This window comes from Lytechinus pictus, chromosome 9 (assembly GCF_037042905.1).
Source record: "Lytechinus pictus isolate F3 Inbred chromosome 9, Lp3.0, whole genome shotgun sequence".
Lineage (NCBI taxonomy): Eukaryota > Metazoa > Echinodermata > Echinoidea > Temnopleuroida > Toxopneustidae > Lytechinus > Lytechinus pictus.
Window position 1 is genome coordinate 23,599,138 of NC_087253.1, and position 65,863 is coordinate 23,665,000.

General features: G+C 36.5%; 1 protein-coding gene across 1 annotated transcript; it reads right to left on the bottom strand.

Annotated features, from left to right (window-relative positions):
• Positions 1 to 39,618: 39,618 nt before the first annotated feature.
• On the bottom strand, positions 39,619 to 60,425 carry LOC129268106 (uncharacterized). Its single transcript, XM_064104952.1, has 13 exons — positions 60,192 to 60,425; positions 59,006 to 59,201; positions 57,520 to 57,721; positions 57,053 to 57,178; positions 55,733 to 55,859; positions 55,072 to 55,141; positions 54,238 to 54,352; positions 53,709 to 53,826; positions 51,270 to 51,379; positions 50,303 to 50,392; positions 48,561 to 49,647; positions 48,047 to 48,229; positions 39,619 to 42,173 (listed from the first exon to the last, which is right to left on the bottom strand). Exons 1-13 carry the CDS (start codon positions 60,317 to 60,319, stop codon positions 42,044 to 42,046), a joined length of 2,682 nt encoding a protein of 893 aa, XP_063961022.1. The 5' UTR covers positions 60,320 to 60,425; the 3' UTR covers positions 39,619 to 42,043.
• Positions 60,426 to 65,863: the final 5,438 nt, after the last annotated feature.

A 65,863-nucleotide genomic window follows, 5' to 3' on the forward strand; every position in this document is an offset into this window, starting at 1 on the left:
TTATGCATGAATCGGTGCGGGAAGTCATCTATTCAACTTGAAGAATGGAAGAGTTTTAATGTCTAATGTCTAATTGGAAATAGAAATAACACATCATTAACATTTGGCCCAACTTGCCATGATAATCAAGTTTAATGATGGTAGGCATAAACGGGAAGATAAGATCGTTGTTATTCCTCCATCGGTTCAAATGTGGAGTTGGGGGGGGGGGGGGGGGGTAGGACTTGTCAGGTACATAGTGCAAATGATGTGATAACGAGAAAACAATCATGCAATTCAGTTTTACTTTGCATTATTCATCCCACAATACCGCTCAAAAAACATTTCTAATAAAGGAATTTTGCCTTGTTTTGAATGTGATGCAATTCCATTTCCTTTTATCATGTTTAGTTTTGTAAAATACAACCTCACATATCGTCACTCCAATTCCAATTTCGAAACCAGACAGCCGTCTTCTCCTATAAATGATCAGTTCCCGAAAGAATAAGGGGTCGAAATTAAAGGGTAAGTCGTTCCTCACGCCAATGAGAGTCATACATTTTCCAGACTGTATTTGTGACGTCACGTGTGAGCAGCCCGCCTTGAAGATCTCATACAAATGCAATAAATTGCCATTTAAAAAATTGATAATTGCATAACGGATCTTCATCATAGAAATGTGTATGGGAACATATTTCTGATAATTATATGCAATCGTGTATCATCATCATTTCAAACTTTGGAGAAAAATTTAATTTCGTGAATCATATTATTTGTCATTACCAAATTGTGATGCTGGTCGCGTGTGACATCACACAGACCAAACCTGGAAAAGGTCTCGACAAACCTTCATTTACTTTTGATAATTTGTCTGCGTTTGTCACAACTAATTCGACGTAAGGGCGAACATTTCCCTTTAAGGGTTTACATCTCAGGAGATAGATCGTGTGGGGGGAAGGGGCACCTGTTCACATTGTCTTTTCGCTGAGAAGAATCAGGTCAAAAAGAAGAATGTTGTTTTGAACATCGAGGTAGAAACAACATCCCCCATCTCATTTTCTCGTATCAGTCTACTTGGTATGACGTATGATGATAGTCCTTTGTTTACATCAATTCCCTGCTTACCGTCTTTTTTTTACATTTACCAATTGCAGCAATTGAATTTCGATTTAGAATCGACGATCATTTGAATGTTCAAACTGAAATAGACATAACAATAGTGCTTCGAGATTTAATATATTTATGTGGCAGGAACAAAGAAAACATCAGTATGACTGACGGATATTTTAATATGTTTTGTCGCTGTTCATTCATTGATTTATAAATCTAGTCTATAGTTTTATTCGCTCTAATCATTATATTAATATCGAGAGTGAATGGTTCATATGACTGCCCATCTGAAATTGAAGCTCCCGTCTGAACACTACACACCCATTTAATTTGTACATGAAATACAGGGACTTTCTTAAGAAGTGAAACGAGGAAGAGAAAGGGAAAAGACGAAATAAGATTGTAAAAAGAGATATCTAGGTCATTATCAAAGGATAGATAGTTACATCAACTTGGGGATGTCTAGCCCCCCCCCCTTTCTCTCAAAACAACACAGAGCCCCCTAACGAAATAGAAATATGACTTAGAAGAAAAAATGAATAGGAGCTCATAGAAAGTTCATGAGCAAGGAATATAAAAAAAAACAAAAAAATTAACACGCATACACAAACACTCTCATAAACAACTCCCAGAGGTGAATAAAACTTCCTAAAAGAAGTCCTTCCACTTTGAGAAAAGGTGAATTACCTCTATATTTGGTACAAACATCAATCCAAGATTCCTCTCTATCTTTTACAAAGTCATTTCGTCTGGGAGCATTTTATGAAACAATTAGCCCGTGATTTCCATTATTGTTATAAGCTACTGCAAATCCTGGCATCTGATTGGATGAGAGCAAATTAGTCAGTGATATTCCTTGACAAAACATTTCATGAAACGCTCCTCAGGTCTGCTCAAAACCTGGACTATTGCGCATAATACCATGTCTGAGCGACGTCATCACTGTTGGGTGGTGGGTGGGGGAGCGAGGGGCGGCAAGGGGTGACGTGTCAAGTTCCTATCTTAAATTTCAATTTGTACCCAAAGTCTCAAGTTCATCCCAGGATTCATGGAACAGCAGCCAGACCACACATCCCTCGCCGGGAGTGGTCCGCGGGAGGCATAGCTATATCAGATCCTGCGACTGGAGAGTGTCAGTGCCAAGGGCGACCCGCGGGGCTCCAGGCCGCTAGTTGTCAACGGATATAGGGTACCCCAGACACAGCCACTGGCGGGGGACCATCAAGACCAATTATATCTGACAATTTATAACGGGTCCAAAATATTTTGACGATGACCTGTAATTGGAAACCCCCAAAACAATCTTTCGTTTCCTCTATTTGTGGTGGTAATGGGGGTTATGGTGGGGATTTCAAATTTTATTTGATGAAAGATGATATTGATGATATGTGTTGTGGTGTGCTTTTGAAGCCCAAGCTACAAAGGGAATATTAAGATTTGATATGATGCAGGGGTTCGGGCCCTGGTCACGTCCTTCGGATGGGGATGTTCATTTTCATTCCAAGGCGTAAATTATTATTATCATCTGATTGATTGATGAACGCCTGTTAGAACTCAGTTATACATAAAGATACAATATGATAATTATTTATGAAGAATGATCCTATCATCATCACCACCACCACCACCATCATCATCATCATCATCATCATCATCATCATCATCATCATCATCATCATCATCATCATCATCATCATCATCATCATCATCGTTATCATCATCATATCCATATCTTTATATACTCAGAATCATTAATTTAATTACTTAATCATCTTTCTATTAACGGGGGAGTGGTGTGTTGATATCATATCAGTTTCTTCCTCCATATACCGTAATCATGGTAATCAGATAATAAAAAAGTAAATTTCCTTCGCGGCTCGCAGAACGTGTCGCCATGGCAACACGTATTTCTTCATATTGACACAATGGGTTGACTCTTTAACACTGTAATCTGCAGAACAAATCAGAAGAAAATCAAATTTGCTGGATGCAAATAATGAATTTCGACACCAAGGAGTAATTTACAAGGCAGTGAACAAGTGTTTTAATGGTTTTACAAGTTTCTCTTTATTGCTGTTCGCCATTTATTATTCGTCCTTTCTTTCATCCCAGCTTTTTATCGTATTTCTTCGTATAGCCTATAGGCCTATATACATATATATTTTTATGCATTTCTGTAACTGTACCCGCCACTTTTTCCCACACCCCTTTCCTTGTCCTCAATCATCCTCCCCTCTCTTTTTCTCCCATCTCCCTTTCTTTATCGCAATCTCTCTATTTTTTTCTTTTATCTCGACCCCACCTCATCTCTTACATACAATATGATCTACGTAAATCCACCATCTGAACATTGTCTGCTTATCGGGACTTATTTACCATTAATCATAACAATAATCGATAATTTTGATAGAGTATTTTTCTTCTCTGGACTATCTCTGTTGTGTAGAAAAACATATTTATTTTTCATTTTGAACATGATCAAATCAACGGGCAAAACAATCTTGAATATGGAAACGGCGCGAAATTGTATGCATGTGGGTGAAGGGGTGTGGTGGGTGGGGCTGGGATTGTCTGCCTATATTCCACATGGAATTTCAAATGAATAAATCAAGTAAATGAATTCGTGATTATTAGAAAGACTGACCAATCAACAAATCCATGCTTATTACATCGACCTATACTCGGCAAATCTCTGCTCTGTCACAAAACTTCCGGGTCACTGTGACGGCACTTTTCGCATTTACCACGGAGACACTCTGTACAAGTACAACACACAAATTCCTTTAAAAAAGCAAGTCAAATCATATATGAGAGCTGAGAGGCTTTTGTCGAAAGTTGCTGGACAGGGACAGCATCGGAATCTCTTGACTCTGGACAACGACATATTTCCATTGTTGGTCCGGAGCAAATATTCGGATGATCATCTGTCCCAGTCCAACTTTCGACAAAAGCCTCTCAGCTCTCCATTGTGATTTTAAATGCATTTTCAAAAGAATCGATGCGTTGTAGAGAGTGTCTCTGTAGTAAATGCGAAAACTCTCTATTAACTCCTCGTAACGGTCACATCAATGGCATATCAATGTCACGCCAACCTTACACGCGTGTCATCTCAATGCCATTACACGCTGTTACACGCGTCCCCTATGTAGCCTCAATGTCAAATCAACTCACAACACAGCTGGTGATGGTGGTATGCCCTCTCAAATCTACTCCTAAAGTGAAAATAAATAACATGAAAACAACTTTGGATGTTCCATCAGCTGTCCCATTCGTAGGTAACGACTCAAGTTATTGGCCATTCTGTGGTGTGTGAATGACGATTTAACTAGGTTATAGGGCAAAACATGTTCTTTAGTCTCATCATTGACTTTTTATGGGTACTTGGCCCACATGAAGATACCCCGTAATCATGATCAAGGAACTCTGAACAAGCTATATGATTGAGACCAAGAACAGTTTAGCAGAGTATAAGACATCTATTCGCAGATAAAAATTATAGCGCAAATATTAACAAAATCGTCATCATGGTCATGAACTCATGATAGGAAAAAAAGCATGGCCGGACGAAAATTTTTCAAAACTTGCATTTTTTACTGAAAATCTTAACAAAATTATACGAAGGTATATGCACAAAATCCTATAATTTCACTTTACAAAATATAAAAGCGCCCCAATGACAAGTTCGCTCACTTTTTTTCGCAAAATTTTACACGTCCTGCCCCCACCCCCAGCAAAAAATACAAATAATAAATATCTATCATTGATATCGGAAGGTTCATAGAGACCCGAAATGGACGACATGTATGTATCATTTGAGCCATAAATGCTCTACTTATTTTGGATTAAAAATCAATCTAAGAGGATAAGGATCAATTAAAAAGAATAGATTGAAGGAAATCAAACGAATCGAATCGAATCGAATGTTGTGCAATTGACGATATTACGAGGTCGACATGATAGAGCCTAAACATGACTGTATATTAACTTTGTACGTTGACAGTTCAAGAAAAAGGGGCGCGAGCTCGCGAAGCTAAAACTTTTTGATAAATTCTTACTTCATTAGATAATATGGAACAGAATTATATCGTATGCCACCCTTTTCCTTCCCTTTTCTTTGATACTTTTGCTTTCCCTTTTTTCTCGGTTGTAAACATTTTTAGAGCCCCCAGTCCCCGATCTATACCCAACGGCGAAGAACCATGAGTATTTAATTATACAAAAGCTTCAGACCATGCATGCTCAGACAAAACTCTCCAGCACTTCTTAACCTTGCCACAGCCAGTCAACCGACTCATCTTCCACCCTTACCCCGCCATCCACCCATGGGAACTTTCCTCTCTCTCTGCTGTTTATTCGAGGATTTTTGAGGACTAAAATACTCGGCAAATTTGTCGCCCCCTCTCTGATTTCGCTCAGCGAGCCATATCGGGTTAATAGACCAGTATTACCCGCTTAGAGAGTCCTCTGGGAGGCGACTTAACTTTATTTTCCTTGAGAGGAGTAAATGGAGACTTAAAAGGCCCTCCTCTTTGCATGGTGCTGCAGGATCCCGTCTTACAGAGAGTTGTGATTGATTCAATTACTTTCAACTATATTGAAATCCATCATTGTCATAATTTGCCTACTGGAAATTTGCACAATGTCATTGGCAAACCAATAGGAGCACATTTAATTATAAAGAGAACGATTAATACATGAGTATACATCATACCTAGAAAAAAATTTGAACTGACATGCATTTTAGATGTTGACGTTGCTTGATCGGTCAATCGCAATTCTTTGTAAGACGGGGACCATGTATTGGAGACTTGTCAACATGGAGGAACAAGTGTGGAAGAACCGTTGGTTGGTTCATCCTTGCTTCGAAGATTCCCCGTTATATGAACATAAGCTTGAAAGGGAACAATGTGACTCGACATTCTACACCTCATGTAGATTGCGCACGAGCAAAACACAACATTTTTGCATGATTATATCCCTGAAAAATGTAGTATTCATTCGCAATATCAGTGTATTCTAGTAGTATGTTTTTCGTCGTTCAAGCAACTGAAATACAGAATCTTACAGTAATAAAATGCAGTTATTTACACTTGTGTGGTATCATTGATGTTTTGATCTAATGGGAGCGTGCAGAAGCTAGAAGGAGCACGTGCCAATTTAAGGCTCAATTTGTACATATAGACCTACAGTTATCCGTGTTAACCCTAGGCAATTCTTCACTTTCCCCCCTTTCGGAAGTGAAGGTGAAAATGGGTCTTCTTCTTCTTCTGTCTTGTGTTGGGAACCAGTCAGAAAATGACTTTTTTGCCACTGCTTTGATTTGGAGCCTTCTTTGTGAGGATGGAAGATTCTTTCCCTTCATCTTTTTTTAGACCAATGTATCATATTCTTTTATCCATACCGTCACATTATACATGTTATTCAGTGAGGCAAAATTATTCGATTTTCACCAGAATATTTACCTGTTTGGTTATGACTTTCTTTACTTGTAAATAGACATACTCGTCCAAAATCAAGAAAATAATTACATAAGCATTTTGTAAACAAAAAAACAATTTAAATACTGCAAAGAAAATAATCTTCTATATCTTGGTTTCATAATCAGTACCAATCCCCTACGCGAGCTGGCCTCCTCCTCCAACTACATCAACTATGTGCTTCATGTACTTCATTTTTCTTAACAGATATGTTTATGCACTTCAAAGTCTAACCCAAAACAAGTTGATATTTCTGGCACATCTCAGAGGAGTATACCTTATGCTTTTTCAACAATTCCTCATGGATGAGGCAAGTGTCAGTTTGCAGAATGTCAATCAAATAGACAAATTGTCCGTATATTTTTCTTATTTCTGCCCCAGAGGCATATAGCCTGGCTACAAGGCAGAACCTTTTACTGCTTTATAGTAACATAACTGCAATTCGAGGGAAATTACGAAACTGACAACCTGGTAAACAGTAGGGGGTATACCGACAATCAAAACGCTACAACAAACGCTAAAACATGGCGATCACTAATGTGAACAATAAGGGCGACTCGTCGTTTATTAAAATTTCTGCTCCGACCAAATAAAATGATACAGTGGCCCTAAATAGAAAAAAAAATCATGAACATTTTCGACAAAGTTCATGACAAACAGTGCGCCTCTAGTTACAAATATCGGCATTAATATTCAAAAATTGTCGTTGATCAATTTAGTTCTTCGTCTTAGTGTCAACCTATTAGATTGCTGTCTGATAATTGCAGACAATTCTGCGAAATGATACCGTCCAACATTCAAAGTTATATCGGATCAATATTATTTAGGTTATTCACAATTACGAACTCCATCTCGTGGGTACACACAAACATGACAATTAAGACCTAATAGGAGCATCACAACATGTCTGCTTCTTCCCCTGTTATACGGCTTCATGTTGCTGAATCACCTGATTTCCTATTCACTGCTCTACCACTTATCATGTGCTTATTGTCGACTTCCATTATATGTTTTAAAAAATCGTTGAAAAGAAATATTTAGGGGTTACTTCCGAAAACAGCCCCCCAAAATTCGTCAGTTGAAATTCATTAGTTTAAGATTCACTTCGCTACTGTTTAAAAGTGTGACATACGCCCAAAATAAATAATGGATTTTTGCCTCATATGTGGCAGATGTTTAGTCGATAATATCCTGTCAACAATTGGTTGTAAATTTAGACATAATCAAAGGGATAAAGAATGATTAGATCATACTTGTTTTGAAATCTATACGAAATAATTACTCATTAATATCGTCATAGGATTTACAATATAGATTTCATAGTGCATATTATTTTCAACCTCTATAATAATGATAATGATTTTAATGGTATGGGAATTATAGAGGGCATACACCGTCCAGAGACGCACATGGTGCTAAACCAGCAACAGTTCTAATATAAAGAGGCTAAAGATATAAACAAAAATCTTAAAATTAACCTCAAATGATACGATGCAAAAGGTACAAACTCGCATAAACAATTTCGCATCACTCATCGGAATTTAAATATACATCCTGGTGGGGCCCGGTGGCCTGTTTGTTGTTCCATTCAACAACAATTTTACTAACTATATGAAGAATTATTGGTAATATTTTGTATAATCTTGTTATAGGTCCAAACAAAGACATTTTATGCATTAATAAAAGTCACATTAAACTTGATGGCTTTAAAGGGGGGTAACTTTGCCCCCCTGTGATCCGACACTCTACCCCAAGAGGAGCATCGAACCACATAATGGGTATTGCACCTGTCACAAGCCCCTGCTCCAAACAGATTGAGTGAAACATTGACACTCGCTTGCTTGGAGCTAAAGATATGCTGAATATTATTTATTCACTCCTGCCAAAATGTTGATTCTAAGAGCCGTGGAAAGGGTATCGACTTATAACGTTAGGCCTCCCCTGGGCCATTGTAACAACCCTAAATTATTGTACTTGAATAGGGGCTGAACTTTCCACAAATGCCCGTGAACTGCCAAGTGTAGCAAGAACCGTGACAACTAAACTATAACCCGAGTACTCGGGGTTTTACTCAACCGTTCTTCAATTTCTCTTTTCCGATTCTTTCAACTGCACAAGTCGAACTTTTTTGCCACTTCGCTTCCGTAAACATCAACGACTGCAACGAGATGGTGTAGTACCTTTTTGAGGAGCCTTATTCTTTGAAGAGAGTGAGTGAGAAACTAAAAACAAAAATTCAGTCCCTGGAAAACAACAAAAACATTAAAACGATGTACAGAGACATAGGAAGTAAAAATGAAACATGATTATTACTCAATAATAAAACAGTCATAGTCAACTTAAGATAACTGATAAAGATTTTTTTTAATATAAACTCTATTCTTGAGTAAAACTTATACTTAACTCTTGATTAAAAAACCTTTGGACTTTTTCTTGTTTTAATACTGCTACAGGAAGTCTGTTTCACACAATCGGGGTTACTTTGCTACGAGCCCGATCCCGAGATTGTAAAATATATTTAATTTTTTGTATCAATATTTATCATAACATTGCATCAGTGTGTATTGAAAGACTTTGGTTCATTCGATTAAGTTGACAGACGATACGAACAAATTCACGAAACGTAAAACAGGAATCTACACTATGGGAGAATATTTGATGGAGTCAAATTTAACTTGGTTTTCCATTGCCAAGATCAAGGTGACTGATTTGAAATTATTTGCCCAGCAAGCATTGAAATTATTTGCTTTGTAGTAGTCAGCTACTACTGGTAATGAAAAACCACGACTAAATAAAACGGTTCATGGTGTTGGAGCGGTGTGGATGTGAGAACTGGAGATTGGCGATGAAAGGGGGAGGGGGGCACAACCATATAACCATGAGAGCCAACAGAGATGGAGCATTGATGGTGGATGGAGAGAGAGAAAGAGAGGGGGATAAAGGGGTGGAGAAAGGATGGAGATGGAAGAAGGGGGAGGGAGGGAGGGAGGAAGGGAGGGGGGGGGGGAGGGGGAGGGATGAAGGATGAAGGAAAAAACTGAGAACTTTGGGTGAAAACTCAGCGAATAGCTGGGAAGGAAGTATGGGGCGGAGAGAGGAGGGAAGAGAGGAGATAACGGACAGGAAAATAAAGAGTTAGATGAGGAGGAGGAGGAGGAAGGAAGGAAGAAATCATGGATAAAGAGCGAATGATAAGATGAGGAAGAGGAGGAGTAGGGGAGGGTGGGGGTTAAGGTATAGACGGGGAGGAACTTGATGGGCAAATGATTAAACTGAATGAGAAGAATATAGGAACTGGTATACAATTCAAGATGACATATTTGATTGCATGTATTAACACTGGCAAGAAATAGGGTGCATTATGGGAAATATTCCGGGAGGATAAATTTAATAACATATTGAAAATAATTTTTATATTGAGTATTGAGTCAAACATCCAAACTTTCAACACCCTGTTGGTAAAATGTCACATTACGACATTACACATCACTTTCACTAATCTAATCAAGTAATTTTGTTTCGTTCACGCAGATGTAATTTACCTAACAAGAAACAGGTGACGAAAATCCAGTAGAGTGCGTTTCATGAAATCTAAATGAATTCCCGATGTGTCTCCAAAGATACTCGAACTGCGAAATGATCTGATTAATGCACATGTATTTTCACTTTGCTACATTTTGCAATGCATCAGATACATGTACGTACTTAACACACGTTCATGCATTTTGATAGACTGACCCCCTGTTGGCATATTGCTGTTTTCAAACTAAAGTTATCAATCATACAAACCGAAATGCTTAGGTGTTTACAAAACACACTAAAGATATAATTTTGACAACGTGTGAATATTTTCCGCCATGTACATGTATCTATAAATATCGTTATCCTAAAACTTGTACCTCACAGAGCGACTCCAGTGTATTGCCAAATGAAGAGGGAGTCGTCCAGAAGTGCGCATTGTATAAATATACAACAGTCCTTCTTTTTTGTACACTTTCTACATGTTCTATCTTTCTTTCTTTCTTTCTTTCATTTTACTTCTCTGCTATATTTCCACTTCTTCATCTCTTGAAAACTTTTAGAGGTATTCTCCACCCCATGCTATCACTGCAGCTCCTCGAAACGCGCCTCTGATTGTACTCTCCATCGAGCTATCGAATTCAGAGGTGTACAGACTTCTCAGTTCAAGAAACAGCCGTTCTCACAAATTAATTGTGACAGCTATCTGTTTATTGGGTCGCTTTGACTTCCAGATTTCCTTTTAACCACCCAATTTTCTAAATGATATGGGCGGTTATTCCGAATTGAGAGCTTTGTTGTTGTCAGCGATGGTGATGAATTTGACAATTGTCAGCAGTAGACGTGTTGCTTATACAGTGTAATGTATATATATCTGGTTCTCAAAGCTGATCGTTCTGTTATCATTGATATGGGGCGGTTCCAGGATTCAAAACTAAATTTTGTGGATCATCTTCTTGCTTTTAAAAGGTGTTCTCACATGGTGTGGGCTGTCTCCTGAATTAATGTTTAGCTGTCTTGTTGGTCACTGACTTTTACAAATTCATGACAGGTTGGTCATGTGGGGGGAGGGGATACTCTGAAGCGCGAAGATCACCAATGAACAGCTAACAATAACAATTAATAATGGTGAAAGAGGATGGGTGGGGGGTGGGCTTCCTGGATCCTGGCGGCGTAACTCTAACTGTCACATCTCTTTCATAATTATGTGTTGGTCACGGAGGTGAGGGGGGGGGGGTCTGAAGTCAAAACCTCTCAATGAACAGGTGAATACTACTGGTGGATGTGGAGGGGGGGGGGGGGCTCCCTGGTTCCAAATGGCGCAACTCTCACTGTCACACCTCTTCAATAATTGTTTGTTGAATTCTTGTGTGAGGGTGATAACCTTTGTTCAAGACGTGCTCCGTCCAATCACTCAAATTCCATGTTATTCCTCACTCATTGTCAGTACAAGGCATACTCTTCATTCATACCATACAAACATGATAAAAGTCATGCGCATGAATAAACATTACCCTTCTCGCTAGGCAGGAGGACCCATTATTGCAGGGCCCTGGGAACGATATTTTGATTGGGTGTGCTGATGTGAAATTTATAAGCCAAAAAAGTAAATAAATAAAATAAAAATAAAAAATCTAGGACCAGAGAAATTTTAAAGCCTCCCCCCCAAAAAAAAAAGTTTCCACTAAAAAATGGAGGTCAATTAGGTTCCGAGGAATTTGAAAGCAAAAAAAAAAAAAGAACAGTTTCAGTACAAAATGAAGGTCATTTTTGTTAAATTTTCCCAATTTTCACCCCTTCCGAAATTCCAGGGGGTGTTGCCAATGGAAGATTATACACGCAGCACCCCCTGGTAAATCTTGAGGGTGCTTCAGCAACCTCAGCACCCCCGCTTCCAAGGGCCATGCATTTTTGATCATCGAACCACAATATCTCCCGTTCATGATGCCGGTGCTCAACCACTGAGCCACCGCGTCTGGTTACTACTGTCTTTAAGTTAAGGCAATGTTAAGTAGGTTGTGAAAATCTATTAGAATAAAAAAAAAAACATCCTTATCATTTTTTAAAGAAAATCAATTCACGTAAGTTCGTTCCGGAGAATGAGATTACACTCATGGCAAGACCTCTTTTTTGTATTTCCAAACCCACTATCGTGTGATGGCAAAGATATCGAGAAAAAGACAAAATTTGCACTTTATTTTCTGGCTAATGTGTAAATCAAGCCAGTTTCAATTTGATCTTAGACTCCTCCTAAATTGATAACATTATACTGCACCATCAAGAATAACTGTTTTGCATTGCTGCCGTAACTTTTCATTACTGCAAATACATCACGTGACTTAATATTAACACGTCATTAACGTGGAAGCAATAATCATGACAGTCCCTGAACAAGATCTATACTTCGATCTACAAAAATCACGGAAACTCCTTTTAAATGAACATGTACTGCGTAATTAAATCCATGAATTACTATTCGACTTTTCACAGCGGAAGATATCATTAATGACGTTTACAAACTTTATTTGGAAGAGATGAACTTAAAACCTGGCGTTTAATTAAGATTGTATCATCACAAAGATTTCGAAAAAAAAATTGAAGGGGGTGGGGGTAAAAGTGGAGTTCATCATGTCCACAGAAATCGTTTCATAAGTCATGAGTTTAGTTTATCCGTCGATCCGATAAAATTACATAGTGAATATGAACAATATTAATAATGATAATAATGACAACGATTACAACACAAGAAGAAGAAAAAGAAGAAGAAAAGAAGAAGAAAGAAGGAGGAGGAGACGATAATTACAAATAATGAAACTAAAGAAGATAAAGAGACACAAGAAGATTCATTAAAGTGCACCCATCTGCACTTTATTTCTCATATTTACCCAACCATTTCAATCACAGTGTCTTTTACCATATCATTTCACATATTTGAGATACTATGGTTGACTGGCATGATTCGTTCATCATATTCATTTTCCCATAATTGCTTTGTTATATTTGACCAGAACAAGCCAACGCTAGGAGATGAAAACAGAGCCCGGTCCCACAAGGTTAGCAATTGGTTACAAAAATGACATGAAGGGCTCTGATTGGTTCATTATTAGTGATATGAACGAAATGTGCATGCAACAATGATCTTGATTGGCCATTGCTATTTAGCGATCGACTACAACCATTTGGCATGTTTGGTGTAACAGTGTCGAGGACCACCTCATGATATCTGTACAAATCACCCCTGCATCGCTTCAGGGATCTTGACAATCAAATTAGTGAGGAAAATATCGAATAAATATGTCTTGGATGACATCATCACGATCCCTATATCATGTCTATATAGGCTTGTTCACTCGGGCGTTTTATATTAGTGTCTCTGTCTAAAATAATTTGATTCGAAAGGGGCGTGAAATAGGGAGAGGGAGGTAGATAGAGAGAGAGAGAGAGAGAGAGAGAGGGGGGGGGGGGTAGAGAGAGAAAGAGATTTTACAAATTTGGACGGTCTCTTTGAGAACAACAAAAATACACACGAACACCTTGTCTGCGCATGAAGGAGCTCCGCCTATTTGGTTTCCATGACATTATTAATTAGAGTTTATCCTTTGAGTAGGACCGAATGAGTGAATACGGAATATTTCAAAGTGTGTGTGAGTGTGGGCGCATGTACGTGCGTGTAGGTGAGCGTGTTTGTGACGTACGGGGGCGGGTGCGTTAAAGGATGTGTAGGTGTGTGTGTAACATACGGGTGGTGGGTGCAGTCTAGGATGTATTTGAGTGTGGGTGTGTTCTAGGTGGGTGTATGTGTGTGGGTGTGTGAGTGTGGCCGCAAGTGGGTGCAGGAGGTGTCTGAGTGTGGGAAGGTCTGAAAAGTATGAATTGAGACACGGGTGGGTGTGGAGTGGCGTAACAGGTGGTGGGTGTTTTCTAGGATACTGGTGTGTGCGGTGTGGGGTAGGTGGGTGTTAGTATCTGTGGGTAAACTTGAAAAGTCGGAAATGCAGGTACTCGAAGAAAAGGGTCATAAACTCCAACAACGAACAATGACGGGAGGAGGTGGAAGAAAGGGAAGTAGCAAAAAAAAAGAAATTGCTTTGTCAATTTTGTTCTATTTCGTAAAAAAACCGAGATCACAATCGGTCGGGCACAAATGGGATCGCGATGAAAGTAGCTAGACCTGAACCCAGAATATTTCTTTATAATAATCTTTACCGTGGCAGGTGGCGGAGTCTTATCAGTAAGACCAAGAGAGTTATTTGGTAAAAGTCTTATTTTTTGACACCAACGAACAGGAACCGTTTAATTTATTTTTCAATTTTAACATGTAGAAAGGCCCAATATATTTGTCATTTTCGCATTCTTACGAGTATTTTTGTATGTTCTACACTGTCATAATGCATTTAAAACTGAGAATTTAACCTCCAATTATTAACCAAGGTAATAACTGTTTTTACACAAAGTGCTTTATTATTTATTATTTTTTAAACTTTTTTTCTTTGGTACTTTATTTCATAATTTCCTTTATCTTTTAATACCTTACACATCTCTCTGATGTTACATTAATCACCATCCTTACCGTTGCTGCCATTAACAATGTTCTTTCTATTCCCATCATCGTCATTTTCCTCATCTACATGGTTGAATATCATGGAATTTATTAATTAAAATGTTCCTTTCATCGTATTCTCAAACAGACATTTGCAAGTCGAAGACATTGTCACTTTATTCATGTTAATACCACTGGATTATGTCGAAGATCGTGTCATTATCATGTTTGATAGATCGCACAAAAACACAATTCAGACCGGGCTTAACAAATCTAGTTTCGATCACAAATTGCATTTAAAGTGCCTATCTCTCCGCCCATCAAGTTCAGTACTCCATGGAGCTGGAAGCTAAACGGTTCCAATACCTCTGGGGACACCGTTACGCTACCACCCAATACCCTTTTAGATGATGATCTCCGATTTATTCCATCCTTATCTGTCGACGCGCTCCAGTTTGCAACCCCGCTCCTCAAATTGGACACGCGAGTTGATTGCCGCTGACTTCAGCCTTCACCCCCGCGCATTAAAGCGCGTAATTGTATGCATTCACTGGCGATGACACGGACTGAAATTAATCACTGTGATTTGTGATGAGCGTGAGGCGCGGAGCTCATCTTTGACGAGTGATTTTTAAATGATAGTTAATTGTACTGTGATGGGAGAGGGCGTCAGGACCGTGCTAGATAAACACCTAGCTCAGATTCAAGTAAGTGCAAAACCCAATGCACTTTATTCAGTTCAGTTATAAGTTCAAACCATATTTATCTGGAAAGGAGATTATTTACCCTGGATATGTTAAGAAAATGAAGGATTGAGATTGAATGTCAACAAATTTCACATGAAGGTATGCACTACCTAACATTATTATGAAGAAAATAAATGACTGAGAAACAAAAGATTAACGGAAATTAAAGTTTAGATTACCTCTAGCTCTGGAACATTTTTTTACTCACCCCCCCCCCCTTTTTTTCTACCCCGCCCCTTCTTTTTGTTCTTACGGTATTCAAGTTGATAAAGCTTTGCTCTATTTTGTGGATTCTCTTTTTCTTTTCTCTTTATCATGAAAAAAACGCTGTTGTATGTTTAGTGCAATATTGAACGGTCAAGTACACATGGGCCGTGATTTGATGATGCAAAAAGAGAAATATGATGTTTAGCGAAAGGGGCAAATCTATTAAAAAGAGTGAATCTGGAGTACAAATATCGTGTATTTTCACTCCATTTTGAGTAACTTAAAGAATAATAGATCATTGACATTACCTAAGAAGGAGTGACAACACTTTTTTTTCTCTTCAGTGCTCCGTGAATTCATTCTTTAAAAAAAGAAATCAACACTACTGGCATATAATGAGTGAACAGAGCGGGGGATACGGTTGCACCCATTTTCAAAAGTCGGAAGACTATATAAAAAATTGTTTTTAATCTACCGCCAATTCATTATCATGATTATAATACTAACATATTACTTATGCACTGTAACAAAAATATTGGCTAAAATATTTACCATCACGAGGGTGTCCAACCAATTTGGGGCAGTATTTTACCCAATGCGGGAAGCATGTTGTCCAGTAAGGTTAAAAAAATAAGCAGCAATTACTTTAAAATGGGCAAAATTTTCCTCACACTGCATTAAATAAAAATGCCCAAAAGAAAAGCCTAATGTTGATTGGACACCCTCATGGAGCACTATTACCCAATATCGTTTAGAGCGTACTCAGAACAGTTTACCAGATAAAGCTGTCAGGAAACTCTGAATACTAAATAAAAAAATGACAATTTTTACGACGTAATGCGTTTACAAATCTATCAGAAACAGTATGATGGGTGTTTAAACTCCCACACAACAACCATGACAACCTGCTACAGTTTGAAATGGCAAGTTCAAACGTAGTTCCAGGATTCCACATATCTCTCATAGAACCCATGTGGGTCAATGGTAGTTTAGGGTATGTGACCCATAACAAAATTGGTTTAACCTGGTGCTACACACCTAGGTGAATATGGACTATTTTGGGCATTTATTTAAAGGGGAATCCAACCCAAATAAAAACTTGTTTTTATAAGGAAAAGAAAAATCAGACAAGTTGATAGGTGAAAGTTTGAACAATATTGGACAAACAACAAGAAAGTTATGAATTTTTAAAAGTTGTTAATATTGGTAATCACTATACCCATGGAGACTTCAAATTCGCCGCATATGGGTTTCATAGTGATGTAAGGCAAGGACTATACTCTTCCATGTACTCCAATACATATTATGGCGAAAATTTCATTTTTCCCAAAAGTTTTATTTCAAATTATATTTTTCTTTCATGAGGACATACAACAATATACTACCTGGGTTATATTTAGATTACTGCCCCAGGGGAATGGGTACTTAGGAGAAAACCACAAATCCCTGATAATAAAGTACATGGCCTATGGGAAAGTTGTCCTTGCCCCTTGTCATAATTTACTTACGCAGTTGCCAATTTGAAATCTACATAGTATTAGTGATCTCAATTTTAAAGCAGCTATAACTTTCTTATTGCTTGTCCGATCTCTTTCAAACGTTCACCATTCTGTTTAATTTATTTTTCTCCTTCCCAACACAACATTTTATGGCCAAGGCTGGATTCCCCTTTAACTGAAACACATTTACGACTACAATGTCATCTGCTTGCATTTGGACGTCAGAAATTAAGTATGAACCTGCTCAGCATCAACATCAATACTTCATTCAACATTTTCACGACTTTTCAGAAAATCATATATATTCACTGATTGATGTAATCAGTTAATAGGGTCTGCTATACATGCATGCTCAACATGACATATTCAGTATGGATTTCATTTATATGCTCAACTTTCTTTGTACAGTTATTTACAATTTACAATTCTAAATGGATGATTCGCCATCTAACGAGTTCACTGAAAGCGAAAACATGGAGAGAAAAAATGACAAACATTATGTACATGGCGTGCTGGACATGCTTCAAATTATAAAATACACATGTAATCTAAATAGTAAATTAAGCATGGGATGTATACAGTATTTCCAACTGCAAAGTTTCAGTTATTATTCTATTATCAAATCCCAAACACCGAGCACAAAAACCCCAAGTCGCTTTTACCCCAGATAAGCAACCCATCCCCCTTAAAAATCCCGCTGCCGTAACTACCTCTCCCCTCTACAGACCTATTAAATAAAAAGTCCTAGTTCCGCCAGTGCATTTGGGGAAGGCTTATCATCATGATCTTTTGAAGAGTACATTATTCTTGACCTACGCACTTGAAGGGATAATGCTATAATCGAAATATGATAAATTGTTGTGAAGTGAGATTTACGACGGATTGAAGAGAGTGTATACGAATGAGGTCTTATTTCACATTTTGACAAGCGAAGGGGGCAATATTGAAAAAAGGCTACTTGTGAATGTTGCCAAAACGACAAGCTTGCCATTACGGATAAATGATTTGTGAAAAAAAATAAAACCTTAAAAAAACTATAGCCTAAAACAAACAACCATATTGTACCTCTTTGTGCTATATTCATCAAAGACAACTTAGTCTATGAATACTTCGTTCATTTTCGTGAATGGATGTTATTTCCAATCATCGTTATTAACAAACACACATGACAAAATTACGAAGTCATTATTAAATGTTTTAAAAAGGTAAAGTGATAAGAGATTACATTATAGTAATGCACATTTTATGTGTAAAAACTCCCTGAAATGAGAGAACGTGTAGATAATTGAGAATACATACGATCAGAGTGTAGACAAACAACTATAAAGAACATAGCCAAAATTTTTATTTTATTGTCAGGGGCGAATATCACCTATATAAAGATAATTGCGATCATAATATATTCATCCTTTTCGTGCTGTCATCCTTCCTTATAAACGTTTGACATTGATCGTTCTCTCTCTCTCTCTCTAATAAAGACAAATGTAATTTCTGTAAAGTCGGTTAAGAGCATGAAGAGAGGCATATGCAATGAACACCAAAATCACGTTTCGTGTATTAATTGCTAAAATGACATGATCGAAATACGAGTTTACTTTAGAATAAAAATAAGGTAACTGAATTCCAATCCCTGATCTTAACAATGTTACTGTCAATCAAAAAATTTTGAAGCCAAGCTGACAAATCAACACCTTGTCATCAACATTGTGTCAATAGAATAAGGGGAAAACAACGATCGATCACATATTTCGCACGCGCGAGCGAGGAATCTCGGGTCTTCAAAAAACACATTCGCAACATCGTGCCTTGAATAAATTACATGAATTTACAAATATCTAATAAAGATCCGTGCGTATGAAGAATATGCAGATGATCATGAAAAGATTACAGTGTTCATTGTGCGCTACATGACTCGGAAAAGTCGGTAATTGCCCATTTTCCTTCCTATTTACTGCCATCTTTTCATAATGAGTCCGTTTTTGGCTTCCTTTATCCATGGATCAGTCTGATAAATATGCCTAGATTTAAACTACCAGCCGTAATACACCGTGTCCCTTGAAAAAAACTTTCAGAAACTTAAAAAAAAAATATCCAAGAACACAGCAGGAGATAGTTACTTGACAACACTATGCTTGTTTTCTCAAGGTCAAATAATTCGGCGAATTATAGAAAATAGGTGTCGACTTACCTTCATGCACAACTCCCGGCATGGGGGCAATGTCTGGGAACTCTTACGGGGACAGGCCGGGACGAAAGCGGCACATAGGAGGGGTCGGATGTAAGCCGAGCAGCCAGTCTCCATGATCTGTTCCCACTTTTTCAGGCTAGATTTGGCCGATTTCTGGCTGTCTTGACCAAACAGATTCGGGAAACTTGTCCGTTCGTATGGCAGTCCAACGTCCTTACACTGTGGGGTTTTGATTCTCTGGCATCGCTGCTGGGCCTGTTGTCGATCACGCCGTGCCGCCAGAGATTCGGGGACGTTACCAAGCAGAACTCCGATGACGACCAGCAAGGCAACAAACTGAGAAAATCCCATGTTTACAACAAAATCATCCAGATAGTAAAATAATTTTCAAATTATGTATGCGTTAAAGAAACATGGAATACGAGTGACACTCTCTACAATCATTAGTCAAGTCCAGTGTCGAAAATTTGATTACCAAACACAAAACCAGTTAAATGTTTACTCAATTCTTGTCAGCACTTTTTCACACAAGTGAGGAGATTGCAATCTCACGTTCTAGGGGCTTCTGCAAAATCTCGAACAACTTATATATTTCCAGAGTCCAGTCAGAAGAGATGCTGGCAGAAGACAGTCCAAGTTTACGAATAAATCACCTGTCGCAAGCGAAAGTAGCTCCGTAATTGGTCCAAACTTTGACGAGCGCCAAGTCGCAAATTCCCTCAAATTGTTTTATCGTCTGCAATTTATGACAAAGTGCGCACGCAGGCGGGCGGGCGGGAGACAGATTCCGGAACGGGCGAGCGACGATTCTGAAAGTAAGACGAAAGATCCGTCGCGCGCACGAATGCCCCAAAACTTATGAAATCATAAACCTATATTGTACGGATTGATAGATGGTCCATTGAGGTAAAAAGGACGTTTCACATCAAGCAATAATTTCATATCGTGAAGTGATCGACAGTGTGGTTCGCCGGGCAGAGAATTCATACGAAGTCGCCTATATGCAGAGGGGATCATGAAAACGGACGACGCAATAGAATAGCCTCCTCATCCAAAAAAAAATCACCCTAATGTCCAGATACGACAAAGGAGCAGCAAAATAAATTAAATTCTCTAGCACAGTTGATTGAAATCTATTCTTTCCTATTATATCGTCATTCTAATTGCTCGCAATTCACACTTGGATTCGAGATCAGTTTAGTTTGCTAACCTACTTGAGGCAAATTAAAGTCGGAGAAAAGAAAATAAAAGAACACCTTCTCTGAAGAAGGTCTAGGAGTTTGGCCAAAGCAAACAAAATCCGAATTTCCCTTCAAGAAGCAATCATTGAACGAAAGGCGGCTTTAATAATAGCTGCAATACAGCATCGCTTATCATAATGCATTCTGCATGCTCTCAGTCACAAAACAGATTGTTGTGTCCATTGATGTTGGATAATCGAATTTGTATGTTGTTACAAGATTTCTACAGCTCCTTTCTTCGTCACCAAATAAGACTGTGTCAACATGGCAGATTTGAACAAAAACAGTCAGGTTTTATCTCCTAAGTGAGATGTCGAAAATTAGGCTAAATAACGAAAATTGGTCCGCAAAAGGGAGGCTGAAGATATTACTATTAGCATGATGAGAGAATAAAAAACTGGAGGAAAAATGAAAATGTGTAATAACTTGAAGGACAATTTGAAGGAGGTTCATCTTCACTCTTTAATCTTAATATTTTAAGTGCCCGTCTCCGCAAAACATAAATGTTAAGTAAGGTTACGTTATAACAAGAAAGTTGATAATTTTGTTAGGAGTTTATTGAAAATATATATTTTTTCTCAGTGTGTGGGCCTAATTATCAGGATTGCCACTGTCATGAGGCATGCCAGCAAGGCAACTAATAGGGAAAGAAAACATAAAATAGATGTCATTTTCGTCGAATTGCTAAAAATCATCATGGTCGTTATATAACCAACATGATCATATGGATAATAGAAGACAATAAAAAAAGGCGAGAGACTGGGCGAAATGAGTAAGAATGCGTTTGTGGATGTGTGTGTGGGTGTGTGTGAGGTTTGGTGTGTGTGTGTGCGCATGGCGAATGTGGGGTGGGAGAAAGGGAGTGGGTGAATTGATGATATTGTTACTAACGCAAACCAGCATGAACATTTGACATGTTTGAGTATGATTTACAGAAATCAATAAAATAAAAATCACAATCTGACTTGAAATAACATCATTATCTAGCCTTAGTATACACGAATGATTATTGATTACGTCAAAATACTATTCTGCAGACTCCGAATCAGCGTGATTGATATACCTTTTAAGGGGGGTGAAGGAAAAAAACGGGGGTATGGGGAGAACAGAAAGTGGCTCGAGAAAAAAAAATATGAACAGGAAAATTGAAAATGTGGTCTCAAAGGAAGGTCTCTTATTACTTTTCTTCACAGATCACAACATCGAACGATTCAAGTGGCCCAAATGACATGAATGATCTGATGAATGCAAAAGCTAACGTATTTCACTTCTGGTGGCTAATTTATCTTCATAAAGAACATCATTTTAATAGTCGGCAAAACCTGAACAAGGTCGAGCAAATCTATAGCGTCCTTAAAGACCACTTTGGGCATTCCCCATACCGGTGCAAGAACATTTTGTTGATGATCCTTGGTAGGAGAATTAGTGTTACTCATTATCTAATCTTTAATCCGAAAATTGATGTCTGATATCTCCCTAAATGTAGGCAAGGGGATGATAAAATGTTCATTAGAGTGTGTTCAGTTAAAAGTGTATTGGGAAATTAAGTTTCATCTTTAAAATCGGCTTATGTTTGGTGTTACATACAAAATGGACATCGAAAAGGGCTTTAGTGGCCTTCTTAAACATATTAATATGAATTATGTTCTAGAGTGTCCGAATCTGCCCCCTATTGGCCCTGGCGGGCAATGACACCTAGGTTAAGTGGTAGAGCGACTTGTGCGTCATGGTTCAAACCAAAACCAAGGTTACCCTCTTTCATTAAACGTTTAAAGGTATTATTTATGTTACTTGCATTTATGGTTATTAGCGGCGTGTCTGAGCCTGGTATCAATACAGGGCATCGATATAAGATTATTATTTTTTTCAATATTGAATTGATCAAATTAAAAAAAAAATCCGTGTTAACGCGTGACATTACGCAACACCCTATTTTCATATCTTGTAGAAATAAGAAATAAAATTCAACTCTAGTCGTAAAATCTTTTGAATAAAATGAATCTGCTGACAAACCAAATCATGCAAATAATCGGAATTATCTTTTAATTTGTGACGCACAAAGATCAAAACCGTCAGTCATAGGATTAGATAAGATGAAGGAAAAAATCAAGAAATAGGGCATAAGTACAAGAAAAGAATATAAAAGGGAGAAATAAATCCAACTCTGTAAGACTTCGATAAAAACCATTATTAGGCAATGTAAAATATAGTCATCGTGGTACCCGTGACATATGCCAAGATCAACAGGTTTTCCTCCAAACCCAAGTTCATGACTCAACAAACAACGCCTTGAATATGACTGCCTTTCCAAAATCTGATTTCACGCTCTGCATCTTCTATTATCACTATTTATTGTCGTCGACGACTGAATCTAAATATTTGTAGGATAATAACGCGGCAAGATTCACACCTTTTGTGCTCAATTAGAACGAAAGGAACGAATTATTGAAGAAAAAAAAAGTAAAGGAACGGATTATTCTCTTTACAATACACGCGCCGATTCTCAGCCTCCCAGTAAGTATAAATGGTTCCAAACGTTTTGTTCTAGTGTGCCACAAGTCCCGGTCCTCTTTTAATATGTTTAGCAGGACAGGAGGAGGTCCATCAGTAAAGTTTAGACACATTTTCTTTAGGAATTATATACATTCAAACTGTTTCTTTCCTTTGATCACGAAAGGTACAACAAAATAACGACAACGATTGGCTAGACCCGAGGGGAAGCGAATTTTCTTTCAACTATATCACTTGAAAATCGAAAACTTATGTTGATCAGGTTTTCTTGCTGACTACTCGATGAAGGAAACAGAATGAGGGATTTTAAATAGGAAAGGATCTCCACCCCCATTTTTAAACCAAAAAAAGAAAGAAGCATAATGCAATAATTTTCTTAACATATTTGGGTATTATAGCAAGTTTTTTTTTAATTCTTTTTTTATTAAAAAAAATCAAAGTCAATTACAAAAAATTACAAATGATTATATAAAGTGATTACTAATAGCAAGCTGAATTGCATGCATATTTTATGTCCTCCCTTTACCTGTGTATTATATACTTACAAAACGTATGACCGCCTACTCCCCATTGCACCACTTTCCCCAGATTGCGCCAAGTTATTTTTTATACCGGATTGTGTGAGGGAGGGGGGGGGGTGAGGATAACCTAACTGTGACGTCAGTGTCCCTCTAAATTATGAAGGGATAAGGTTGGTAGAAGCTTAAAATTATTTATGAAGCGATATTTCATTGTTTCCAAACCCAATCCTCCTCCAAAATATCCTTTTCTTCGCGTTCCTTCTTCATGTTCTTACTCTTCTTTCGCTCATTTATAATGTTGATAACAGGGGCGGACACCCCTCCCCCCAGGCCATGTCCCTGTATGTGGGGGGGGGGGGGGGGGTGGATGATACACGAAATTTTGGGAGGAACAAACATCGGATAAGGTTTTGTGCCTATCCTCGGTAATTTTCACGCGTCAAGTGTGGTATTGTCGCCTGAATGCAGGGGGCGGTCCGGGCTAAAAGACGGGTAATAATGCCCCACCTGACGTATCCCGCTGCGCCATTTATAAATGATCAACCGGGGTATTAGTACATACAAAAATGGGGAAAAAGAGGAATATATAATCAAGGTCGTGAAGACCTAACCAAAAGAATGACATCTTTTTTGTAACTGTGGGATTCGTCTTTCTCTATGCATGAAGTAGGTTCTCGAAGAAAAAAATATTGTCGGTATTATATCTAAAGGTGTCTCCTATCCTTCTGTGATGTCATTACATATTGTTTCAAATATATTTTACCATGGTGTGCCTTTATAACCAAGGCAATCCATACATGTAATTGCACGAATTTGCGAATAATTTATTTTCTTAAAATTAAGCAAAACGAAAGTGGAAATGAAAGAAAAGAATGGGTCAGGAGAAAGATATATGAAATGCAAAGGGTCACCCATAAAGGTGTATTAGAAAGGAGAGAGATTTATAAATATATAAAGAGTGTGTGAAATGTATGTGTGGGGTGAGTGGGTGTATGTGTATGATGTGTGAGAGAGAGAGATGAGGGAAATAGAAGGAGTGAGAGAAAGAGGGGGGGGGGGGGCAACAACACCAATGACAAATATCGGTTAAAGAAGGGCGACATTTCGCTACATGGTTACAAAGTGTAAGACCCTTGCCGCTTTAAAAACATCCGGACCTCTTTGAGCCCAGCTTAAGAGGGTAACAGAGAACAAAAGTGGCATGAACCGCCAACTCTCCGGTAACTGTTACTCCTAAAACCGTATTGATACTTGACTGACAGCATAGGTAAATAGACGAATAAGATATAGGAATATAATTGTGGGATTTGTGGATAGAGATTGTGCAACTTCAATCTTATTCTTCATATACTTCGGTTTATTTACAGACGCGGCGAGGAGTTATTATTTAGGAAATATTAAAAAAGTGAAAATGTCAGTTAAAGTTAGCAAAATAGAACCGAGAAGAATAGAAGAAATGAGTCTAAGACGGCTGGGAAATGGAATTAAATCGGAAATCATGTTAAGCAGAAGTGCAGTTGACTCATTTGGCCAAGTTTATAAGACACTGACATTGAATGAAAAAAGTGGGTTATGTGGGCGGCGGGAAGGGGAAGCCGCGAACAATAAAACTTCTAATAAGTATTTAATAAGAGTTCGGGTGACGAAAGTTCCAAAGAAACCGAAAGTATCGATAGAAGCTGATGATGTCTGACTCAAACGAATTAATCCTATCAAGTTTTTATACATTTCAACTGAGAACGCGTTAATGTTTGATTTCTTTCTGTATTTTTATTTGGATAGTTTCAACTTTCAAATTTGCTTTATTTGTCCAGTGATTACACCTTTTAAATAACTTCCCCCCTTTTGACTGATTCTTTTCTAAAGCTCCGATTGTCCGTCCCTAACTTTTCATATTTCACTCTATTCGGCGCCCCATTACACAATTAGAAGGAGCGGGAGTTTCAGATTCCGGTGACCCGGGTTCGATTCCTATTTGGTGCGCTAGTGCCCTTGGTAAGGCATTTATCCTCATTACCAGGTCACTCGTAGAGGACCTTAAGCCGTCGGTCCTCTGGTTGCTTGCTAACAAGCATTCTTGCTCTCTTAGCAATCAGATAAAAAATCACCACCTAACATACAGTAACCTCGCCATCCAATGGTAACAACTTTAACAGGACTCGGCAGCCAATCAAAATCGAGGATTTTATAGAAGTTACCAATGGATAGAAGAGTTAATCTTTTTTTGTGAACAGTGGTGAATGGGGCTCTCATAAAAGTTTAGTAGCACTTCTCTGGAGACGAAAATACAAACCATGTTCGCACCATCACGAATGGAATAAACACTTTTCATTCTTCATATGAAGAATTTGTAAATAGGCATTTCAAATTCAGCTGTATTATCAGAACTTCTTCGAATAACCGGCAAGTGACGTTGACGCCATTTACCAGGAAGATAATGTAATGAGCAATGCATGATAATTTACCTCGATTTACTATTACGTGTGCTCCACTGACGTATATGCCTAGATGGAGAGGGGGGGGGGGTGTTTGGGAAAATTCATCTCCATTCTCCTAAAGACGACAAGAGCACACTTGTCGAAACGTCGAGTTTGGGTGGTCCTTTTCAGGACCAACATTTGCCCAAGTAAGATACATGGTGTACCGTGAAACCAACTTCACTATTCAACCTATCGTTCCACTACCAGTAAAAACAAAGGAGGTGGAAAAGGACAGGAAAGTTATGAAAAGGGTGAAATATGTAAATTTCATGTCAAAATCTATCACAGACTTGGATTTTGATTTTGAAAAGGTCACAAATTTTGCTCGCTCGCTTTGCTCGTGTCATTTTAAATATACATTTTGCTAAATTACCATATTGTGCCCTCATAACATTTCGGCTCATTATACGCCCCTCATAATAAAACATTTTGGGGCGAAAGTTACAGGTTCCCGCCTATCCCTCTCCCTCCAGTTCTCTTCAATACATCAGTGATGTTAATTATCTAGGTGCTTCCTGAATTAAGTCGTCCATTCGAAGCAGTCAATATGTTTTCTTTCGTAATACCATCGATATGCGTAAAGACGAATACCCTCATTTCCGTATTTCTGATGAAGGTTTAAAGTGTCATGCACTTGACGAGATGGCAAGATTATTAGATCTTTACATGTAGACTTAATATCATAATTATGTCGACATGGCGTGATAATTTAAACTTGCCACTTCCACTTAATATCATAGTTATGTCGACATGGCGTGATATTTTAACTTGCCACTTCCACTTACAGTAATATCATAATTATGTCGACATGAGATATATTAATACCTCGCCACTTCGACTTAATGTCATAATTATATCGACATGATTGAGATTATTTACCTTGCCATTTCACTATGTCGACACAATGCGATGCATTATGGCGCCATATCGACTTCTAAAATTTATACATCGTCATGGCGAGTTATACGTTATCAGCCCAGTATCTCAACATGACGACTTACACCTTTCTGTCGACTAGGCAAGATGTATCTCGGCAGTCAACATAATAGGCTGGGAGTTTAGGCACCGCGACGAAGAACGAATCGTAGAACAAAGTAAATCCATTTAAATGCAAATCAAATCACAATGAAAATGTAGGAGGTCTTTGTCGAAAATTGAAGAACCGGAACGGCTGTTTCGTTCTGCTTTTCGGAGCTGACGAAAAATTGCAAATGATTTATTTCGTTTGTCCCGAGTCCAGGACGAAACTGCCGTTTCGATTCACCAACCCTCGACAAAGACTCCATTGTCATGAAGGGAGGGCATTTCACAATAGATTCTCTATGCTCCCGAGAGCGTTCTGCGTCATGGTTGCGAAAGCTCTCTAATAGGGATCTATAAGTCGACTTGGCAAGATAACGCATCTCGTCATGTCGACACAACGCTATCAAGCTGAAAATGGCAAGGTAAATTTTATCACCGTGTCATCATTTATACGGCGCTTTAAAAGCTTCCAGACCCTTTAAAAACTTCGGAGAAGGGGAAACCAGTTTCTCCTGCCTCGGATTTTGTCCAGTTTTCGTGCGTGGGATTTTGGGCATCCAGTGTTTGGAAACAAAACAATGGAGATGTTTGGATTTCAAACGAAGCTGAGGAAAACTTCAAAGATTTACGAGCTTGTGGAGAGAGAGAGCCGAGGAAAGTAGGATAAAAGAGGGTCACGGTCGAGGGTATACCTTCAAATCTATTTTTTGAGCATTCCTCAGGAAATGAAATAGAAGCAGTCACATCGTGAGGATGGAATAGAGACAAATATGGCACGAGAATACCAACATACCAAACGTTAGACCAAGTGGATATTAGACGAAATGGATGTAGCCTAATTGGAAATTAAACATAATGGCCATTGGGCTAAGTGGCAATCAGACCAGGTACATGTAGATGTTCATAAAGTATGATTAGACGAAACAGAAATTAGACGAAGTGGGTGTGTAGACCAATCGGCTAGGTACCGAGGCATTTCCTCCAAATCTTATTTTTGAGGATGCAATTAAGACAAATTTTGAAAGAATACCAACATACCAAACATTAGACCAAGGGGGTATTAGACGAATTGTTGCAGCCTAACTGGAAATTAGACAAATTGGCCAATGTAGCGAGAGACGAAGTAGGATTAGAACATGTGGGATGAGACCAGAGGGGAAGTAGACAAAGCGGGTTTAGACCAATCAACAATTTTACTCCAAATATATTTCAAGCAATTAATCCTGGATAAATAAATAGTGTCAGAATGGGAGGGTGTAATAAAGAAAACACTCAAAGTCTTGGGTGTTAAAATGAAGACCAGTTGGTGTCGCTCGAGGATCACACCCGAGGTGCTAAAATTACACGCTACACCAACGAGTAAAAGTTTTGGTCAAGTTTTGTAATTACTGTGTAGAAATGGTGGATTTTTTGTGTTCCTTTTATTATAATATAGCATTCCAACATTAAAACTTCTTTAAAATTTTCATGTCGGAGAGGTATGCTGATATTAATGATTACAAAATATATAGTAGATTGAGGTGAAGGGTGGAGTCATGACTTGAAATAAAATGAACAATAAGAACAAGCATCGTGAGTTTCTGATTGTTGAATTGTATTTCATTCAGCGAAACAAGCAACAGAAATAAGCAAAGTGTACATGAAAATTTTCAATTGCATTTCATTTTGTGTCATGTTACAATGTATGTGTAGTAATACAAAAAAAAAGGTACGCGCACATATAACATACATATTTAACTCGTTATTCATGAATGTTATAAACTACTATAAACTACAAAACCTTGGAGCATAAAATGAAAAATTAAAGAAATAATCCTGCTGCGGTTATTATCAAGTTTGTTTCTTTAAGCATGGCCAATTGGTTACCCTTTTATACTTTTTTTAGAAAGATAATTATATATTAATCATGTATGTTGATTTCATAATTAACATTGAATCGTCTGATTTCCTGCTGTAACTTTACATGGCAAAACAATCGTGGTTCTCATGCAAATTATCATGAAATCATTTTATAATATATTTGGAAAATGTATGAGCATGATCACAATGATACAACACCTATCATGCCTATATGAGATGTCAGGGTATTATCAATTGTATTGTATAAAATATGGGAATGCCAGTACTCTCAACATTACATTGATAATACTTTTTTTTTAACAGATAGGTCAATAATTTGATGTTACATATTTCTTTTCATGTTTGAGACCCAACGTGTACAGGTTACAATATGGACAAAATCATGATAATTTGATAATTCTATACAATGACAAATTTTCCTGAAAATTCAAAGTTAAATTCAATTAATTTAGAATAAGAAACAAAATCATCTATGTTAGTACATGTATATGTTATATTAAAGGTACTACTAGAATAAAAAGATAATTTTTGCATCAATAAAGAAATTTTGGATAGCACATAAACTGTAGTTACACTCAATGAAAACCCTTAGCTACATCTATTATCTTGTAACAATTCAAACTTTTTTTAAATTCAATATGTGACATTTCAATATTTTATTGTTTTATATTCTAAGATTTTTTCTTTTGTATTGATTTTTTTGCCCTTTGTTTTCTCCTTCATAGGGTAGTGTCCTGGCCGTATTGTATAATTTCCTTATTTAAATACAATATGTAATATTTCAATATTTTTTTTTTATATTGTAAGATTTTTTTTCTTTTGTATTGAATTTTATTGCCCCGCGGTATCTCCTACATAAGGGTCCTGGGCGTATTGTATCATTTCATTTAATGTACAATTTTCCCAACAAAGTGATGAATAAAAGAAATCGATTTATATAATTTTATGTTGATTGGTTTCAATAACATTTCTCACAGAATAATGGCATTGGACATGAGATTCTCTTCCACATTAGGTTTATTCTGTGTATGTATGAAATTCGTTCATATGAAGTGCATATATACTGATAATGGTGGTTATGAAAATTACATAAACATACATATTATTCTTTGTAGATATTTCTTCCCTCTCAAGTTAGAAAGTGCACATTACTATACAAACAAGTAAAGCTACAGCCCAATATACACATATTCGTAATAAAATAATCCTTAATTTGCACATTGGTGATACTTAAAAAAAATGTCATTGCACTGAAATAAGCATATTCTAAAATAGTCAAATAAGAAGATTTTCTATCTAAAAAGAAGATATATTTTTAAAAGTATACAAATTTGTTTAGAAAATACATGTGACAACTTGGTTAAATACATAAAAATGTTAATATTTTTCTTTAGAAATATTAAGCATGTAATGAAGATATTTTTTTTAATGGTCAAAATTATATTTCAAATTATGAAAGGTACAAAAAACGAAAGATATAATCTATTCATTAAAAATGTATAATACAGCTACATGTAAATCATTTTTTTTAAACAATAAAATTCTAGAACCTTTTCTTAAATCGGACACATTTTTCTATTCTTTTTTCTCATGTAAAAGGTAAAGCAGGAATGTTTGAAATACTGATGTTATACTTAAAAAAATTAAAAGCATTTTGAGGTATTATTCAACAGATTAATACATGTATGTAGCAACTATATTACAGGCATAAACTTAGTAGTTAGGTAAAAACTATCAGCTATGAGTGAAGTTTTGGAGTGTGGATAATCTAGAGTCCTTTTTCTACCTGGAACCCTGCTTTGTAAATAACCTAGCTTTGTTCATCTTCACTTGGTCTAAAAGCAGCTGGTCTATTTCTTCAATACACTGTCTAATACTGCATGGGCTAAACCTATTTGGTCAATGATAAGTGAGTCAAATGCTACAATTGGTCTAATACCCACTCAGTCTAATTGTTATTTAGTCTAATGCTAGATGGTCTAATTTCTACACTGTGTACTAATTTATCTGCACTTTGTCAAATTATAATAAACAGTTTAGGCATGTAAAGTGATGGTAGACTAAATGAACCATTCTATGACAATGTAGTTTTCTGTGTATAGCATCTCTACGTAAATGCATTTTTTTATTATTATCATTATTGAATATAATACAGATTCACCTATATTGCATGCACGGAGTCCTTTGACAGATAACCTTGTTAATCGTCTAAGTTCATTCCGCTGAGATTAAGGGTTGCAGAAGGTGAAGCAAAGCTCAGGGTGGTCAACTCTACCTCTGGACTAGATAGGTTGGGACTCTGATGAAGGTCCAGGACCTAGAGAGAGGGAGAGAGAGATTACAAATCCGATTTAATTGTCTATTTTCCATTCCGCTGAGATTGAGGGTAGCAGACATGAAGCAAAGCTCAGTGTGGTCAACTCTACCTCTGGACTAGATAGGTTGGGACTCTGTTGAAGGTCCAGGACCTAAAGAGAGAGAGAGAGAGATTAGAAATCCTTTCAAATCGTAGATTCATTCCGCTGAGATTGAGGGTAGCAGACGGTGAAGCAAAGCTCAGCGTGGTCAACTCTACCTCTGGACTAGATAGGTTGGGACTCTGTTGAAGGTCCAGGACCTAGTAGAGAGAGATAGAGAGAGAAAGACAGAGAGAGGGGGAGGGGGGATGGGGGCAATATAGGGAAAAAATGATTAAAGAAGATGGAAATAGACTGATGGAAAAGACACTACATTGAAAAGTTCAGACATACAAGAGTTCAGGGCCCCAAACTGATTGATGCGATCAATCGTAACTATGGACGGCCAGCAATGTCAACATCCATTATGCATGTTTGTTCAAAATATTTTCTAGCTATGGGCAGTTCCATAGGTTGGTGGACATGAGCTTAAAAAATCAAATTCAATATTTTCTTGAATTTTTAAATACTTTAAGTCCTTCATACATGATAGTTTCAGGAAGAAAAAATAAAAAGTTTATTTTCATATGTATACTTTGGAAAAAAATGGTCAAAAGTTGTGTCTTCCATTCTGTACCAAAATACAAGAAAAATAGTGAAAAATGAAATATGCCTTATTACCATTTTGTTATTGAAACATCATCCCGCTTTATATATTTTTGAAGTTTAGAAGAGTCAAATTACTTAAAATACACAACAGCTTTTCAAGTGAATTTGTAGTACTCATTAAAAAAAAATATTGCAACCTGCTCAGGTGATGTAACGTGAGTAACCAAAAAAACTTTGTTTTCTGAGCGAAAAATTCTGCGCAGTTAATTGGTGGGATTTCAAATTCTCTTCCTTCAAACAATCTTTAACACGGTGATGACTATCAAAATCATTAAAAAATACAATTTTTTATAAAAATGATGAAGAAAAACTGTAACGTGAGTAACTGTGTAACGTGTGTAACCATCATGTAATGTGAGTAACCAGTAAAAATTATGCAGTAAGGTAATATTTTCTGTGGGATGTCAAGTTTTAAGTCTCATGGTGAGTTGTGAAATTATTTTTGATTAATTAAAAGCAAAATGAGGGTACACCTCTTTGATGTGACTCTTTTGTCATCAAAATATCAGTGGTCATACATGTACAATCACACAAAAAATTGAATACTAGTAGAAGTATTCACAATGTGAGAGTGCATTAGTAAGACTTAAAAGTTTCGATTAAACAAACTTTAAAGAGTGTTCGAACAATACATTGAAGGCCCCTACCTGTAAGGCCGGGGTATTTTGGGAGTTGATATGGCCGGGGGGGGGGGGGGGGGGGTGGGGGGGGGTGGGGGGCTCCCAGGCCCCCCTTGAGATCTCGGCCATTGGCCACGCGATCATATCGAAAATTTGCACACAGGTTGTCTTGGACATTATCTACAAAACTGTACAGTAATTTATTTCATGCAAATTGGTATTACATGATTATGCTAATTTATGCAAAATTAGTAAGCGAAATCATACTTTTCCCTCTTACTCCCTAAATAAAGCTCCAATTGTTCCAATTTTTGGTATAAAAACTCTTTTTGGTGTTCCTAGCAATGAATTTTACACACATTATTGAATTTTTAGTGACATTTTTGTTGTTAACCATACATGGACAAAATGTAACGTGAGTAACCGTAACGTGAGTAACCACTTTATCTGCACCCCTAGTAAAAACCTTGTGTTCTTTATTTTTTTAATTATATACAAAGTTTGTCTCCCTAATATACTTCTTTGAAATTGATATAATCAACTTTCATAAAAGCCTTGTATGAGGACACTTTTCACTTAAGTCGACTTTTCATTTTATGCATGTCCAAATCATGTAACGTGAGTAACCGACACATTTCAAAGATTTGCCAGGAGCATAATAAAATTTCCCAAGTTTTTTTTATACAAAGGATAGTCAGACTGTGTACTTTGTTGTGATAAGGAGATGTTTAGTTCCTATCAATAATAATGGAGCTACAGCTCCAAGTATGAGTCAAGGTGTCTCCAAATGTAACGTAAGTAACCGTGGAATAGCCCCTATGATGTATATTCATGCATTCATTGTTTTCTTGAAAATAAGTGCGCTTCTTTTGCATACAAAGGACATTGTGAACAATTTTCGTAGAAAAAAAATATGTGATGGATTTCCATAGAGCTACGATTGATCGGATCAATGGTATCTCTTTGTAATACGGGGCCCTGAAGTCAAATATTGATCAATAAATATCCCTTTTTTTGTCCACATTGCATAATAGTTCAAATTAAAACTTCATTAAATGTGGATGGACATCTGGTCTATGTACTCTTCAAGCAAATAACAACGATTAAAAAATTATTTAAATACTATGCACACAAAGGAATCATGGACTACTGCTTTTATCGCCCCGAAGTCTGTTTCTCACCAAACACCATGCTTCCCCAAACAAATGAACTTCCTACATAAAAAGGAAATAAGATTGTGTTGATTCAGTAGAGAGAACCATCAAAACTTCAAATCAATCACAAACCAATCCACAATTTAAACCATGCAGACGTTACCCTTTCGCCACACAAACAAATAAGAATAGGCCTATTATACAATTTTCATTTTTGCTCATATCACATTTCGGATTATCCCCTAGATCTGGAACGCCAAGAAACACCACTTTTGTGAAGTTTTTACCACAAATAACAAACTCTAATTCACAGCGTCGGTTGCGGTCAAGGGTTTCTTATTATGTGGAGTTTTATTATTTGTTTTCTTTCATAAATGCAGAGTGTAGCACCAGATTTTTGGAAAATAAACTTGAATTTGAGTAACCTTTATGGATTGCAAGAGTACATTCATCTAAGATGCTTAGCTTAATAATCTCAGCTGGTAGGAGATAAAAATACCTCCCAAAATAAAAAAAAAGGAAAAGGGGGCAAAGAGATTATTGAACTTGAAGATGGAAAACCTACCGGTGAATACAGCAGGAATGAATGCCAGTTTCAATGTACTAGCTGCAATGTAACAATTCTGTGCTCAGAAGCCTTAACATTGCATAATTATTCAGGTCAATGACTTATCAAAAATACCAGCAGACATGCAGAGACAAAAATGCCAATGCCAGTTTCCCATCTAATTCTCATCATCTGGGCTGAGTATCAAAATAAAACAGACAGATACACAACCTAAGTCAGTGGGGCTTGAACCCAATAAGAAATGATCTATTCTGGTAATAATATATCACCTCTTTCAAAAACCTAGGTACATAATAGACATTTGATTGCTTTGTTCTCAATGAAATACTCCCTACCTTAAATAATTAAGAAGAAAGAATCGAGGGCATAATTGAAGAAGGAAAGCAATTAAAGTCTACTATTGCAAATAGAACAAGCATTTGACACCTTAGAAAAAAATAAAGGTCTACATCTGTCAGATCATGGGTCAAAAGCTCACAAATAACAATTCTCTTTCAGTGAAACACCAAAAGTACACACAACCACAAGACCTGTCTTTATTTATTCATTTCACATAGAGGTCATAATTGGACCAAAAACTCACACGTCCCCAAAACTACCGCCAGCCAGGCAGTCTGCCAAATAGAGCAGTCACTTGATGAAAACTCTAATATCAATCAGAGTTCCAGATAAGATTGACTTAACTTGCGCCTTGGTGCCCTGTGACAAAAGAGGCATTTTGGTAGGGTATGGCAAATGCTAGAGCCGTTGGGTGTTTTATATAGTTGGTTGTAATGTAGAATTTAGCTTGAATTTATGAATAACTAGCCCAATGCATAGCGTGCACAATTTGAGCCAAAGTATTTTTTTGAAAGTTAAAGAGATTTTGACTGTACTAGAAATCAATACATTCAAATCGCTGCTAGGGACAGTTTTTACATTTCTGTTTTAACCAAAACATTTGTATTTTGCAACTTTCAGCTGATATTGCAAATGTATGACCTTGTACATGGTCAATTCCAGCGTAACGGACATGACGTTCAGACAAATTTTTGTGATTCAAAGGTTTATACAGTAGAATTAGCAGTCTTTTGATAATTGTTACTGAGCTTATCAGACACATTTAAGTATCAGTTACATACACATGAAATTACAAATCGTTTCGTTGAACAGTTGCAGAGAAATTGTACTCTTTGTGAGCGTAACGGACATGACACAAAATGGACGAAGCATTTTACCTCCTATTGCTTATCAAAATTCCTGTGAATTCTTAGATTGCATGCACCCGATGTTGGTGTTAATTTAACCTTAAGATCATTCTCTATCCATAAAATGGTGTTTAACAACAGTTTTGCAGTGCATTCTGTATTCATAGCTCAAAATGTAGCGTAACGGACATGACACACGAAGCGTAACGGACATGACAGTTTCGTCCACTTTTTGTAAGCGAATATAATTATTTAATATAAAGATATGGTACAAGTCTAATTGTTTGCATGTTAAGGCTAAAGGTTTGAGACACACATCATAACTGGTAATCTGTAATATCTCCAATTATTTTGCAATTTGAGAGAGGGGCTTTTTCGTATAATATTTATAAAACAAAAAAATATTTAAAAAAATTTCTTTTACACCAGTTAACAACAGTTAATGAGTATTTTCCAGTTACTACCATCCGCCACACCTAATAAAAAGAGAAAAAGTTGATAGTAAAGATTATTTTTTATTCATGGCTTACAATTTGGCAATATACACTAGCGTAACGGACATGACACCCTTACGAAGTGAACTTCATCAACACTTCTTAGTTTCAAAATGAAAGAAATATGAATAATGAATGTAATTATGTAACAGCAAAGTACCTTTACTAACATTCTTAAGAAAAACATGTAGATATTATTGTCAGGTATTATTAATTTAATAGCCTACATGATAATTTTATATAGAATACAATGCTTATAGTACCATTACGACACTAAGAAGACCAAATCTCATTTTTTGTGAGAAGAAAACAAAATGTACCAGACCTGTATAAATCCAAGATGAACATATTATGAAATGTATTTTATGATAAAGAATATGTACTAGTAGTAATGTCAGTTTTAAGAAAAAAAAATGATATTAAAAAGTATTTTAAAATTTAATAGCAGTACCTGGAAACTAGTCTTTCATTATCGATTATGTATTAGTTGAAAGGTAATTGGAATGTTTGTATATAAATCGCTTCTGAGATTTTTTCATTCAAAATAAATATCATCCTAAGTATAATCATCCTTTCATCAAATCTTGGATGTTCTAAATCTTACGATCTTGCTTGCTGACAAATGTGGCTGTATCTAATTTCGTTGCATTGTCTGCGCTGCTTGTGTACAAATGAAGATACATCATTCAAATCGTGATTATGGCTGACCAAAATACTATGACATAATTTATTGATCGCGCCACATTCCTTCCACAGCCCCTTTGCATTGTGATATTGCAAATAAGTGCCACTGTAGATTCATGGATTCATAGAGCTACATCATGTAACACAGATATCTGAATACAAACTTGTTTTTAAATCTGAGCCCGTGCCATCACTGAAGAAGTTGAGGTTGGTGAAAGTCAGATACTTTGAAGCAATATCATCAATGATCTCATGAATTCACAAGTTGGAATTTTATCATGCTCCAAACTGTCAGTGCAAACACCTAGGATAATCAATTGTATTGTTCAAACACAAATGATACAGATTGTGATCCGAGTATGTTGCCAGATCTAGCTGCATCTTATCCAATATTATGTGGCATACCGTTAATTCTCAGAAAATACACCAGAACAAGAGCTGAACTTTCATCATTAACCAACTTCTAAAAATAGCTTGAATGACATGCAGATTCTAGAAGTTATTACATCCAGCTATCCTCAAGCAATTGAGACTTCCCTCAGTCTGTGACACTGAGCCTAATATTTTGTTTTCGTGAGTGCTGCCTTTTGTCATATATAAGGCGTCATGTCTGTTACGCGAAGTGTCATGTCCGTTACGCCATTTTTATGAAAATGAAAAGTGGTAAGGGAAAATGATTGCTACACATGGTAGGGGGTTTAATTCTAACATAGAATCTGAATCTGCAGTACCTTCAGACAAATTTCCTGTAAGCTGTGAAAACTTTAAGTGAAAAACGTAACGGACATGACACTGATAATGATAAAGAAATTACACAAATCTGAAGATCGATTTCTCTAAAATTGATGAATGGCATAAAATTAAACGATGATTTTCTGTTGATGTAAACATTAATCAACTATTCAAAAGTTAAAAGAGACCTCTGGGACCTTATTTGCTTTTATTATAGAGACAGGAAAGATGAATTGTTTAAAAATAGCCACATTTTTTAGATTTTGCAATTTACTATTCTATTTTTTTGATGGTGGAAAAAACTAAAAAATGTTATCAATATTGCGATTTTTCTATTGGAAATTGAAACTTTATAGATTACTTTTTAAGAAAATTTGACTGCTTAAGTTAAATCTTAAACTTCATTTTTTCTCTAAAGTGAACATTTTCCATGGAATTGCCCACATGTATCCACTAAGTCAGTTGTGCCTTTCAGCATTTTGCTCTATAGCCTCTGTGCAACATTGAAGAAAAATATCAATAAACAAATGCCAGAACCAATTAATAACTAATAGCAAAATTGGAGTACATAGACAATTTACATATTCTCTACCCTGACCTGGGCCAACATAAAATCTGACAGCATATTTGAATTTTGAAACAAGTGATCACATCTTGTGTAGTTTTCAAAGAATCGTTTGATGAAACATTTTGTCCCTATTGGGCTAGGAAGGAGGTAGTTTCAAAGTTACCTTCTCTACAAAACAGAGCACTGTATTACTTTTTGGTCATATTGCTTATCTGCACTTGTTGATTTGCATTTAGCTCAAACCATTCAGAAAAAGGACAAACTATGGAATGACCAAAATGAAGGAAATACTTCGACTAGAAATGGGAATACATGTAATCAACTGATTTTCAAAAGAGAGATACAAGTCGTATGCATAAATTCTAGGTCAATACTGAATTTCGAGCAATTCCATACCAGGCAAACAGATTACCTCAAAATAATATCTACAAATCTTTGTCCAACTTCTACAATAAATACACAAACTTGGTAATTCCTGTTTTGGAGATAATTCCCTCCCATTCAATTAGGACGTTAATTGATTGATGTTCCCCTTTGTGGCTTCGACATCATTTGCCAGTTATAAATAATCCCCTTCTTAGTGCGCATTCAATCCAGAGTTAAATGCCTTTTTGTGAATAAGGAGGGACAAAGCCAAGAAGTTGGGACACCCGTTATTAGCTCAAGGGGTCTCTACCTTGCAGACAAACACCCCTCCATTCCTGCGGAGGAAACTATTTTTCAACGATTCAATAAAAGAGAATTTGGATATCACCCTCAAGGGGTGAGCACTGACCAACAATATCCCAATCAAACTGAAAAATCTTGCTGCTGGTCCCGAGAAACGGTCAGCCTTTGTTTGCTTTTTGTACTTATCTTGGTATTCACGATACCTTAGAACATCCATTTAGGTGACAAAATGCTTTTAGGTGTTCAATGCCACTTCACATCTGAAGTTTGTTCTATGTATAGAGTGAAGATGTCTAGTCCGATGTATTTACTTATTAGGTTAGCGGATTTAACAAGCTAATTTCACTGCTCTTTTTTTATGCCATCTCTGTCTGTCATAATTATCAACAGTTATTAAACCATTTATACCACTTTTACCGTATGCATGCATTTCTTAGCCCCCTTCGCTCTCTCCTTCTCATTTTGCTTTCCACTACAACTGATGGTTCCTACTTTTATACTGCATTTGCTCTCCCTTTTTATTTTTGAAAAAACCCTACTACATTGAAGTATCATTAATAGTTTTATGTGCATGTCTTCACATTTCTCTCCCACTCTCTCCTTTAATTCTCTTTCTATCCTCTCTTGCATGTTCATTTTTGTATCACACCCCCTCACTTGTCTTAATTCATCAAACTGGGGCCTGTCGCAGAAAGAGTTGCAATCAAACGCAACTCTAAAAATCATGCGCAACTTGATTTTCAACCAATCAACAGCGCGCATTTTGGACTTGTGATTGATTTTTTTACTTGCGAAAGTTGCGTTTAAACGCAACTCTTTCTGCAACGGACCCCAGGTGTATGTACTTTTATTTTAATATCCCTCTCTCTCTATTTTAATCTAATCTTTGAGACCCCTCTTCTTAAATTCCTATCCATATTCATTCTCCCATTCCTTTTCAACTGACTGCCAGTACCTTGTTTTTCATCTTCTTTCTGAAACTATTTCTTTGAAAAGAGAGAGAGAGAGAGAGAGAGATAGGGGAAACCGTAACCAGGATAAACGATTATTATGAAAGTTTTGCAAAGGCATTGAGGGGGGGGGTAATGCCATTAGCTTTAAAAAAAAGTGTCTGCAACTACAACAGGACAATGAAGTTTTCAGAAGTATGATAAAAAACAATAAATTCACAAACAAAGAAAGCAAAATAAACCTGATACTACAAAAAGAAGAATTTCATGCAGTTTACTGTTGAATAGAACATCTACATGAAATTCAGTTCTGTTTTCTACCCTTCAAAATAATATTTTTCTTCAACGTTAGACTAGCTCCTCATCAGATATGGCTGAGCCTTCAAGAAAGAGGCCCCCAGGTTCATGTTTTCATAATGATGTTTTAAAGACGCTAATATAATAAAACGCTCGTGTTTTCATCAAATTTATGAGATGATTTTCTACCCTTTACAAGCATTTGGACACCTGCATGCCCAATGTTGTTGCCTGTAATTTTTTTGGAACGTTCAAATATTATCATTCAATTATGGAACTCCCTTTAAGGCAGCACCAATTAGGGCAAGTTACATATAATGCTACAAAGTAACAATGATAGTGAGAATTCCGAGAGTAGAGTTCTGGAGGATACAATTTTGGAAACTTTCCTGTTAAGAGTTTAGGGGAATTTTAACATCACAGAGTTCCGAAGGATACAATTTTGGAAGCTTTCCTGAAAGAGTTTGGGAGTTTGTTTAATTCAGAGTGGAGCTATGAAGAATACACGTTTGGAAACTTTCTTGTAAGAGTTTAGGAGCATATTTACTTTAGAATGGAGTTCTAAAGAATACACTTTTGTAAAAATTTCTTGTAAGAGTTTACGAGAATGTTTACTTTGAAAATGGAGTTCTGGAGAATACAATAATTTAGAAGCTTTTCCAGGTGTTACCTCTCCGTGTATGTTGAAAATTAATTAGTATCATAGATGCTTTGAACTATTGTGCCTTTTTAAAAAGAAAAGAACAAAAAAAAAAATGGTTTAGTAAATTCACTTGGCCATTCAGAGTAGTGTTTAGGCTAAAGAAAGATATAAAGAATATAAATGTGACAGGGGAATAGGACAAGGAAGGTCATTGGAGAGAAATGGGGGCACAAGAAGAGGACTGGTTCTGAAGAAAGAATGTAAGTTAATTAAAAGAGAGAGAGAGACCAAATTGACTTAATTCAACTTAGAGTTAATGCTTAGGAAATAAACTAAAATGTCTTCATTTTACTGGATAGTTCTTCTGGTGCTAAATATTTGACAATGACCAGAGTATACGGAATGAACAAAAGCAAGAAGGAACAAAGTTGCACAGAGAAAAGAAGAAACAGGTTATTTCAGTAAAAAAAAAAATCAATAAAATTTTGTGTGAATCAGACCATAAAGCACATAAAAGCAAAAAGTTCATTCGGGATCACATGCGTGTGTACAAAACCTATTCATTCCCTTTCAATGTGAAAAGAGAAAAGCCCAGACCATACAAAAACAAGACTGAAAAGCCGCTTACACATTTACTTCCCAACAAAGCCAAGATTTCCAGTAAACTATGAGAGAGACATTCACCACTTGGTATACAAATATGAACTCCAAACGAGACCAGATTCACCATAAATGTATCAATTTTGGGAGCATTTTCGGCAGTATTTGTCCAATTCTGCGTCTGTTGACTTGACTTAAAGAGTGTTTGTTGGGAAGCGATAAAGCCATGTTTGCTCCCCTTTTCAGAATGTCGGAAAAGATGGTCTGGTAGTGACTGAGATAGGGTGACAAGTGGATTCACGCCTACTGATATAAAAAGTGCATTTGAACTACATGTATATGATTTGGTTCACCTGCAAAATAGGTTTTGAGACTAAGATTCATTTTATTTTTACTAAGATACATGCAAAAATACTCTTGATTAGATGATAAAACTTGTACATGTCCGTTTTATTATTCATGTTCATTCACGAATAAGACATGTCAAACTCGTAAAAATGGGCATCTCCAAGTCCCTTTATTGTTAGAGATGACTGGACATATTTTAGACATACTGTGTAAGCGTGTTTTAAATATTGTACCTGATGATAAAAGGAATACGCAAGTACAATCATTTTTCTGACAAAATAGAAATTTATGGAATTTGTATCCCATTTTTCAGACCAAGACGTTAGAACCTAGTCGTTTAACAGTGTTGTGATATGCACTTTCTTTGTGTTTCATTTTCTGAAAGCTTTTTGTCTTATGAAATTTCTTATCTTGTAGGCCTACCATGATATTTGCAGCTACTTTGTCTTAAATGGGTGTGGGTCCCATCATATTTCAATGCAGGATTTGTTTCCTGAAACCATCACAGGCCCCAAAAAGGGTAAAGTATTAACACCCGTTTCAATTGGATATCTAACATCTTATTAAACATGTGAAGCCTTGACTACTAGCTGTTGGATACATTCAAGACACAAGTTCATTATGCCTACCTTTGATTGTCGAAGTGGGGTCGGTGTGTGAAACATCTTGAAGGAATGCTGAGCTTTAGCAGATCTACAGAAAGAAAGGTAGAGATGGAGAAGAACAGGGAGAAATTAATTTGTTAAAAAAAACACTGTTAAAATGTACACTTTCTTACACCATTTTGTACATGTTGCACAAAACAGCAAGGGTATCTCGCTATCCTCAAATAAGAAGTGAAAAAAAGTTGAGGGAGAGAGTCAGACAGAGTAACACTGTGGGGCAATTCCATAAAATAATCAACCTTTTTGTACGTCCGACCCCCATTTTTCTCAAGTTATACTTCACTTCATAAACTGATCAAGTCATGATCACTTGAGAGCTTTACAGATTGTTCAAAGAACAAGAAATCAGAGACAGAAAATTTCATGAAGGTCCCACATATGGAATTGCCTTGTGGTATTCTGATACGTTTATAAAGGAGGGTTTGAAAAGATAGCAGTATTGGCATTTAAACATACATTTATGAAAAGGGCAAGTGAAAAAAAAAAAAAGAGAGAAAAGGAGTTTGGGAGAGTGAGGGAGAGAGATAAAGAAAGGGAACAGAGTGAGAGACAAAAGAAAGGATAAGGAAAAGATGAAAAATTAATAATTAGGGAGAGAAGAGAGAACAAGTGGAATGCCTCTGGCCGTCTCACCTGCATCACGCGATTCAATATAGCAGCAGTGCTGATTTTGAAAACTACTATAACTCGCACAAGATGTTCAGTGATACTTGGTTACTCTTATTTCCACGTTTTATGAACTAGACCAATACACTTATAGAGATATGATGGCAATTCAACAAATACCCCCAACGTGGCCAAAGTTCTTTGACCTTACATGACCTTTGACCTTGATCATGTGACCTGAAACTCGCACAGGATGTTCAGTGATACTTGATTACTATTATGTCCAAGTTTTATGAACTAGACCAACACACTTTCAAATTTATGGCTGTAATTCAACAAATACCCCAATTTGGCCAAAGTTCATTGACCCTAAATGACCTTTGACCTTGATCATGTGACCTGAAACTTGCACAGGATGTTCAGTAATACTTGATTACTATTATGTCCAAGTTTCATGAATCAGATCCATAAACTTTCAAAGTTATGATGGTAATTCAACAGATACCCCCAATTCGGCCAAAGTTCATTGACCCTAAATGACCTTTGACCTTGGTCATGTGATGTGAAACTCATGCAGGATGTTCAGTGATACTTGATTCACCTTATGTATAAGTTTCATGAACTAGGTCCATATATTTTCTAAGTTATGATGACATTTCAAAAACTTAACCTTAGGTTAAGATTTTGATGTTGATTCCCCCAACATGGTCTAAGTTCATTGACCCTAAATGACCTTTGACCTTGGTCATGTGACATGAAACTCAGGCAGGATGTTCAGTAATACTTGATTAACCTTATGGCCAAGTTTCATGAACTAGGTCCATATACTTTCTAAGTTATGCTGTCATTTCAAAAACTTAACCTCAGGTTAAGATTTGGTGTTGACGCCGCCGCCGCCGTCGGAAAAGCGGCGCCTATAGTCTCACTCTGCTATGCAGGTGAGACAAAAAGGAGAAATAGAAGAAATAGATAAGCAAAGAAAGGGAAAGAGAGTAGAATAAGGAAAGATGGAAGGATCAGGTAGTCTGCTGACCCTGATTAAAACTTTTATCAACAAGTGGGTCTTCACATAAGGCTAGCACAAATAAATATTGCTATTTCAATTCCTTGCTATTTCAATTCCTGAACAAGAGGGACCTTCTGTACACAAGTGTTTGGTAGGGACCTTAGGCTGCATATATTCAGACGAGTCTCCTATAATGAAGGGTTTGCACAGCAAACTACGATGATGATGGTGATGATGATGATGGTGATGATGGTATTGATGGTGAAGATGATGATGATGACGATAATAATAATAATAACAACAATATTAACAATATCAATAATAACAATAATGATAACAATTTATTTAACTAAAACAAAAATAATAATAAAGATGGAACATGTATATAAAGCGCAAAATACATACAGTAGGCAAAATTGCATGTCTCTAGGATTGGGGTGTGGGGGGGGGGGCATAGAGAGGAAATGAGAGGGGGAGTGGGGGCTAGAAAACAGAGTCTCTATTTCTGCACACAGCCTGAGGTCCTAACAGGGCCCTCAATGCTGACACCTGATTAATCAGTATGTTGCCTCACAAAGAATCGGGAAGAAAAGAGGTAGATTTTAAGATAACATCAGGCAGAGAAAAGAACAACATGCGTTCTAATCCATCCAAAGAACGGAACTACTTTGTAACATGGAGAACTTTGAAAATATCACGGAAGAAGGAAAAAAATCAGTTGGCAATGCATGTATGTGTACATGAACATGAAGATAGACCAACTGTGTACTGAGCTCTGTGTAAAAACATAATTTTGAGGAATCCAAAAACAAACATATCTACATCATAAAGAAACGCAAGGAAAAAGAAGGGGAAGGGGAGATATCCTAGCATGTACAAGTAGGTTAAGGGCAAAGGCAACAGATTGGATCATTGACCAAGGTTTTTCTTTTTTTAGCACAAAGTATGTTTCTGCAAAAGTTAATACATTGCAGAGTTTGCCTGACATAGCAAGAAGAATCTAAGTTCCAGCATTTGTAGTAAGAACAGTAATGACAAACCTATAATACATGTAATTCATGATCTTGAGCTGGAAGTGTTCAAAGTAGAGCTGCTATTAAACCTTTGCAAGTATAAAATTTCTGTATATCCAAAAAAAGTATTTCCCATCATAATTTGTATTACCTCTAATTTTTTTTACCATCCTTTTGCAGTGGGAATACCGAATTTTGCTACAAGCTACAAGGTACTTTATATCTATTATTATACATAAACAGGTACTACACTGTATATCATTAGATCTACAAATTATAATTTACTCAATCATTTTATAAAATAACTTTCATGTGTTCAAGGTGTGCATTTCTTCATACTTTTTGGATTCCCCTTTGTATTTTGTCATACATGTATTTCTGTAACAAATACAAATTGCCATCTTTCTCCCTCTCTCCCCTTCCCTCCCTAAGCACCCCCTCTATAGTCTGTACCCCCTTCTTTCTCTCTCTCAACCCACTTGCCAATATTCAATATATCTCTACCAAAGCCCCGACTAGCCCAAGGGGCAATCCGACCCTTTGCGTCAACCAGCGGTGCCCCGAACAATAACAAATTCTTTCAAAAGCGCCTTATATTGAGGGAAATCAACGACCCCGCTAAGTGCTGGATTAATACACACAATAAGGCAACACTCTCTTTGCTAGTTCTGAGAGCGAGGTTCTTTTGAAGCTCAAAGCCCTCAGCTCTGTTAACTTTTAATATGAGAATTTAATTTGATGCATTATCTACCTGGGCCCAGTCTTACAGAGAGTTACGATTGATCCAATCAATCTCAACTGTACGGAAAGCCATCCATACCATCATTTTTCTGCAGGAAATTTGCACATTCTCCATACTTAACAAAGATAATCACACTGACTTTTCAAGAGAATGATGAATATATGTATATACATCATATCTAGAAAATATTTTGAACAGATTGGCATCTTGGATGTTGATGTTGCTGGCCGTCCATAGTTGTGGTTGATTGGATCAATCGCAACTCTTTGTATGACGGGACCTATAGTCCACTGGGAGGGGAGAAGGGGGAAATTGTAAAAATGGAAGGGTTAGAGAGTAAGAAGGGGAAGGGGGAGAGAGAGAAGTTAGGAAAGGGGGGGGGGGAAGGAAACATGACCTACTGTTCTTTAATAATAGTTACATTCATGATTTCATGTAGTGCTTAATATTTTATTTTCAAGCAATTTACATTCTTATTATTATTAATTGGATCCTGGCATGCCCGCACACAATGTATGCACTTTCTCCACTCCCTGGGGAGCATTCCAACAAGAGTTCCCAGACTCAATTGCTAGGCATACTACATGTAGGCTTTCGCATCCTACTGGATACCCATTTAACACCTGGGAGGAGAGTGGCAAAGTGTAGATTAACACCTTGCCTATGGACGCTAGGCCGCTGTGGGATTCGAACACACGACGCTTCCAGTCGTTAAGACACAGGGGCGGCACAAGGATGGGGTAGGGGCAGGGGAGCTGTTTCCCTATTTAAATATGTACATCAAAATAAATTATTTGATCTTAAGGTATCATCTGCATTTAAACGACATCCTTGATTCAGTTCGATAATTAATTTTCTACCGTGACTCAAATTTTCAAGCTTGTTTGTTTTGCACATTAGAATTTTCTTACAAAAGATGTGACTCTGGATACAAGATGAACAAGGCTTTATTTTTCAACTTATCTATTCTAATAGCAATATTAGGCTCAAATGGATTGTGTTAAAAAAAAAGAGATTGCAGATTTGAGTTTGATACTTTACAAAAGAAATATCAATTTTGAGAACGAACTCTAATAAAATATTGACTATTTTTATCACAAAAATAATAGAAAATTTGGTCATTATTCTTACCATTTGGCGAAAGAAAAGTTATTCGCCAGGAAAGATTTTCCGGTAAAATCAAAGTATTGTTTGAAAATGAGCAGTATAATACAGCTCTAGGTTTCAATTAAGAAACACAGAGCTTAATGTTGACTTCATACAAAGTCTAATACATTTCACTGTGATACCAGTGGATTTTTTCACCGTTTCGTTGAAGATTTCAGGGTTTTGTTTAAAAAGTACACTTTGCTGGGCCTTGACTGGTAATAATGTACACAGAAGGATGAATAACATTTAATTTTCAAAATTGAAGCCTTGGTTATACAATGCGAGTTACTGCACAATATCATTTTTGTTCATGAAAAACAAAATGCAACTGTAATTATTTTTTTTCAGAGATAGGGAGAGGTTCTTTAAAGTTTATTATAGATCAAGATCAGTAACGACCTGTCCCTTTAAACCTTTATTCCCTTAAAAACCCTGAAATCTCATTCCCCATCAGCTTATCATGAGGACAAAATGGAAGCTGTGTTGACATCTTAAAAAAGATGTCAAACCGAAAGGACTTGCACATGAATCATTCCCAAACCCCATCGCGCCCTCCAATACAGTTAGTCAAATAGAATGACAATAATAACCATAGGGGTAAAGGGCTCCCTCTTTGTGCCGATGTTCCCTCAGGGGCAAAAGAACAAATACAATGTAGATTTTAATCCCTGCCATTGTGCTGGGGGAAGGGAAATCATTCTTGTTTATTCTAGAAATAAGAAAAGAATGACTGGTAAATGAGGTGCAGTTATGCTTGTACATGAAAGGGGCATATATATCAAAGCAGGATAGATTAGGTTGAGATATACATCTGTTATCAAATGTTTGAGTATTTGAGGAGGGTTATTGGGGGAAAAGGCAGACTAAAACAACATGCAAGATTTTCTCAGTCACATAATTTGTAGCATATGGGAATAAAATAAACCCAAGCTAAAACTTTTACTGATAAAGTGAAGACTGCATATCTAAAAAAAATGTGGGCCACAGAGGGACTTGAAAAAAAGAGAGGAAGAAACAGAGAGATACATGTAAGGAGGAAGAGAAGAAGGGGGATTGGAAAACAGGAAGAAAGTTAGATTGATAAAAGAAATAAAGACAGAAAAAACAGAGGGTGGGTGGCCGCCAAGATATAGGACGCCTTTCACTTAGGGTACAAGATTTTTCAAGAAAGTTCCCTCACCTTCATAAAACAAGGCAAGAACATAACATTCACAAAAGACTACAAACACAAATAACAAATACTGAAAAAGTCCTTTACAACTTAATAGAAGAGATGACAGAAAATAAATTTTCATGAAATATCTAAATAAACCCAAGAAAAGTATCATCACCATGAGGAAATCATATTTCAGTACATCCAATTCCTATCCAAGAGAACTTCTTACCTACAAACCAGCCGCCTGGCTGATGGCATATTCATTGGGTTCTCCCAGGCCAGTAGGTGGCGCTCTTCACTCTTAGGTGTTTTGGCACTGTACATCCCTGGTGTGAAATGCTTGGGTCTGAGATGCATCGGGTGTGAAGGGGTCTTGAACAATGAGTTGTTGTTTTCATTCAGAGTGGAGTATCTTTCGGACAGAGGGGATTTATCAATGCAAAATAAATACAGATTACATGCAACTAGTCAAGCAAATTACAATTTTACTCTTTGCATTGTCACTTTTAAAACAGTCATACTATGAATAAATAACGTAAAAGACAATCTATATATCATGTACCTAACAGTCTTTTCATTGGAGTAACAATGTCGATATTCAATATCATTATCATATCATGGGTTCCTAAACTTCCTATAGATAGATTTTTTTTTATTAAAAAAAATTAATTTTTCTCACTTTCCAATGCACGTTCAAATTTATGACATTAAAAAAAATTGAAATGAAAGTAACAAATCCCTACCTTATTTCTCTCCAAGCTTGTGAGCTGGTATCACCAAGAACAGAGAGGACACCATCCGGAGTGGATTCCAGGCTGTCTATCGAGGGCGCCGCTTTTATTTGGCCATCTAATTGGAAGGCTTTGCTTGGACTATTCTCTTTGTTGCCAACCGAGCTTCGAATGGGACTTTCCAGGTGGAAGAAGTCGAAGTCCGGCGTTGCACTTCTTGGTGGGCTAAGATGGCTGGCCTTTGAGGATTGCTGGGAGGCCTTTGAGGATTTCTGGGATGCCTTTGGTGGTGATTGGGTTTTGGGCGGAAGAGATGGATTCACCATGTACTGCTTGCAGTAGGGGGACAGCCAGCCACTGCGCGGTGGCTGTCTTTGAGATCTAGAGGACACCACCCTTGGGGATGTCCTCTGTCGTTGATTTGGCGACTTCCCAAGACCACGTCTAGCTTTGGTAGGGGTTCTCCTGCGTTCAGGCGATGCCTTGGCCAAATCCTCAAGCGGATGGGAAAGCGTTGATCTTTGAGGCTCTTCGCTACCGAACACCTTTGCGTGGAGACGACCAAACATCTTGCTTCGTCCAGCTGACCTTGGTGTGAGTGGAACTTGTCTGTGTCCTTTGAAGACTACCTCGTTCTCTTCAATGGTAACTTTCTTAGGTGTACGTCTTCGACCCAACGGTTGGGCATCTGCACAGGAACCTTCCTTTCCTGTATGACTGCACCCTAGTGTAGTAAATCCTGATCTGGTATTTCTTCTAGATGCTCCACTTGCTTCACCCATTGGACCAAGCTCCATGCCAAACCTTGGAGACACCAGATCCTCTGAAGCTAAAGTATTCAATTCCCTACATTCTTTGAGCCCTTTTCCTGGAGTTGACCTTAACTCTGCCAGCTCTCTGACCCTGGAACTTGTCCGATGCCTTGCGAGTCGTGCTGCCCCTGGTCCTTTCTGGGTCAGACGTTGGCTCTGTCTCGTGTCGCGGCGATTTTGATCTTGGGACGTTGTAACTGAAGTCCCTTGACCCTGAAGCTCGTTATCTCTCTGGTTGCGAGGGGTGAAGATATTGATGACTCGCTGGAAGAAGCTGTTGGTTGGCGCTGTGAAATGACCAAAATTAAACTTTTGATGATTTTTTTGCTTTTCGTTTACAAATTTGTTCTATGTACTTATTATTAGTAGTGACACTGGAAATATAAAATTGGGCTTTTCTTGATTGATTTATCTTTGTGAACTATTTAGAAGTAAAAGCTGCTTCTAAAGGATTGGTCACAGTAACAAGCATACACTCAGTCAAGGAATATGAGAATACATGCATCTCTCATTTTTCTTGCAGGTTTACAACCGAATCAAAATCATTTGAAGGAAATTTGGATAATAATAATAAACATTAATTTGTACAGCGCAGCTTTTATATGGATATATTCAGCTGCGCTTGTTAAGAGTTCTCTTTACTTATGTCTACACAGCAAATTTTCTTAACTAAAGAGATATGCTTTTAATCTTGATTTGGAGAGAATCAAGGATGGAGAGCTAATATCAATACTTTATGGCCATTTCAAGGATGAAAAAGGTCTATGTGAAATGCCAATTTTCAACAACTTTTGGGAGGGCTTTTATTTTCTTTAAATCTCACAGTCAAACGGTCATTTTCTTCACAGTATACAAACAATGGTTACACTGACACATCTTGACTTAGATGAACTCTTATGCAAATGATATCTTGAGAAGGAAAACTGTATTTTTATAGCTTACCTGGTTTAGGTTTTTCTTCTAATTTCATTCGCTTGCTATCCTGTGACACATCTCCACACAATTTTTCTGTCTGATGTCTTCTTTTCAATCCTGCAAAAAATAAAATAAATAATCAATGTTGCGTTCTTTCCGTTCTAATCCTAGTTGGCAAAAGCTGGAAATAATAATCATACTTTTAATTAATTAACTTGCTCATTTATGTTTTGCCCTCTTTTTATTTATTCATTTTATTCATCAGTGTATTGGCAATAATGGCAAATCTACACATTGAAGAAAATGAATCAATATGCCCAGAACACTTCCCTGTTGAGGAGAAAATGAAGGGCAATGAAATTCAATACAAATAAAAACAAAATCTATATGATACATTAATAATCCAAAATATCACATATGGACACTGATTGTGGGAGAAAAAGTGGCAAAAACAGCAGTGTTAATAAATAGAAACACCAGCTGTAACCATGAGATGACCGCAATAGGCACGGCATAATTTTCTTGTAATGTGATTTATGATGAAAGCAAAAAGGGAGTAGCCATGATACATGTAGGTCAAATGCATTTTTGCTATTTCCTAACATCCACCTCTTCAGTTTAGATGTATTTATTTTGCGATTTTGTTATTTCACAATCATGTGGTCTAGTGGTTAGAGAATTTGATTCAAAATTGTGAGGTTGTGAGTTTGAATCCCTGCTCTACCATTGTCTCCACTTTGATAAAAAGACCCGAGAGTAATTTCTGTCATCCCCAAGGTCAGCCACTATGTCTGATAAACTTAGACGTAACATTTTTCCTATGAAATTGGTTATATACCAGCTTTGCATCATACCAGGAAAAAGCTGTATTGCTGAGTTCTACTTCCTAAGGAAGCTACATGTATTTAATAGAAACAATGCTAGATTAAATCTTTTTATTCCTCAATAATATACTGTCTTTTATTTTGAAAGAGAATTGAATTTAAATAGTTACCTGAGTGTACTGGGTCTTCCTCTTCAGCTACTATGGCCTGGAGTGTCTCGATCTCCCATTTCTCCACATTCGTCTTCCACACAGCTGGTATGAGGATTTCATGATACACCCTGTAGTAATATTATAGTAATGGTCTGACATTTTCATATTCACGTTCCACACAGTCTGTACGAGGATTTCATGATACACCCTGTAGTAATATAATAGCAGACCTGCCAACCTCTGGGAATGATAAAGTGTATTCTGTGATTTTAAAAAGTGTATTTTTCCCTCAAAAAATGTATTTCATAATGAAATGCGTGGCGCACTCGCTCATCGCAGCGCTCAAGCTGCATGCAAGCTAAAATGCGCACAGCTCTTGCAGATGAAAAAAAAAAACATTAAAACATGTGTATACATTGTATCTTCATCCCTGGTTTTAACAAAATGATTGAAAAAAAATAAGTTACCTGAAATTACATTGATCTAATAACCATATTTGTGTACGTTTTATGAAATAGAGAGATATAGAGATTATTTTTCTCAATAAATTACGATTTAGTACAAAGAAAAAAAAAAAAAAACGTATTTTTCAAAGAAAAAACGTACTGCCATATATTGGTTGCAAAAACGTACTAAATACGGCTAAAATGTACTGGTTGGCAGGTCTGCTGTAGTAAAAGTAATAAGAACCTCCGATTTCCCACATTTATCTCCCTCACAGTGGTTATGAGGATTTCATGATACACCCTGTAGTAATATAATGATATTTAATAATCTTCCATTATTTCCACTATCACCTTCAGACCTTCTACACAGTTGGTATAGGGTAGTAATTTAATAACCAATTGGCTAACATTTTCATCTTTGTCTTCCACACAGTTGGTATGAGGATTATAGGACACTCCCTGTAGTAATATAACTAGTAATTATGTTAAACCTGCTTTAGCTCTTTATACACCATAACAAACATTTTACAATAGACAATGTCAACAAGTTTCAAACTGATTCTTTTATCATTGAGAAGGCATACAAGGCATACGAGTCTGGTATCTTTTGTGAAAGAAAGCATTCTTCACAAAAACTCTTGGGCCAGATCTACTCACTCTATTCTTTCTCTCTTTTGGTAAGGAATTTTCAAACAGACTATCTTGATTGTGGAATCATTATGGCCCGTATTCTGAAGTCAGGTTTAACTTAGACCATGGTCTGACTCTGTGCTAAAATTATGGGAAGCCAAAAGTGTCAAAATTTTTATTAAGTTGTATGTTTCTTATTTTTACTGTGCTCTTTCCTGATTCATCGATGGTGAAGACAAACATCTATTTATACTTCCTAGACAATTATGAACGATCTGAGAGCCGAATGAGCTTAAATATGATATCTCTACTGTTAGTGATTTATGTAACAATTGGCTGTCCATACTTAAACCACAACTTTAAACCTAAGTTTAAGTTAAACCCGACTTCAGAATACGGGCCTTTATGTACAAAAGCCTTTCATGTAAATGTTACCTTTTCCTTTATGTCTTCAGTAGTTACAGTATTATAGTGTACATGTACCATCACCTTTACAGATTAAAACCAAGGAGAAAATCAATCAATACATCCCTGTGAAACAATGGGGGCAAGGTAACCATGATGTCAATTAAAAAGAAAAAAAATCAATATACCCCCTGGGAGAACATCTCTCACCAGGATGTCCTGTTTATTGTTGCTAGTGAGGAGTCTGGTACCTTCTGTAAAAGAAAGCATTCTTCACAAAATCTCTTAGGCTAGATCTATTCACTCTATTCTTTCTCTCTTTTTTTGGTATGGAATTTTCAAACAGACTATCTTGATTGTGGAATCATGATGGGTTTATTCAATAGACTTATCAATCACTTGTTTAATATATGTGCCCACATGTACTTATCAGTGTAGGCCATTTTCAGTGTGCTCCGGTTTCAATCTGGATTCCACTGTGAATCAACTTTTAGTTATGTGAGAAACTGTAAGACCTGTGATTATATGGTTGTGATTTATAATGATTTGAAATTCTTTTAATATAGTCATCGCTCATCAAGTTTATGTGAGTTTAACTTTAAGCTGGCCTGAAACTCAACATTAAAAAAAAATTATAATATAGGGTATTTATATAGATATCCACCTCGTTAGGTGCTCAATGCGCTCCTATATTACCCCAGCTAAGCCAGTCTACCGATTCCGATGCTCACAGCTGTTTGAGGAATTACTTCCTGCTGGTAGCCATTCACCTCACCTGGGTTGAGTACAGCACAATGTGGGTAAATTTCTTGCTGAAAAAAAATTACGCCATGGCTGGGGTATGAACCCATAAACCTCTTTTTCAAAATTCAGAGACTAATCCCCTGGGCCACAATGCTCCACAATAAGTAAGAATACTGCCTAACAAATACTGTAAAAAAACAAAAACAAAAAAACAACACTGTTAAAAGCTTACATTTCAGGTCTGGGATGTAGTAGTGGAGGTAATATCTTTGTGAGGTCTGTGTTTGAGAGAATTATATCTTGATGGATGTCAATCATAGAGAGACCAACTCGGAATATGGTGGTTACTCCTAGAGACAGAGAAAGAGAGAGAGAGAGAGACAAGGAGAAAACTAGAAAGGAGAATGAGCTGCCGACCTTGTGCAACCAAAAGAAGTAATCATAATAGTAAATTGTAAATAGTAAAACAAATTAAAGCAAGGAAATATATAGAAATCCTGCTCGGTACAAGTACTAATTATATCCGTAGCTCTATATGGTTGATTAAAGGTTTGAAATATAGCAATTAGTAACATCTGAAGTTTTGATACACAGATCTATTTAACGAAATACAAATCTTAAAGTGGTTGATACTCATAGTCTTTGGTGACACTTAATTTCTTTAATTCACATTTTTTTATTTTAGCGGTCCACCAGTCACCAGTAAAAAATAACCTCTAATAGTTAAAAGCAATACATCGAAAATCATTATGTATATTTACCATCGAGTAAGATGAGATCCCATATCGCTAGTACGGTATCCCAGCACGGTAGTGACGTATACAGGCACATGAACCATGGTGTGACGTACATCAGAGGCTGAACACCAAGCGAATCCTAAAGACATATCATAAACAAAAGTCATATCAATTTTAGTAAAAATCACAAATTATCTAAATGTAATTAAGCACACTTTGAATTTAAACTTGAATGTAAGAGTTTATCAACCCAAAATAAAAAAGACAAGATACATATATGTGTACAATATAACAGAGCTGACATTTTTTGCATTTGTTTGGTTAAAATACACTGGGAAATAGCGAGTTCTGCTTACGAATTTAGAGCATTAAATATTCAACTCATGACTTCAATATTGCTTCCATTTTACATTGTTGGATTTTGCTTTCTGTTCATTCTTGATTTGTGCAAGAAAAAAAAATATTTGGTGGTACTAAACACCTTTAATGGTTTCTGGTGAAAGTATTACAGAGATTAACATATCCTGTATCCCAATCTCATTAGCAACTTTGATTTGGCAACTAAATTGATATAATAACTTCCTGGATCATTCAATTACATGAAAGTATAATCATATGTAAAAGTCACTTTTGAACTGGTAGCGAAATGCACATTTGACCCCACACCCCACCTATCTTTGATAGCACTTGATTCAACAGCAATTGTAATGCTACTTACCAGCTGCAAGCTGTCACCAAAAAAATTGCATTACCTTTAAAGAAAACTAAAATTTAGTCTTAATATTGATAGAGTTACCGTGGGATGTGTATTCAATCAAAATGCAGAGTAACACAAAATTTTCTGATGGTATTACTTACAAAATGTTTGGCTACTTTTGGGAAGCGCTGTCGAAGAAGCTTGTGGAATAAAGAAGCGTGGCTCTGGATTCTAAATATATTGCAAAAGAAAATATGAGAGTAAGAAAACAGATGGGTAAAAATATGGAGAATCATTGTCATTGAATGCGGGCTAGACAGAAACCAATGGTTTACAATTTTTTTTTTGATGTATGTGCTGTTTAAAAGCGGAATATTACTAATATCACACAAAGTTATAAATGCTGAAGGGGAGATTAAAATTTAGGAAATGCAATGTTTACATTTCTTACAAATATGTTGCCAATAATACATCAATCATGTCTTACAAAACATGATTTATTATGAAACTGTGGTATGTTTTTTGCAATAAAATAGTTGCAAGCACTGATAAAATAACCATTGGCATCTCTGAACTCTTTTTAAATGCTTGAACTGATGTTACAATTACAGATGTTTTCTTTCTGCACAATGAGTAATTGCAATATGAGCTGGAAGTAATTCTCTTATTAAAATAATGTTGGTGTGTTTTTAAAACCTTCAACCTCAAAATTTTTACTTTAGAGATGAAAGGTTTACAATAAAATGGCAATAAGAAACCTATAATCTGCTGCTCTCCCAGCACACAAAAACCCCAAGGTACATCTTTTCTAAAACCACTCACCTTTTAAGATTCTTGTCAAAGTAACCAGCAAGAAACTTTGGTTTCTCGAAGAGCGCCACCATCGCCCAGAAGACATCTTCTTCGTCGTCCATCACCATTAGGAGCATGCCTACCAGATAAGACATTCCTAACAAACAAAATAAAATTTATGTGAAAATTCGTTTCTTTCACTTTCAGTTTGTACACAGGCTGTCCACCAGATTCAATAATTTATTTCAAATCCTTTCAAAAATCAAATGAAATATTAAGAAATAATTCCTGAAAAAAAAACTATGCTTAAGTTATCGCAGAAAGGTATGTAAGTTACATAATTTGCTCACTTGACCAAATCTGTCCATGCAAGAATGAACACAACTTCTAAAATTGATCAAAGGCTACCATTTTCTCTTGAAATTGATATACACACAGATTCATTCCAAGAACCAAGACTTGAAACTGCAAAAATGCATACTACGGGGGTTGAATATTTCTGCATGCCTACACATTTTAGCTAAAGTTCTAGTTCTTTAAACAACACAGTTATTAAAACTCATCCAGATTGTCCAACCGAGCAATCATCCCTACTAACCATGACAACCAATAGGAAAAAAATTACTAAGAAATTTACAGAGCATGAACATTCAAAGGTCAAACTGGCAATTTTACTTTCCTATTTAATAGGCCTGAATCATGTTGGAACTTTTTTGTTCCGGAATCCTCCAGTGTTGCGCCGGTCGGAATCCGGTATCCCGATAAATGAATTCACATACAGGGAAGTACAAAGAAGTCACAGATTATGCAATATTGATTTCATTTTTTAACAAACATTCATAAAAAAAAACTGGAAAAAAAATAATATGAGAAGACGGGTAAAAAACTTGCAGATGTTTATGTAGCCTTCTTGTTCTCTTTGTTAGTAGCTATATGTTAGTTACAAGACGCATATAGGGGTCTGCCGCCCTCTTTATGTGTCTCGTAGCTTAGCTACTAACAAAGAGAAAAAGATGGCCACGTAAACATCGGCAAGTTTTTTCCCCGTCTTGTCATCATATTTTTCTCGATGGTCACCTGAAATGCAACAAAGAAACCTGGGTTATGATTGGTAAGACTGAATAAAATGTACTCGATAATTATGTTAAGATATTCAGAAGACAATTTTAAACTAGGCCTATTTGTTATGTAGGCCTATTACATTGTTTTATCGGAATACTGGAACGAAAAAAAAACACCAAAGCCCGCACACATCGGATGGATTCCCGTATTCCGTCTGTTCCAGCCCAGGCCTACTATTTAATAATTGACAGGTACAGTATGTTACATAGAAAACATAGCTACACATACCTTGGCAATATCCCACTGTTGGATTATAAAGAGCGTATACACTGAGAAGCCTGAAGAGAGATGCACGGCCTTCCTTTGCTTCAGGTTTTGATCCCATGAGGAGACGGTGTGTAGGGAAGGTTCGCTCTGTAGGGAGAGAGAGAGAGGAAATCTTTTCATGTAGTTGAATATATTGAAGAGCAGTGAGTAGTGTAGAGGTGTTGTGGTTCAGTGAATAAATACACAAACAAATGCAGAATTTGCATTTTAGAAAACAGAAAACTGGTATCTTTAGGCTAAACAAATACTTGAAGAGCAGAGCTGCCAACCTGATTAAGAATATTTCAGTCATTTTAATAGCTGAAAATCAGACTTCTGGTGAGGAAATCAGTATTTTCAAAGAAAAACCACAGGACAATGTATGATTTTTTTTTTTGAAATCATTATTTTGCATGAAACCATCAGTATTCTTCGCTGACTGAACTTACCCAGATCAACAACAATCTGTCTGAGGATCTGCAGCGGGATAAGATGCTTCATCTCGGCTGGCTGATGCCGATCTGTCTCCTCTCTTCTACCGGGATCATTCTCCTCCTCCTCCTCGTCAAGAGGGGTGCGGTGATGGGGGCGGAAGCAGTACTCGCTGATACCCAAGTCAACCATCTGGGAGCGTAAGGCCCGTATGCACTCCTGTAGGGTGTCAAAGGTTATGCAGTGATAATAATACTAGTTACTAATTAATGGTGTTGTTTTTATAGAGCCTATACATTATCCAGATGCTCATGGCATTAGCCAAGCAATGTATTTACATGAAAAAATTCTACAAATGAACCTTAACTTACACAATGCAATAGGTAAAAGCATTTGTGAGTTTGTAACTTTGTATCAATCACCGGAATTCCTAGCTACATCCTGATTGGGGCCTGTGTTAGTATTAGATTGACAAATTTATCTATGAGCAAGTTTGAAGTACAGGTCAAATGTCCTCTTCTTTGTTTCAATTTTCATGTGTAATTTGCAATGAAGGAATGATATTCCTGACAGTCTGAAGAACAAAAATATTCAGAGGACTTGTCGATTCCATCATGCCATGTGATCACATCCTGAAATGTACATGTAACATACATCTGCCTAGCTACATGTACTTTGTGTGTAAAAAGAGTTGTAAATGTTTGTTATTAATAAAATACTTGTAGGTGTGCTTTGAGTTTGAATAACTTAAGATTAGTGTTAACCTTGGGGTTAGGTTTTATGTATGGCATAATAATTTCCTGATTTCTTACAGGAACATTTAGTGTAATTTGTCATTAAAGTGTCAAGGAATCTTAATTAGGATAGTTTGATGCTTCAACACTTAGGCCAGTATTCTGAAGTCTGGCTTAGACCATGGTCTAAATCTGTGCTAAAATTATGGGAAGCCAAACGTGTCAAAATTTTTATTAAGTTTGTATGTTTCTTTTATTTACTGTGCTCTTTCCTGATTCATAAAATGGTGAGGACAATCATCTATTTATACTTCCTAGACAATTATGAATGATTTGAGGGCGAAAATAAGCTGAAATATTATACTGTTAGTGATTTATGCAACAATTTGCTATCAATACTTGAACCACAACTTTAAACTTGAGTTTAAGTTAAACCAGAGATCAGAATACGGGCCTTAGGGTCTTGAATACAGAAACCTTAACACTTGAAGATAGAAATGCATTCGGTTAAAGTTGTTGGGAATCTAACTTAATTGCAGTACTCAAGAACATGATGAAACCAAAAATAAAGCAGTCATGTAAAAATTAAATGTATGAAACAGCCCAAGGGACAGCATCTCACAAGACAAAAAGTCAGTGATATTTAATGACAACTATTATAAGCTACTGAAATCCTTGCATCTGATTGGCTCAGAATGAATTAGTCAGTGAAAGTCACTGACAAGATGAATTGTGAAACACTCTGTAGGGTGTAGTGTTAAATCATTACCGAGTAACTGAACGACGACGTCTTCTGCTGTTGCTCGCATCCTAGCAGCTTACTCCAAAGGACTGGTCTCAGAGTTCTGGGCAAGCCTTTCCGTAGCAGGTATCGAAGCTTGTTGGGGGAGTTGGTGTAAGAGTTTGGCCATTCTGTGATATATCTCTCCCATGTTAGCACGTGCTCAGCAGAGAGATTCTGCAAACTAAAATGAACAAGATTCATGAAAAATAAAACAAGGATTTCCATGTGTACATGTATGTTTCTGGTTCTTGTTTTAAGGTGACAATGAATTTAAGTGAGACTCATACATATTCTTCCTTCATAGGTCTAGAATATATAAGCTCTATAGTCTTGCTAGGTCTACTCTAACTAAGTCTAAGATAGGTTACTGTGCAGTGCCTTTAAAATTCAACTTTCTTATGTCTTTTAATAGAATAGGGCCACAGAGATCTGTTAAACTTGAGCAAAATTTGCAATGAAAAAAATTATTTGTCTTGACTTTCCGTTAATGTCCACAATCATTATATTGGTTATTATGGCATAGAAACGTAAAACATAGGCCTATAAATAATTATTATTTGTTAAATAATAATTTTTAGGGCCTAAATTGTTCTTCAAAACGTCATTTTGTAACATCGCTTTTCGAAGCTACGTCATAACAAAGCAGTTCAAGACTATTGTATTTGTGGTGTTTACGAATAGATCGAGGGATCTACACAAGATTGGTTTGGTAAGAAACCTCTCATTTTTTATATTTATCATGATTTATACTAACAATTTAATCCCTTCATACGCATTAGGCGTATGAAGGTTATAGATCTAAAATCAAGAGAAACATACGGATTACAGCCTACAGGTCTCGCTTATGCTCTGTGTCTGTGAAGAAAAAGTCGGATACTACTAAAGTACTAGCCTAGATGTAAAAATATTTCCTAGGGTCTAGGGAAATCCATCTTTGTTTTGCCTTTTGGACCTTCTCTTATGAGACTATGGAGAGAGTCTCAAGACGTCAATGATGAAGAATGATGTATCATTATTTTAAAAGTCATCATCATTGCGTCCTCAAGACTAAGTTAAGTGTTATGCCATGCCCATGGCTTTATTTTTCTGTGCGCGGCGGCATATACATGACGTAATGAACCCTTGCATCTGCACCACGCCGACACTTCCCCGTAAACTCGGGAGTCCTTACCTGCTAGTGTAGTGGTGACTGCGCTCAATGTCCGCTTGATCTTCTGCAAACACAGCAAAGCCATATTCATCGAAACTTACAACTCCGTCAGGAGTTTTACTCCTGATGATGAGCTTGTCTGACTCCATTTGCAATTTATGACAACCAAACCCCTGCTTTGTTACATCAAAATTCGAAGAATATCATTCCGGACTTTTAAAAACAACCGCGGCCGTTGCAGCATAATGGTATCCTGCAGTAGGAAATAAAAATTGAAATAATGCGGTCTGGGGGCCCGTTGCAGAAACACCTTTCTGCAACAGGCCCCATGACTCGCAGTTTCTTCTTTTAAATGTTCGTAAGCCAGTCATGCATGCCTCGTTACAGCTATCTGTAATCATTTCGACCTGGGAATTGTAGTGCTCAGTAAATCTAAGCATGAGTTTCCAAATGTTTTGTTTCTACTCGTTCATTCATTTTGTATAATCTAATTATTTTTCTTCGTGCTTGATTTTGAGAATGGATTCCGGGTTACCCCTTCTCTATCCATATCTAGGGGCGGCTCTTCAAGGGCGCAGGGGCAACTAACTTCTCTATGATTGTTTTTCAAGGAATTAAGAAAGAAAAACAGGGAAGATAAGTGAGCATAAACATATATATATATATATATATATATATATATATATATATATATATATATATATATATATATATATATATATAATAGTACCAATTCTATGTTACCCCTGCAATTCAGAAAAATGGGTCGTCTTGCCCAGAGTCTGTTGTCCAAACCATTCTCCGAGGAAACAGAGAAGCCAAATTAGGCTAATTTCGCCGCAAACTATTTGTGTACAGAAGGCATCTCTCGATCAGAAAATGAAACTGCAAGTTATATTAGTTTTTGTGCTATTGTCTTGTAGGCCTACATTATAAAGACCCGTTTGTTGATAAAAAATTCAATCAGGGTCTTTGTCTGCAGACTATCTTGCTCCCTCTATTAGAACCGCCCTTGTCCATATATATCAACGGTTTATCATTATTTTTTTTTGTAAGGTGGAGGGGGGTTGAGATGCCCTCACCACAGCTGTTGTGCTGGCGTAATGGGCCATAACCTGAGGGACTGAGACGTGGCGTATGGGGGTAAAATGACTGAAAAGTTGCAAGGGAGCGAACCGAGCGAGCAAATTCTTGACAGTTTTCATAGCAAAATATATTTTTGTGATGGATTTTGACATGATATTAAAAAAAGTATCATATTCCACTCTTTTTACTTCCAGTGTCTTTTTGCTTCTATTTTTTCTTGGTGTTTTTTTTTTAAATGCCGGGGGGGGGGGGGGGGTCCAAGGCATTAGACCCCTCATTTATATACACCAGAGCGCTGCTGTAAAAAAAAAAAAAAACCTGAAATTAAATGGTGGGACACATACCCCCCCCCCTTTACCCCTTTAGCATTAAGATGTTTCTGTCATTCTATGTTTATCTCCTTAAGCAGTCTATTGTCAGGGAAGCCAACGCCCTTATACGGCTAACGCATAGTACCAATTTATAACAACACCTCAAGTCTTCAATGACTTAAACCTGGCTTGGTTCCATACTCATGCAACATTCGGAGTAGTTTAGTCTTGTATGTCATATGTCTTGAGGCCTTTATCAATTTCAAGCTCGAAGCAGGAGAATGAAACTCTTGGAGCAAGTTAGCTTTTGTGAAAGCAGAAAAATCAAAGAATAAGATCAACAAAAGTTTGAGTAAAATAGGACTAGCAATAGAAGAGTTATGAGCATTTGAATGTCGAGATCACTAATGCTATGGAGATCCTCCCATTGGCAACGCAACCAAGATCTATGATATCACAGATGAACAACTCTCCCCTTTTGGACACTGAAAATATACCACAAAACATCTCTTTTTGCTCATTCTAATCATATGACAAACGATTAATCAATGATATAATGTTGTGAAACCTCTGTACTTGTCCTCTCATAAAGAGAACACCTCACCTTGTGATAGATTCTATATAAGTGAGAATATAAGTAAAATAAGTACTAAAGCAATGAGGGAGTTGTACGTGTGTGACATCACAGATCTTGGTCGCATTGCCAATGGGAGGATCTACATGGCATTAGTGATCTCAATATTCAAATGCTCATAACTTTCTTATTATTCATTCAATCTTCCTCAAACTTTCAACAATATGTTTCTTTGATTTTTCTCTTTGATATGGATAAAGCTGGTTTCAAGGGTTTCATTCTCCTTTAAGATGAAGGTCTCCCACATTTCAAAATGTATTATGTCGATATATGTATATATATAATTTTTCTGCTATTTGTTTTTATAATAAAAAAAAAGAAATTTATCAGGTATAAATATATTTCAATTAGATTGTTAGATTGTATATATGCATATGTTATTAATTATGTCATTTGCTTATTGTTATGTTATGCTAAGAAAAAAAATGATTACTCTTGTATATACTTTTGTTATTAGAATATGAAAATAAATAAATAAAATTAAAAAAAATCAAATCAATATTGGCTCATTCAAATAAAAATATATGAATTCAATACTCAATGTATTCAGAATGCAATAATTATATCATTAAGAAGCAAAACAAATTCTCTTCCTCAAGACATTCCAGTTTATTTCATTCAAATAAAATTATAGACTTCTCTATAGGCCTATTAGTAATAATTATCTGAAAATGTATACTGATATGGGGCGTTGCAAGAAACTTGCGATCAATAGCAAGTCTATTTTCGTTCCCGAAATCAAGCATACGCCGTGCAATTAATTACAAATTTGCGATTGATTGCTAATCTGCTCCATGAAACAAGGAGTGTAATCTGATAAGCTATAATTAAAAGTGATACAATCAATTGTAAAATTGCAACAGAATATGTGCGATCGATTGCAAATATTTTCTTGCAACACCCCCTAAGACTAATTTTATATTACACACTGTCAATGAGAGACTCCACATAACGTTGGTCAGTTCGCTCCCAAATGCTGCAGTCAGATCAACGAAACCAAAACCGAACGATCGAAACTAATACATTACTTCAAATGGTGGCATCGGTAGGTTTGGGGCCAGTTTGGTATGTGTGTGACTGCAAGTCTGCAGCGACCGTTGTTCTGTAATTTTCAATAATTGCCCTCTCCTGAACGTAAGAGGCGTGTTTCTCCGGTGCGAATCTAAGGTCAATGAGTTCTATTAGAGACAGTCATTACATCAATTCACACCATCTGACAATCAAATCAATTTACTCCTTTATTCTTTGCACACAATGAAATCCCATACTGAACATAATGAATTGACCACTTTAGTTCTTGACAGAAACCTCCTCTCATCAACGCTGCCACTTGAGATAAATGAATGGGGACGTCGATGAAGAAACGAGTAAAATCATGTAATAGACAATGAGAGAGGAAAATAATAGAATGTTATAAAATCGAAGAACTATGCGAATTGTTCTATAAAAACAACGACAAAAAATATTAATTTCCCCTCAAAAACTTTTTTTGAAGAAGAATACAATGTATTTTAGGTGCATTGTATTTATAAGTACTAATGTGCGTAATAATCACAGCGGTGAACCTTATTGTTCAGGGGGTGATGTATTGTTTTATCCCCCACTTGAATAGTATGACGTCATAGATTTACGCAAATGATTATGTGTAATTATGATTTATTTTTAAAAATTATTTGTGTCAGTAAATCAGGTTCGAGTGCTTCTCAAGCTCTCCTTCAAATTGGCCTCTAATTTTATTTTCATTTTCATTGTCATTTTAGTTTGTACTATATATATATTTTTACGTCATGTCCACTTATCTTTATTTTTATTGTTTTGTTAACTGAAAACATAAAAGCGAGAATGAAAATAGTTGAACACTATGGTTATCCTTGAACCATAATTATGGTTATTTATACCTTATCATACATTAGACATGACTCACTCGGCACTATAAAACAGAACTTGAATAGCAATGAAACATTATCATCACAGTGATTACAATATCATGACATTGGTATGTGTGGGTGCGTACGTGAGAGTGTGTGTGTGGGTGTGTGTGTTTGAAGCAGTCAGTGTGCTGCATTTCAATGTCAGAGGTTCAGAAGAGGAGACCAATAACCACTAACTTAGACCCGAAATTTTATATAATAATTAATGTATACGTGCCATTTGTTGTCAAAGAATATTAGAATGAAATTAATTTGCTTTGTTTGCTTTTATTTAACCGACTCATTTTCAACAAGAATAACTTTGAACCGTTTGGCTTCTTTACAGCAACCAATAAATATCCTACGACCTACAATGAATATGTTTTTAACGATTGAAACTGGACATTTTTCGAAATAAAAGAGGAGTATATCAACTGATCAAGCTTCTACAGCTAGTTCCGATCGATCGCCTTGAAATAAGAGATAGACATGATATATACAAAGATGCTGTATCACTTTAGTCTTTTCCACATTGTATGGCGTGTGGTAAAGTGAATCTTCTGACATGCTCCTTCACGTTCGCAAGATCACGTTAATAAAAAGAACTAGTTTGAGCACAGTTTATTGTAATTAAAGCTCGATAGACCATAATAAGTTCGAACGATACAGAATTAGACGAATGAAATTAAACATCGTTTCAAGGACAGCTTGTAAAAATGTACATGGCAAAAAAAAAGACCCAACAACAACACTTTGTTTTAATTTGCTGGTTGTCGAAATGATGATGAACAAAATTTATATATTTTATTTTCTTTACTATTATACCAATGGTAATACAGGGTATCAATAAAATTATCATTACGATGGTAAAAATATTCAAAGAAACAGCAATAATTATTTTGATGAATATTCAAAGCATTTTTACGTATTAAATAATCATAACAATTGTTTATGTTTATTTCTGTATCTGTATTGTATTGTATTACGATTACAACAAATGTGAATTAAAGTTAATGATGACAAAAGTGATAATGATGCCAATGATAGTAAATATAACAATACAATATTGACGATGGTAAAATGATTAACAGTTATTTTACATTTTTCTAATAGACCTTTAGCTTAGCCCCCACTTTCCAATTCGTTCCGCAGCCTCTGTGTACACCAATGACACTATAAATTATACTACGGGCTGCTCGATTGAATGAAACGAAAACCAACGAAACGAAAAAGAGCCATCCTGACAATTGATAATCAGGAAACCAATGCTATCCAAATGATAATTACTGAAATTCTCATGTAAAATTTTAAGTCGAAAAAACAACAACCGAGAAACATGCGGAAGGGCCGTACGGTGAGTCAAAAACAGCCGTTTTAACATTTTTATTTTACCAGCTACATTTAGGTGGTTTTAATAAAAATGAATAAAACGGCTATTTCCGACTCGCCGTACGGCCAGCGTGCCGTAGAGCAAATGTGAGTGAGGTATAACTGATGGCAAAGTACACTTTTATGAAAAAAAAACATATTAAGTAACATCTGCAAACTACGTGAAATAATTCTTGAGCTGCATATTAACAAGATAAGTCGAAAGACTTATGTCTATAAGAAAAAAAAACACGATATGTGTAATGAATTTCAGAATGGAATGATAACTAACTAAATCCCGAGGAAATTTACAGATTTTGTGATTTTATTTTTTTTAAAGGCCTGGGAACATGGCAAATGTGGGAAAATCTTTGGATTTTTAGA

What these genes read in the sequence shown, in the direction of transcription:
- LOC129268106 (XM_064104952.1), bottom strand. Translation starts at nt 60,319, where the DNA reads ATGGAGTCAGACAAGCTCATCATCAGGAGTAAAACTCCTGACGGAGTT. An exon ending in TTTGACAAGAATCTTAAAAG is followed by an intron (nt 55,142 to 55,732) that starts GTGAGTGGTTTT and finishes CAATATATTTAG; the next exon opens with AATCCAGAGCCACGCTTCTT. An exon ending in GCCAGGCGGCTGGTTTGTAG is followed by an intron (nt 42,174 to 48,046) that starts GTAAGAAGTTCT and finishes TTCTTTCTGTAG; the next exon opens with ATCTGCTAAAGCTCAGCATT.